Source organism: Dunckerocampus dactyliophorus, chromosome 19 (genome assembly GCF_027744805.1).
Source record: "Dunckerocampus dactyliophorus isolate RoL2022-P2 chromosome 19, RoL_Ddac_1.1, whole genome shotgun sequence".
NCBI classification, from domain to species: Eukaryota; Metazoa; Chordata; class Actinopteri; order Syngnathiformes; family Syngnathidae; genus Dunckerocampus; species Dunckerocampus dactyliophorus.
In genome coordinates, this window is record NC_072837.1 from 19,973,038 (window position 1) to 20,044,694 (window position 71,657).

Sequence of the window (71,657 nt, forward strand, 5' to 3'; positions counted from 1 at the left end):
AGTTTCCAACCCGCGCCTTCTTAAGTACACTTCTTAAGAAGACTTTTAAGAAGATGTTCGTGAATGAGGCCCATTGACCTTAGCTACCTTCACCATTGACCCCAGTTATCTCATGAATCATCACCATTCTTTGGCATATAAATGATCATTTCAAAAGAGGTTAGAGATGACTAAGGATCCTCCGCGGATGTGGTGTGTCATTTCTGGTTTTGGTACGTGTGCGTTCACAATGGTTACTCTCCGCTGCGCCACGGTTCCAGCTAGTTGGTGTGTACTAAGCACTTATTCCTTTGTTGTAAATTCAAGCTGGCTTAGCGGTTAGCATTGCTTGTAGCTATGCTATTCCTCCAGTGATAATGATACATGGAAGAAACGCAGTGTATTTGCCGCCATGGAGGCAAGAAGTAGTAACGACTGGGCGCAGTGGAAGGACATACTTTAACACCTCTGTCAGGACGCTATATTACATCCATGACGAGTTGTTGTTGTAGTCGGCCCCTCAACCTCGCAAAACGGAGGTGTGGAAGTTACAATTGGCCCAAAATATGAGCTTTAAATTTAAAATCCTAAAGTGGAAGAAATCTATGTATGGCATTTTGATATTTGTACCCATGTACTCTACATGCTATTGGGCAGCTGGCCATGCTATTCCAAGCAAGCCAAGTCAGCTGTAAGGCGTATTTGTCACTCCTTCAACTTGCTGAGCGACAGCCTGACAGCGGCACGGTAAAGTCTGTCTCACCAGGCCTTCCTGTGACTCACTTCCTGTCCCGACCCTGCACCTGCACTCCCCTGGGTGATGTCATGGCAGGTTTTTCCTCTCTCCTTTGGAGTCCCTGGCACCCAACACCCTGGTCATGGCATAATGTGTGAACATCCGTCAGCCCAGCTCTGGCTCAGGCATCAATCAGAAGGCTCCACGGTGAATGCATCCCTTCATGGCTTGAAGGAGTCCAACGTCACTTCAAATAGACTAGAGGAATACGGCAGCATGTCCTCTCGTTACCTCACCGTGTCTGCTCGTAAAAGTCTTTCTGGGAATCCTTTCTGAGCTCCACATAATGAAAATGTGACCTTAAGGGGAAAGGAGTAGTTGCGTTTTCCGGGGAGCAGGAGGAGGAGGTGGAGGAGCAGGAGGAACAGGAGGAGCAACCTTTTGGTGCCCTCAATATACAGTATGTAGGAATAATTACAGTGGGCCTTTATACCATCAGTGACCACAGTGAAATGATAGATTGAGGAGAACACACGACTTGGACAGGCCCATGAGTGAATGGAAATATTGTTTAAGCATGAGTACATACTTTTTTCCCCTGTTCTAAGCCATGACAAGTCATGATTTTTAATGTCTACTTTTTTCTGAAACCAACCATTTTTCAAATATTTTGTCATAATTGGGTGCGTTCCGACACGAGTAGGCAGGAAATGCCTTTTTGGCAAAATTCACGACAGTGTGTGACCCACGAAGTGGCCGATGCGTTTCCTGTTTCAATTGCAAATGAGTGCTTTTCTTCATGCTGTTCATACTTGAACATCGTGAGACCAAGGTGCTGAAAGCAATGCACAGAGTGAAACCTCTTCCTGCCTGTTTGGAGGCGAGAGACGAGGAAAACAGACACGCAAGCACATGGCGATATATTGGGGCAAGTAAAATGATCAAGTTCATTTTCATTGATTGTGTGATCAATGAATGAATGAATTAGACCTAGCGCCCACGACAATTTTTTTTCTAAATGACAAAATTTGTCGTGTTTTAATTTTTGTGAGATCTTGTGACCCCCTCGTGGCTTGTAATGTACTCACAGGTACTTTAATCACCTTCATTTCAGCAAATCTTTGCTAAATATAAATCGTGGGCAGCAGGTAGCCCCCCGCAACCACTTGAGGCGCCCGCAAGCCTGCTTTTCATTTAGGCTTTCAGTTAATTATGTGAGAACACTAGGAAGAAATGCATTGGGAAATACAAAATGTGAGTTGTGGATACCAGCATTTTGTTCATGTTCCGGTCAAACAAGCATATTTGCTTTGTTTGGCGTGACATAAGCTATGAAAAGAAATGTTACAAAAATGAGTAGCTCTTGGCCATTTTCATTTTGTAAGTAAAACCTATGGAGACCCCTGATATAAAAGATCCATAACACATATACTGTAATTGTCCTTGTACAACTACTGTATATTATATGGATGCATTTGGAATCTAATTCTATTTATGCTTTTCTCTGGTACCACCTGTGAAATGTGATCGATGCTATGTTATGAATCATGACTTTTTTTGTTTTTTGCATTTTTGTCATGACAATATTGTCGGAGTACATTTGAAGTTGTTTACTTGGGAGACTACCTGGCCCTTATTTGAAGGCGGTGTCTATTTGAGAGAACTCTGATGTCTTCTGATTGGTCATTTATTTGTTACTTCCATTCGTCAGACAGAGGTACTTGTATGCAGTTGTATCGCTCCATTGTTCTCATTAGAAATGACACTGGGGGGAGGGGGTTCGTGGGGGTGTCGCAGTTTACCAACATTCAGGAGTTGACTTTGGAAAGAATCTGTGTCCAGTCACTGTGCAAACATGGTGTGTTCTGTTGACTGGGGCATAAAATAGTACTGTTGGGTTTTGGGTTTCCAGAGCGGGATCAGGCCTGCAGTATATTGAGTCCATGTGGGGAGTGCATTTTTAATCTGAGCCTTAGCCACAGTCCTTCCTGTTTCTAATTTGGCGCTGCAGCGGTTTTGTCCTGAGGCCAAAAGCCTCTCTTCCACAGAGTGTCTATTTCCTCTGAAGTGAATAGTAGCAGGTGTGCTGGCCCTGGATCCCTTCAGAGACGTCTGCTTATGAATGGCCCACATCTCACTCCTTCTCGCCTGGCTTTGTTTTGCTTTTTTTTTCCCCTTCCTTTTATTCCAACCTTTTCTGTCTGACTCGCATTCACTTCTCTCTCTCACTTTTCCACAAACTTCCGTTGCTTCCTTGCTGTTATGTCTTCAACAATCCTTTGTCTCTATCATCTTTCCTTTCTTGCCCTAGTACTTTGAAAAGTCATAAAGTCATAGGCTTTCCCCTGATGGAAATAATAAAAGACAATGGCAAGAACAAGACAGTGTGGTAATGTATCAGCCCTGCTAGGCAGTCTGAGTCATAAATCACAAAAAAAAAAAACAGTGAATCTGTCCAAACATCAAAATTGTGTTTGGAATAATCAAGTATTTGTGAGACAAAACACAACTGATGCAAAATACTCATAAAAGGTCCAGCAAACAATGAATGCCATAATTAATAGAGGGAGAGGACTCATTCTTCTTCCACACATTGTCATCAGAACTTATCCAATCTATGAGCGGAGGAGACATGCTGTCACGCTCTTTCAAGGAGGCTCCACCATTGGAATTAACCCCTGCTGACCTTCACTTCCCCGTCGCCCCCCACCTCGCCAAAACACACTCTCTAATGAGTTGGACTTGAAGGGGGTACCGGCTTTTGCGATAATTCAAACAAATCCAATCACGCCAAAAGTTATTTTCTCACTTATCTTGAAGGAAAACAAGGCAAAAGGAAAAAAAAAAGGTATGGGTTGCCAGAGATTTGTGGCTGAAGACGAGGGCGAAATGCAGCTGCAAAGCCATTAAGGAAATGAGATTCCAAGCGAAAAGAACACATGAACTCTTAATGGTGTTTGTGTTTATTCAATTTTGTTTCCACGTCATTTGCCAAAGGAGAATTTGGTGTAATGGTTCTGAGATTCCAAGGACTGTTTGCAAAGCTTGTCTATGAAACAAACACATCCTGAAACTTTTTGTTTTGAGGGAATAAAACGTTGAGGAAGTCAGAATCATCTGTCAGTGATAAAACCTAAAACGATGAACTATATCCCCTTGGTGGCTTTCAACGAACCATGATCAAAACGAGCAGTTTTCAGACACTAATTTGCAGATGGAAGCAGTCGTCTTTGACCCTGCACTAACAATTGAGGTCGGCCCATCTTTGTGATTCTCGGCCAAACTCAATCGCTGACATTTACGCTTCCAGTAGTGGCGTTCCTTTCCCGGCGTCCACAAGATGTTTCAAAATCCAATCTGGGGTTCAATCGCCGTCCTTCATTTTGGACGTTAAGTCAATTAAGCCGGGTCCAGATCACCACCACCATTTCCTCGAGGTTTGGGTGGGGAAGAGATTTGTACTCCAGTATTTTTACTTGACTGCTCATATGTGGTTTGATGTCACCTACTAGTTCCCACAGGCTTGCATGTGGTTGGACTTGCTCAGTGTGGTGTGGAGTATTTTCCAAAAATCTCAGACTCCCCTGGCACAGGTTGTTTGGCAACGTTTCCATTCCCACACTTATGGTTTAAACGTCCTGGCTTTTGTCCTCGCGTATCCAAACGGAGCACACGTAGCCAGTGTCATTTTATGAACTCTGGCTTTTTCCATCTTACATCAGATAATCACTGATTATTTCAACTCGGGAAACACAGAGCAGGTCAGATGACCGTCGTGCCGCGTTGACTTTCCCATATAAGACAAAAGACAAGTTTGACTGAGCACAGGGCAGCAGGCTTTACGGGACAGTCTGACACATACAGTTTGTGTACGCAAACTGCGGTTAGCATACAAAAGGTTGTGTTATTAACGGGGTTGCTCCAATTGATCGGCCTCCGATCAGTGAAAAAGCACGGTATCGGAATATGCCGATACTTGCTTTTAAATGCCGATCACCTTTGCCGAGCAGCTCCGCCCCCATTGCAGCAACCAGCCTATAGCGACCGTCTCCCGCCCAGTTTCCCTTCACAAAGACAAAACAAGCATGTCTGCCGTGTGGGACTTCCTGTCGTTGTGAGAGTGATAGACGTTTTGCACCCTGCAAAACACGCCGGGGGTGGTGGCACTTGGCAGGGTTTGGCGAGTGTGGTGAGTTTTTTTGTGTGACACTGGGCCTGGGTTCCTGCTGGAGTGCCATCAAGCTGCTCTTGCATCCAAAGTCTCTTTAAAGAAGGCGCCCGATCCTCCAAGCTTCACCAGGGATTTTGAAAAAGTAAGTCAAATATGTTTTTGTCTAAATTTGTCATTAACTTTGAGGTGTCTATGTCAACAATCAAGTCTTCAATAAAAGGTAAAAGTGACAATAAATTTTAAATAAACATTAAATTTGCGGATGACACTACAGTCATACAGAGAAGACTAAAGAGATGATCATCGACCCAAGAACAAGGGAAAAGGAGCTGCATAGACCCCTGTTTATTGATGAGACTGAGGTGGAGAGGGTGAAAACCTTCAAGTTCCTTGGCACACACATCAGCGAGGACCTCACCTGGTCTCACAACACCCAACAAATTATGAAGAAGTCCCAAAGGAGACTGTACTTCCTGAGAAGACTGAGGAAATTTGGCATGTCCACCACAATCCTGAGTTGCCTCTACAGATGCACTATGGAAAGTGTCCTTACCGCCTCCATCACTGTTTGGTACGGTAACTGTACAACACGAGATAGGAAGGCACTCCAGCGGGTGATCAAGACCTCACAGAACATTGTTGGGGCAGCCCTCCCCTCACTGCAAGACATTTATAAAACTAGAGTCCTACGAAGAACACACAACCTCATCAAGGACAGCACACATCCACAACACTCATTCTTCACACTCCTACCGTCAGGCAGACGCTACAGGAGTTTGAAGTCCAGGACCACAAGGCTGGCAAACAGTTTTTACCCACAGGCCATCAGGGTTCTCAACGAAGCACTCACACACTCATTTATTTATTTGTATTATTTATTGTATTAATGTCTCTTCTGTTATTGTTGCTTAATTTATTGGTATTTATGTTTCTTATGTTCTTATTCTTTCTTGTGTTTTCTTTCTTTTCTTGGGAGAATGAACAGAATAAGAATTTAAATGCATAGCAGAACCACCTATTTTACTATGCATATGACAATAAAACTCTTGAATCTTGAATCCTGAATAAATGTTCAATTCATTAGTTTTGGTTTGAATCGGACATTCTGGAACGGATCAGTGACGCTAACCAAGGCTCCACTGTACTGCAGTTTGCAATGGGATGAACTATAGAAGGCTGAATGTTTCTGACCTCCTGCAAAGAACAAAGCAAGTTCATGTGTTTGCAAAGTTTCTTTCCCAGGGGTGTTAATTGCTTCTCACTCCAAAGGACGCATTGAGTTTGGTTGCTTTTTGTCTCTTCACCTGGGTCCTTTCAGAGAATGTGGGATGGGTTTTGACCTTCATTGGTACCGCTTTGGCTGGCGTCCAGCCACCCATCTGTTCCTAGCTAACGCAGCTATCCGTGGTCTAGTCCTGAGCAACTCCATTCAGGATGGCTAGCTGTCCGCCTAATTGTATCACATTCTCCAGGCTTTGTCCTGGTATTCCCTCGCCAGCTAAAGGTTGCAAAAATCTCATCCGCCACATCAGAGGGGATCTATTAACCCTTGACCCCTGGTTGGTGTGTGTGGACAAGGTCGCTCCTCACACCCAACGCTGGGCCCATTAACACGTCGCCCTGCAGCAGAAAAACTATTTTGACGGGCTGTAATTGGTGCTAAGTGATGGCGGACAAAGGCCCCCTCTGTGCTGCCTGCTGGACGGAGCAGCACTGACCACTCACAGAGCTTCACGCTTGACATTTCCTTTCCGAGTCTGAACTGGGGAAGCCCCCTTCCTGCACCGCCGCCACCTCCTCCAGTTCCTCCATCCCTGCAGCCCCCTCTGCTCCTTGCTACGGCGCTCCTTTGAAAACGTGAGATAATGAGGTTCTAGCGGGCAGAGCTGGCTGGAGAGGGACTGGGCCGTCCAGATCTGTGGAGGCCGATTAATCCAATGACGGGCCATTCCTTTCAGAACTGGCCTAATTAGTTTATGTTAGCTGGAGAAGGTCAGGGGACGTGTTTGACCGAGGCCTTTTCTTTAAATGCCACAATGGTGTGACGATCTGTGGATGCAGGTGCAGCAACCGGCCGCTTTAATGTTGTCCAGCCGCTTGGTTATTCGGTTGCGTTGCAAACCGCCAAAGACAATGAGGTCTTTTACACGTGTCATATGACATTTACTAGACAGCTTTCCAAGTTCATCTGTCAACTGAACTACATTATTATGGGATGTATATCTCAAATAAGACGTCCATATGTAGGGTGTCAGACAACACTGTAATACGGCAGGATTGAAAGTATGAACCGTACATCTCTCTGTTAATCAATGCTAACACAATTTGACTTGATTGTGCTCGTATTTGTGGTAGATGATTTAATAATGGCTGATCCCAAATCTTCCCATCATGTCCCCGTACCACGTGTGTCTGCAAGAATATGCCACACTTGTCTGACTCTAGGCTTAAGGTAAGGTAGGTCTAGCTCGCTTCCCCAAAGGCCGTGCCATGCTCTCAGCCCCATATTTAACAGTCTGATGTCAGACAGGAGCAGACTTTAATACTAAATCTCTGCCCCCTGTCATTACGGGCCTCTTTGACTGCCTATCAGAGGGCTGTGAGTGATGTGGGAAATCCTGGGCCCTGTCCTCCCAACCCCTCATAGGCCAGGCCGCCTCTTCTGTCCAAACCAAACTGAAAACTACAGGACAGGCACGGCAAGGGTTGACATCAGTGGGGCGCCGGGTTCTTCAGGCCCACTATGTGGTCAGGAGGCTGGATATTAATCTCGCCCGTCTTCTTCTTGCACGCTTTCTTCCGCTTTCCACTTCTCACCACGCGTCTCCAATTAACGCTTTTAACGGCAAATGCAGTTGCAGCTGGTGGAGGACAAGGAAGAAAAATGACTGTTTTGGACTAAACCCAGCTTTAAGTGATGGCGATGATGACATTTGTCTTGTGTGGCTTATGTTAACTTTCCTTACTGACAACCAGCGGGAATCGGTATTCCTTCACTGCAGACAACTTTAATCTACACGCTGATTCATGTCACTGAGGGTGTGTTCAACTTGGCAGGTTTGGTTACGCTAAAACAGGGGGGGTTCGTACATTATAGCAATCTAATTTATCTTATTTATTATGTTGTGTGTAAAACGAAGACATGAACATCTGAATGCCGACCCATCATTATTACATCGCCTTTTGACGTGTGTGCTAAAAGGCAGTGTGCTAGCATGAATTAACTTGAGCTAAATGTGCACATTAGCACTAAACAAGTCATCCAAACGTACCTTTATGCATTCCCACATAGTATCAGCATTTGACACCAAACATGAGGTGTAAGAAAAATGCTAAAAATACAGTAGTAGTCTATTGGAGCGGCAAGAGAAAGTTAGCACACGCACAATGGACATGCATCAAGTGAGACGGATGTAACAGAGAGAATCCGGCCACTTTTCAAAATAAAACATCATGGAAATTATTTTTTCTTTCTGTGCCGCGGCCCGGGGGTTGGGGATCACTGCTTTATGTGGAATATGAGCACACGTCTTTCACTTTTCTGTGCATTCTAAAGAGAGAAAAACAGTTAGCATCGGGTAACTAACAATGCACGTAATGCGACACACCTATTTTGACTATAAAGCTCTATAAAAAACTTCCAACAAGGTTTTCTGTTTTTCCATCTATGCTGTGAGCATGTGGTAACAGGTACTTTCAAGATAACATGTCATACTTACACTATTTTCAACATTTTAAACATTACTGGATCTTTTTTCCTGGGTGCGTTAATTTGACATCTAGATGTAATAGTATGAAAGTGGTTTATTTGGAATAATGATGTTTACCAATGTTCTAAATCCTGCCAGGCCAGTTCCCTTTTGTCGACATTTTCCAACACCTGCGGTGAGGGAAAACATGCCAGTTCACTCAATCAGCCGACCCATGTGATGTGGCTCTTTATGAGAGGACACCTGCAGCACCCAGAGTTCCCACTTGGCTTTGTAAAAGCATCTGAAGCGGGTACCGGGGGGCGGGGGGCAACAAGGGGCGAGCTGGAAGCCCGGACCTGAGTTTTGCCTAGAAGGCCTTAACTATCACTCCAGTCCACGGGTTGCCTTTGGCCTTGCTAACTGTTCCATGAAATGGGCCCCAGGAACAGTGCAAACCTCCCAGAAACAGGCCGCTCACTGTTAGCCAACAGTGCTGCCTTTGTGTGAAAATTGTCAAAGCTGGCCCTTTACTGCACCGGTCCTGCCTTTCTTTTGAGCCTCAGCTGTGAACAAACAAAGCTGGCTAAAAAGGTTTGCATGATGGTTAGCTAGGTAGCTGGCTAGCTGCCTCGGTGCCGACGTGTTTGTGTTTGCTGTGTCCTGCAGGTGGAGCTTCAATAGCAAATGATTAAGTCCTAATAAGAGCCAGTTAACCTTTGTTTTACGTCTTCTGTCATCCAATGCTCAACGGCTTGGAGATTCATCAGAGTTAACATTTCCTGTAAACTTGTTAAACCCTGCAGCTCATGGTCTCGTGTTGCAGTCAAAACCACACAAACCCAGACAAAATCATGACTAAGTTTACGCAAGTTCCCTTTTTTTTGGCTCATATGTCTATCTGATTTTTCATGTCACTGTGAACAGTACAATTCAGATTTTTTCAAATGTAGCCTAGGCCTCTCTTGCACAGTATGTGGATATAAAGCCGATATGTATCTGATGCTACTGCAATCTGAACGTTCGGCTTGCGTATATACGACCTACACATCATCAAAAGGCATGTTTTGCCGTGCTCAGGTTGGGGAAAGGTATTCACAGATCTTCTCGTCATCCAAAAATGATTTGAAACATCTGTGCCAGTAAAGCGGCTCACGTCAATGTTTCGCCATTCCTGGCTCCAACTCCTGAGCACCCACAAGCTCCCCGGAATAGACGTGGCAGCAGGTTGCCCGCAAACGGCCGGGGTAATGCTCATGGTTTCATTTATTTTCAACAAGCCAAAAGTCTTGCCCTCTACCTTCGTAATCTCCTACTTGAAATAATTTTGTGAAGAAAATGTTGACTTCAGTTGCGCAAATCCTTAAAATTGTCACAAATGCACCAAGACCGGGGGCATGTTTTCTTTCATAAACATACTGAACCACATGTCACTTCCCGGACGCACTGTATTCACATTCCACACATATACAAGTCACATTTTTTTTTGGTCATGTGAACAACTACATGAAAAAAAATCTGACTTTAAGAAAAAATGAGAATTTTTGAGGAGTTAAGTAAGACCTGAGGGGAGGGGATTTTATATATATATATATATATATATATATATATATATACAGTCAAACTTGTCTATAGCGCCCACTAGAGGGAGTCTGCAAAAGTGGCCGCTATAGACAGGTGGCCTCTATAGACAGGTTGGCGTCCAGTTTGAATGTTGACCAGTAGAGGAAAAAAAAGGAAAAAAAGGGGGGGGGGGATAATAATAATGTTGACCAGCAGAGGGCACTGCGGACCAGTGTGTTGCATCATTTTTTCACTTTCATTTTTGGGGTGTCTTTGATTTCCCCCCTCTATAGGGTGATCATTTTCATTTCTATCAAATGATGTGGCATCATTTTGTTACTAATACATCACCCACTTATTATCAGGAAACATATTCAACATCATTTTTCCCCGTTTAGATCTGATGTGTTTTCAAAGTGTTCCTCTATTTTTTTTGAGCAGTGTATATATATATAAACAAAACGTGTTATTCGTCACCTTGAGACTCTTTCTCTAAAACCTAATCATCAGGTTAGAAATCTAGGGTTAATAATGGACTCAAATCTGAACTTAAGAGCCAAATTAAATCAATAACATCAGCAGCTTTTCACCGCCTTCAAAACATTGCCAACATCAAGGGAATAGTTTCTAAACCAGATTTAGAAAGACAAATCCATGCCTTTGTCTCCAGAAGGCAAGACTACGGTAACAGCCTTCTCGCCGGGCTCTCTAAAAAGTAGTACATCCAGAATGCTGCTGCTCGAGTCCTGACTAGAACCAGGAAATCTGACCATATTAGTCCAGTGCTTAGATCTCTGCACTGGCTTCCTGTCACTCAGAGAATAGACTTTAAAACAGCCCTGCTTGTGTACAAGTCCATTCATGGTCTTGCGCCAAAGTACATCTCTGACATATTAGAGCCACATAAACCATCTTGGGCTCTGAGAAGCTAAGGGAGGAGTCTCCTGTGGGTGCCCAGAGTCAGGACTAAACACAGTGAGGCTGCGTTTCAGTTTTATGCTGCCAAAATCTTCCAGTGGATGTGCGACTATCCTCAACTTTGGCAATGTTCAAATCCAGGCTGAAAACACTTCTATTCAGCTGCATATGACAAGTCAATCTATTTGATCTGCACTCTTCACTGTTAATGTATGTTTGTTTTTTTTGTTTTATGGAATGATTTGATGGAATATTATGTCATGATTTCATGTTTTATGGAATGTTTTTATCAAATGATTTTACCCTTCTTTTCTGTAATTGTGTTGTAGAAATACACTTCCCTTGCTTTTATATATTACGGCTTACATGATAACATTTGTAGAAATCTGCAAAATGTGAAAACTATACAGAAGAGCTATTCTATGTCAAATGACAGTGAATGTTTGGAGTTTGAGAGCAAAGCAATACGCACGTGTGTTGGTCCAGACTGTCGGTGGTGTGTGTCAACTCCTAGTGGGCTCTACTTATTGACCCCGTCTGCACATCTGCTTTCTGGATTTTGTGACTCTTCGTTTAATGGTTTTGGGTGTCACCAATGACAACCTTCATGTGTCCTGCGTGCCTAAGTGTACGTGAGCAGACAAGAAAAAACAGGACAGAGAAGGAAAGGAAAAGAAAAGGACAGGAAAGGGTAGAGAACACCAGTAGCACTTGGTTTGACTGCTTTTCACTGTTTTTTTTTTTTTTATAATTGTTCCCTAGTTGCTGTTTTTTATATCTGTGCTTTCCGTGCCAATATAATTCAGCATCCACAGCCAAGCCAAATATTTGCAGCATGGCCTGTGCTTCTAAACTGAGTAGTAGTTTGGGCAAAAGAGGTTTGTCTCTGCCAGGAGGACTGCACAGACGAGGAAATACGATACAGATTCCCTTCCCATCAAACCACTCTTTGCTTGTTGTACAATAAATTATTCAGTGAGGAAAAAGATAAACACACAATCCTCTGAAGCGCTGATGTTTTCCTACGCTTTAGCGCTTCTTTTCATCACCAGGCTACATGCCGGACGGCTCAATGGCAAACTAACTGTTTACTACTACTTCTTAGGAACAGATGACACAAACTGGAGAGTCAGAATCACTTACAGTTAGCTTAATTCCCCACTGAGAGGCCCAAGCATATGCTTCTTCCACAGTCCACGCAGGGAAATATTTGCAATGGTTTCCATTCAGATCTAGGTCACTCGCTGTGTTCCAGCACAGGTGAGCTGGAACAAGAGTCGCTTGGCACTGTACGTTGGCCGGCCTTTGCCACTTTCCACGGGAGACCTGTACCACAAACAGCTCGCGACAACAAGAGATGCCCTTGTGTCCGCCAGCTCGTCACGTTGAACGGACACCTCGGAGTCCAGTGCTGCCAACCTTGCTGGGGTCCCAGAAAACAGTCCTGGACAGGCCATGGTACCTGCTGCAGGATCGGTCCAGCTGAGATGGTTGTTGAGTAGGACCCCTAGGGAGAACACGTAAATGTCGGCCAGGCCGGCGGCCTTGCAGCTGCGAGCAGATGAAGACGCCCTCTTTCACACAGAGTGTGTTTTGGCAATCACGCATGATTAGCCTAAGAACTCAATTCCGTGGCACGACTATGCCTTATTCCTGTCACGCTGTCAGAAGCCATATTTACCTACCACTTTTCCAAAGTATAGCAAGGAATAAAGGGGGTCTTGACTGATCGATGAAAATCGTGCAGGTGTGCAATGTTGATTTTGATATTTTTCAGGAAAACATCTCTGATGCACACTTCACTTTTCACCTTAGCCAAGGAGGTCATGCTGTCACTGACGCTTTTTGGTTGGTTTGATGGAAAGACAGAAGAAAATGAACAACACTTTGTGCATCAGAGAAGAAGGAACTCATCAAATCTTCTTGCAGATTTAGGATTTTATTCTCACTTTTGTTGGCATTAAGAGTAGAGATGCATGATATCTTTTTTTTCAAACCCATAGCTTTCTGCTTCACAAGACTGATATGGTACCGATAACCGACTGTAGTTTGTGCACACCTGGAGGTAAGAAGTACTGGAACAAATTAGGATTTGTTGATTTGTCCTAATGAAGTATCATGACATTACAACTACCACATCACTACTATCAGGAGAATCAGAGTATAGAGCGGAGGGCGCGACCCGGTGTGGCCCACCAAGGTGCACTGTATTCCGACACATGCTCCGAGCAGCCGGTGTGCCGCTAAGGGCGTCAGGAGAACTAAGTGTAGAGCGGGAGGAACCACGTGGCGTGTCCCAGCAAGGTGCACTGTATTCGGGCACACGCTCCGAGCAGCCGATGTGATGCCACGGAGGTCTCCGGCAAACTTTTGCACTTTTCAAACGCTGCAGTGCTGGCGTTTGAGGTGGCTGATCAGGTTTTTTGTGTGCTTGATGGCTTTTTTTCCCCCCTCATCACGGAGCATTTGATACAACTAACATGCAAAATGTCTTCCTCGGAAAGTAAATGTTTGTTTAGGGGAGGTTACAACAGACTGTTAACGTCCCAGGCAGGGGAAAAAAGGAGCGCTTGATTTGCTCACAGTACGGGTAATCTCGCTACATTGAAGCATTTTTTAAAAAATGATTCATTATCTGAGCTATTTTTTTATGTTATTATATTTGTCGGAATGACATCAGGGGGCCGCACGGTGGTCTAGTGGTTAGCACGTTGGCCAACACAGTAACAGCTTGGAGATCGGGAAGACCTGGGTTCGATTCTCCCCTGGGCATTTCTGTGTGGAGTTTGCATGTTCTCCCCGTGTGCGCGTGGGTTTTCTCCGGGTACTCCGGCTTCCTCCCATATTCCAAAAACATGAGGTTAATTGGCGACTCTAAATTGTCCATAGGTATGAATGTGAGTGTGAATGGTTGTTTGTCAATATGTGCCCTGCGATTGGCTGGCAACCAGTCCTGGTTTTACCCCGCCTGTCGCCCGAAGTCAGCTGGGATAGGCTCCAGCATGCCCCCGTGACCCTAATGAGGAAGAAGCGGTATAGAAAATGGATGGATGGAATGACATCAAAATTCCCTCATAACGGCCTGATACTTATCGGTCTGATAATTATATCATTAGGAGATATAAGCGGTGCTGATCCAAATTAGGACTGTTTGGTCTTGGCGGAGGCCTGCGTTCATTCAGTCGTTTGAGTTTTTCAATAAACACGATGACAAATTAAGCGTGTTTTTTTAACTTGTGTGGTAAGTTTGGGGCTTCCATGATTGTTTTATCTTTGGCAGTAACAGTGTCACTGAAAGCCACCTTTTCTTGTAAACTGGTTTATGGTTAACACTATTAAAGCGTCACGGTCTGTTTTGCATCCAAGCGTTTGTTGTTTTTTTGTAAGTTATTCTCGTTTGACATCCGGCTCCAATAAAATAACTCAGTGCCGTCTTTTAGCTGCGAAGCTACGTGAATGCAAATATCGAACATATAAAAAAAAAATACTTTTCATGAGCTGCTTAAAAGCAAAAGCAGTTTTACACATTAGAGGGGGTGAGCTCACCCCTGGCTTGCAGTCGGCCCACAACAGGTGCAGCCCTCTCGCTTCAGTCGCTTCACACTCATCTTGATGCAGCTTGTTTTCCTCCTCCGTGTGGAAAACATCTGCAGCGGTGGTCCCCCCTCCATCTCGTTATTTACTCTCACCGCCCTCGACTTTCTTCCCCTTTTCATGCCAGGAACAAGGATTGTAAATACAAAGAGGTGTCACTCCCAGGAGAAGGGGCGACATCTTGTTTTGGACACAAGCCGGAGGTTTTGCCGAGGAATATTTTGATCATGAAAAGCCAACATGGAATGATACAGTCACACGCAGCTGCAGGTCTAATTTGCTCCGAGCATGTACAAACAGGGTGTCCCACACGTGCCGTAAAAAAGAAGAGAAGAGGTTTAGCTCACTGTTCGATGAGGACTTCTCCCAGAAAGATTACAAAGAGAGACACACTCGTGTGATTTAAAGGCTGTGCAACATGTCAGGAAATAAAGTTAAGATCAACACCCCTTTGCTCTGATTTGCTGGTATTTTTGGAAGCGTTGACCAACAAAACAAGCTTCACGTGCAAAAACGAGGGAATATAACGCACTCACAATTGTGTGGACTTGATTCTGGATTCATGGTGAGGTAAAAACAGAGTGCACTACTTCGCTGCAACCAGCAGAGGCGCTGTTGTTTCAGTCTCACTTGTTTGCTAAAGCAGAAATTCGCAACTGGGGGGATCGCAAACCCGTTTTCAGTGAGTCGCGGCTCTTGTGCTTTTATTCTGAAGATGATTTTTTAAAATGCATTTAACTCATTCAATACCAAAGACGTATTTGAACATTTTTTTAACCCGAACGCTCGCTCGCAAAGACATATTTATACGGGTTTTTTTGCGCGAGAGGCAAAAACAGATGATGAAGCAAGTGCACAATCAAAGAGGTGACTTTTCATGCAGTTTTATGCCATAAAAACGGCCACAAGAGAGTAGAAGTGCATTTGATAAGAGCTCGGCATGCATCTTTTCCATGTATTCATGCGCTCCACAGCAAGGAGGAAGTGGAAGAACGCGGAGGAGTGTAGAGCGCAGAAGGTTACACATTGTAGGGAAATGTTAACGCATGCACACACACACACACACACACACACAGGCGTGCACACACAGTTTAGCTCCAAATGTGAAAACTGTAAATAGTTGATGGTGTTATATTTGTAAATAAATTGTTATTTTGATGTAAAACAACCCTTTTTGTGTTGTTTATGTTGGTATAGTTGTTTAGATATTTGAGCTGTCATAAAAGCAAAAGAATTGTGTCAAAGTGGAAGTTATGCTTTTTAGTTGGGAACTGATATTTTCCTGAAACTTATCTATGTTCTACTGCTGATTACTAAAGAACGCAAAAAGGTAGAAACTAACGTTTTTTTGTTGATGAAAGATGGGAGTGTAATGTTTCTTTTGGTAGGTTCCATGTTTATATAGCCATACAACACAATAGTCTGTGTGCCTTGAAAGATCGGTCAAAATTGTCTAAAATGGCCGCTACTGAGGGGGTGTCTTTTGGAAAAAGGCTGGGATTGAATGAAGTAATATTCCTGTAGGGGGGGGTAATGTCCTGTAGAAGTATTTGAAGACCAACAATGTTAGTCAGTAGTCTGCTGTTGTTACAATGCTGGATTGTATTTGTACTTTATTTATCCCACAGCAGGGAAATGGATGTGCCATCCTGTCTCTTGCTCAGCCTTAGAAAGTTCTTGCCTGTGATTTCTGCTTACTATACAGTATGTCAGCTGTTTTCACTTTAAGTGTTTGAAATTGCCATGCAAACTTGCTAATGCTAATCGCTAGTGCGATAATTCAAGCTCAATCTTTTCATCAAATAGAAGATATTTCTGCAATGTGTTTTAAGGGGGGATGGTGGCTCTGAAGACGACGTCAGATATGAGAAATTGAGCTCATGTGATTTTCCTCATCATTGATCAAGGAAAGGCTGTCCAACGCGCCCCCCTCCCCCCCCCATTTAACTTTCTCCCTAAGCTTGTAATGCTGCTTTGTATTTACAGAGTGGAGGTCGGGGGCTGTCACGACATAAACGTATCAAATCCTTAAGTACATATTATTTCAGCAAATTCCCAAGGTTGTTTCCCACCTTCAGAGTTGCACCCCCTCTGTTGCTTCCCCATGCATTTTATTACGCCATGGAAAGTTTTATTTGCCCTAAAGCAAATTGCTCTGGAAACCCCCTCCCCCGTAGATCCCGATGAGTACTACACAAGAAGAAACACATAGCATATATTTGAGTATATATTTGTACGTGTACGTTTGAGCGGGGTTTCCCTACAGATTCCGGATGAGGGAGTAACTTCAAAGAGTAAATAGGTGCTAATGAACTGGATCCTGACGGGGGTTTGCTTTCCGCGAGCCCACAATGGATCCATTCACAGAAGGAGGGCCACGGAAAGTGTCGGTAAAGTTATCCCAGCAAGAGTTTATGCAACCTTTTCTGACCCTCAGTATGTCCCCCCTCGCCTCAGCCCTTTAAGGTCGGGCCAAAGACAACACTAACTAGCATCAGCTGATACGGCAGAGGCTTGCCACATTAACATTTTTGAAAATGGCACCCATTCATGGCCGCTCAGGGGAGTTGCTGTGCGGCCAGGAGGGTTCGGGCGGCTCTTGCTTCCTCTTGCACTCTACCTGTGAGACTGAGAGGTGTCGGGGGTCGTTTCCTTCCACGCTGCTCCGCAACCCAGCATGTGGCAGCACGGCATCGGATGGCTTCCGTGCGAAGGCTCCACGCAAACCGCCTCCGCGTCCAGGCCCTGCGCAGAAAAGGTGCTATTTTAAAGCCATTACAGGCACACCGCTTCTTTCTCCGTCTCCGTGGGCTTTGACAAACCTAATAAACGTCAGAGTGCGTGCACATGGCTTCATTCAACACACCTGATGTTCACAGAGAGACAAAAAGAATATCTACCTCAAACGTTCCTCTCACACCTGCTGACAGCGACGAAGAACGAGCAAGCGCTGGAAGGTTATTACGCAAAATTTGTGTCTCCAAGAACATGCCTGAGGTGGACCATCACCATCTCGTACCTTGTTTCAGTCTACTTCGGAGCAGAAGAATGGCCAAGTGCTGGCAGGGACGGGGAAGGCGATAGTCGCCGCTTTTCAGTCTTGTGACAAGCAGTATTGATGATGGAAAACTTTTATTTCCATCAGATGTTTTGATGCAATAACAGATAGCAGTGTTGGGGGCGGCGGTGTACAGAGATGTCATTCGCATGATCCCACAACCCCACATGCCGCTATCATTTGTCAGATCCTACTTCTCTGCAACAAAGAGGTGACGAGCCAAGTTTTATCCAAAAGGAGACTGAGGGCAATAAGACAACGGACCACTTCAGCAAAGTGGAGACTGCGGGGTATAATACTGCAGAGCATATCCTCAGATGTACAATGGTGTATCTTCTCTGAAAGCTGCACGATTACAGCCCAGTCTCCACTTTGCTGCAGCGGTCCGCTCTCTTGGCGCCCTCTGTCTCCTCTTGGATAAAACTTGGCTCTTTACCGTGACAAGTGAATACAGGAGACCCTCGTTCTGCTCCATGAGCCAGCTGGCCCATTAGGCAATAGAGAAAAATGCTAAAAGCACCACAACATTGAGGGAAAAAAAAAAATCACCTTCAATGTAATTTTATTCAAACTACTTCTTACTGTTAACTCTTAAAACGGAAAAGCCCACATTGATTCAAACATAAAGCACTGTCCAATTAATATTACTAACATTTATACCACCAAATAAATCTTTTTGGACAGTTTTGCATATAGTAGCATATAGGTATTTTCTTATTATAGGACTTTTTTGGCTTTTGTATGTAGTCATTGCATTAAAGAGGGCTTAGAGAGTTGTTGCATGCAAACTCATTGTTTAGTGTAGTAGAATTTCTTACTATTATTTATTGACTTATTTACTGTATATTTGATTTCACGTTTTTATTTTATTTATTTGTAATTGGTTAAGTACGTATGTTGGGTGGCATCATTTGATAAATGAAAGACAACAGTAAGAACAATGCTATTTCATTTTTTTAAGCGTATGTAAATCGCTGATAAAGGGGAGTGCCATATATAACAGTATAAATCAAAAGAAAAAAATATGAAAATAAATGATATATGAATGTCGCCTAGCGTGCTACATTGGGTAATTTTGATTATGATTTCCCACAATGTTTCCGGTTTCCATCGACTGTGGTGTATTGAAATAAAAGGGCCCCGACTATTTCCAGTACCTGCTAGCACCTACTTTTGCCCATGAAAATGGATTATGAGCAAGTATAGCTGAGGAAAGTAAGTAAAGACAGCATGAATTTGGTTTCAACACTTTTCCAAAAGGGTCTCTGTCAGTTGTTAGAATTCTCTATAGCTTTGACCTAACTAACATTTTTATAAGTGTCTTTGGAAACCTCCACAAGCAAGCCAGCGTTCCATTAATAGACGCGCCTATGGCTGCGCTCATATAAATAAACAATTAACCTGGAAATAGAGAAGCCTTTTATTCGCAAAGACCAGTCGATCGAAAGGTACTGTGACGCAAGAATCTATGTATTTCTAAAGTCTGAACTGCATAGACCTCATAACCAAGCTGCCACGCATGTTATCTCTGCTTGACTTTGTGGATGTCATGACCCATGAAGAGGTCAAAGGCTTCGGAAATAAATAAATGGACGAAAGAATCGCAGACTGAGACTAGGAATGCATTAAGGGAAAGAAACGAATCTGCGCCTTAACACTCTGCAGGCCATAGGGCAGCGCTTGGAGTTCCCCAGAGTCCGATGCTGTCAAGAGCTTCTCTTCTCCTGCGACTTCTCAGGCCTCCTCCACACTATTCCCACAGGACCAGGCCGGCGGTCGCGCTGGGTTGCAGAGGTGAGAGCGTCCAAGGGGTTGGGGGGTCTGAGGTGAGCGGCGGGTGCTAACCTTATGAAAACAAGGCTTTTTGAACAGTGTTTACCTCCGCACCCATATTGAGTCATGAATTCGGCCTCCAGACGAGCCATCAAGAGAGCGGTGAGGTAGTTCCTTGTTGCATTGACGACTCCTTCACGTCTAGCCCACCACCCTCATCCCCAAAGCATGGGCCCGGGCGGCATGAATGGGTCATTGTGATGCGTCTCCGTCACGGCAGCAAATGTTTTCACTTCCATTTGATCCCATCGGCGAGGCTGCTAATTGGGTAAGCGTGTTCCCAGGTCACCGGGAGGTTTTCTCTTTCCATAAATACAGAAAGGCCCCCACAGATGTCGTTTCCCACCCGCCTTCCAAGTAGGTTCAGGTCGTAGATGTAATTTACCGTGTCTCAGAACACACCACTGCTCTGATGACAGCGTTTTATCGATACTTGGCTATTTCTGGTGTGGACGTCACAAATGCTGTTCTTTTCCACGCAGCATACGAGTCTCTGGTTTTATTTGTTTGTTTTCTTTCTCATGGAATTTACATTTCCTCTTGCACAAGGCCTCATGATGACCTCATGCGCCAGCGCAACACACTCGCACACGCACTTGCTTCATTTCATCTGCTGCAGGGTGCGGCCCACATGGTCAAGCGGTCGGTCGGAATGACTGCCGCGCTTCCGAGCTGTTAGCCGCCTTGAAAGGCCTCCGTTCTCCTATGCTAGACGGCTGAAAAGACAAAGTTCGACCTCAATAAAGATGTCTAATACCACTCAGTTAGACCCCTGAGACTGTTAACTTGAATGGGATATGCTTCCCAAATTACAGCCCAGAAAAGCAAGCTTTTTATGATGTTTTTATGATGAACAAAAGACAACAACAGTGAGCTTGTCGTGCTGGTTTTTTTTTTTAAAGCTCATTCACAAGTCAGGTTTAAAAGTGGTCTAATAGCGCCATCGTGTGGCAGCAACACTGTTATCATTTTGCAAGAACTATACAAATTTAGCAATAATGGACAATATTTTAGACTTTCTGCTGATGAATGCGGAAGATGAGCAAACATATATAGTGATATTTGTTAGTCATGTGCCTGTGACAGTATGACTAATAATAACTCACCAGTTTTGAGGAAAATTGTAAAAAAATTAGTCAGCTGTCCGCAGTCTTAACTGGTTTCTTTTTATATTATGAAGCACTAAAGGACACTAGTTGTGATATCACTTCTAATCTCCTGCACTCTAACTTAAATTTAGAGCCACAGTGATAGAAGTGATCTTACATGTCAAATAAACACCAAAACAAACCAACAGTTGGGAAAGCTAGCCATCTTTTCCAATGGTGTGTTCAAGTAACCGGTGATATTATCATGTGACTCACACTGGTTCAGTCCCCAAAGAAGGATGTGGAGGGCTGATTCATCTTGTAAGCTTTATTATTTGTCACACTGACTGAGTTTCTAAAATATAAAAACAGGAGACATCTGATGTGGTCCTGCTTTAGAAGGGGTGCGGATAACTTAGTTATTTTTAAAGACAACACGAATTGACTTTTACTTCAGAGTAAACAGAATTGATGGTAAATTGGCAACTGCACAAGAGAAAAAAAAGTTTTTTTGGGGGGGGGCGCAAGTATATTATATTCTCGCAGTGCTAGCAGTGCACACTCTATAAAACCCCTGTTTTATAGTAGACTATTAGTGGAGTACTCTATTCCAATCCCACACCGTAAATCTTTGAAGAACAATACTTAAATAACTTGCACGTACAAGTAGTTCAACAACATCCTTATTCCAAAAGGACTCTAAGGCCAGCAGCTCACCTCGTTATCGTAACCATTACAAAGAAAGTTTAATTGAATTGGACGCTACCTCAATTGGTGGCATTAGCTGCCATCACACAATATTAACATGTTTGAACCAGCTTATGGTTTGTTGGGTTTAGTCATATTGTGAGTACCCCTACCTTTTAGTGCCACCGTCACACCCACCGTGGACTTAATAGCACTGACGTAAGGAGAGTGAAACTTTCAATTTGTCATACCTCCGAAGGAATGGCTGTTGTGAGCAAGCGCTAGCTAGCTAGCTGGCGCTAAAGGTAAGCTATAAAACCGAGCCGTGCAGGTTACAACATAGACATAGACGCCGTATGGAGTGGCTTTGTCCACTACTGTGATATGTCAACGTTGCCACCATATTGGATGGGTCAAGGCTGTGCTGTAAATGAATACAAGGCAATGTACTTACTTTGATAAAGCGCCTTTCTACAAAGGAATTTAAGTTAATTCCTCTAGTTTATACATTCACATACGCGTTAATATACTTGGGAAACAGTTAGGCACTAAAAACAATCACATTGTTTCCCAAGTATATTAGTGCGTGTGTGAATGTATAAACGAGAGCAATTAACTTAAATTTCTCTGTAAAAGGGCTCTTTATGAAAGTTCATTTACTTGTATTCAATTAGAGCGCAACCTTGACCCATCCAATATGGCGGCGACATTGACGTACAGCTCAGCGCTCGATGCTGCGTCTATCTATGTCTATGGTTTCCAACACCAAAATGCTTGACATGTATTACTCTTAGCGGGAGACTACACGGTAAATAACATCACTTCCGCAAGTATGCTAGCGTCAGTCACCTGCCGTCTAGGAGGGGCGTGGCTTCCCTCGGACGAGCTCTCCACTTCTCACGAGACCTCCACCGTTGGCAAGTAGCAGCTCTAAATCAAGGTAAGCAGCACTTTTAAAGTCTTAATGTTTGTACTTGGTGTTTTTGCAGTGGTTTAATGAAGGGGAAATACTTTAAACTTGACTAAAAGTGATGTCATTAACTCGTTTGGGGTCTTTATCTGCCCATCAAACTATTCACGCTCAGATACTGTAGACAGTAGCACTATAATGAAATGAAGCTGGACATGCTTACCTGTAAATTCAATGGTTCTGATACATGTACCTTTCTTTTAAGGATTTGGAGGATCAAAAGCTCAAAATTCCTGTCCAGTTATTCTTTAATTGCATGCTTTTTTTCACCAAAAAACCCCCCATAAAGAAGCAGAAGAAATGGTCATTGGCTCATTTGGACATCCCCTGTGGTGATGAGAGAGATGAATCCTTCATTATTGCGATGTCATTTTCAGGCTTCCAAGCTGAAGCAAAAAAAGGGAGATTGGTGCTCCTGTGCAGCAAATTCGTGTCCATGCTCGTCATGCATTCCACACCTCAACCCTCCCTGATCCTCCTCCTCTGTGCTCTCTCTTTACCTGCCTCCCCCACGTCTCTCATACATCACCCAGTCTGTCAATTAACAATAGAAAATGCACCCACAGAGCTGAGTTGCATTGCAGGGCTGCAGAATTAAGGTCAGGGCCACACTAAAAAGTGGGAAAAAATGATCATCATTTGAGCATAAAGTAATAAAACTGAGTCCTGATGATGACAACAATTGCAATTGTGCAGGGATAATGTCATATTGTATGGAAAATGTGACTGTCACAAGTATAACGTCATTCTACAGGAAAAGAGTGCTAATATTGAGAAAATTATTTTACAGTGATAATTTTAATGAGTGAATTGCATTTCATTTAAAAGGCTAGAAAAATGATTAATCAAACAATAAATTATTTAACATTGTTGAAAATTGGGAGGGAAAATCTCATTTTAATCACACACTTATTAATGCAATTATTTTTATATTGTCAGAAAAATGCGACGTTATTCCCATTGTATTCAAATGTTTTCCCGTAAAGTGTTGACTTTTTCGTGTAACAATTTTTTAAAATTCTCTTAATGTATGATCCTAATATTGCTTTTTTTCTGTCCAATGGGCTCATTAGTATGGATGTTGCCACAGGACGTTTCCAGATGTTGGCCAACATTTACCAATAAAAGACCAGACACCACATAGTTCCATGGAATTTCCACATGTTTTTTTGTTTGTACACAAACGGGAGGTTATCTCTGTATGTAATACTTATTTTATTTTTTTTTTTTGGTTTAATTTGATGTTATTATTTTTAGGTTCTTTATTACTATTTTTTAATGTGTTTGAATTGTATTATATATTTTTATTTTTGCATTATTGTATTTTAATTTCAATTTTAAAAGATGTATGTGTATTTTCTGGGCCAAACAGAGCCATGATCACAGCCGCCGAGTACGGGGAAACGTCATGGGAGTTGTCTGTGCACGTGGACCAAAAGGAGGGCGACGAGTCCATGAGGTTTAAACTGCGGGTGAAGGGCGACCTGCACATCGGAGGCCTCATGCTGAAGCTGGTGGAGAAGATCAGTACGTGTTATTTAAATACACTTTTTTTTTTAAACAACAGTATACAGTGCTGTTTGTCAGGAGGCCACGCCCTTGTTTGCCCTGCAAACACACTGGAGTGCCATTGTTTTACCACAATGGCTGGTGTTGCCCTGGGGGGACAAAGTTCAGCAAGGATCTAATCTGATATGTCAACAGGGAGTAGTTAAGACACAGGAGCAGGCATGTTTGAAGACTTAAAGATGGCCTGTAGTCCTACCTCCATACATTAACGAGGTCCAGCACATTCATAGACAGCACTTAACTCAGCTAAAATGTATGTCAGATGTGACACATGCAGTGATTATGCATCCTGAATGTGATTTTGTGTGCAGAGGCTCCTCAAGATTGGTCGGATCACGCCCTGTGGTGGGAGCAGAGGAAATGCTGGCTGCTGAGGACCCACTGGACCTTGGACAAATATGGAATTCAGGTAGCTGCGTTATGATGCTAAATTAACTATTCTTCCCTCCTGAGAGTACCTTGAAATGTAGCTACTGAAACTTCTTTTTATTACCCACAATACTTTCAAATTTGTCAGCTCACGTAAAATGAGCACTCAAGGTCTGAACATTTGTCTCCTGCACAATCAATACAAAACTGGCTCAGCATTGTGTCAGATGGTTAAAATATAACTAAAAAGAGGTAAGGTTTCAGCCTCATGCAGAAAATGGCCTAAGGATCCAAACAATTCTAATAATAACTGAAAAACAGTTATGATCTCATTATTTTAAAGAGTCACACAAAGTACAACAAAGCCAACAAAGGAGAGAGCAGAAACCACAAGTGATGGTGGGCAACAAACCATGAAAAACTTACTGTTATAAAACAAAGAAAAGCAGAGGCCAGGCTGGATGGGAGGGAAACAACTGGGCATACTAAAAGGAGATGCAACAACTATTCTGTGCGTCCTCTGAGCACGGAGAAGAGAACCGGCATCTCCCGGCTGCAAACAATCGCTTTTAAGTAGTCAATCGGGTGCAGGGGCGCCCAAGTGTCCCGCCTCCAGAAGGAGTGAGGGCCTCTGAAAGCAGAAAAACACAAAGAGGCGGAGAAGGCGCAACGTGCAGGACAGGAGGGGCAAAGGTGGAACATAACAAATAACCTACATAAAAGTCTCTGATATTTGTACATTTGTTATGTTAAAATGATGTAAATTGATGTTGAGCCGTAATTATTATATACCCGTATACCGGCATAAATTTCCCAATGATAAGAAAATGCCTTATACCGGTATAAATGACAACGTGTATTTCCTGCGACTGTGCGCCGCAGCGCGCTGTATTTGAGATGGCTGAAGGCAGAGGTTAAGAGAAGACGGGTGGTTTGGTTTTGATAGAGCAGAAGCAGAGCAAGAGACCATAATATGCAAAGTGACGGTGACGGCAAAGGTAGGAAAACGACAAATCCGTTCTGCCACCTCAAGCGCAAACACGTAAAGTTGTCATGAAGCGTGACACAAAGTCAGCAAGCGAGCACCTAACCAGTCAAAAATACAAAACGCTTATGCTCATGGCCTTCCTTACGCCAAGAAAAGTGAACGATGGCATGAACTGGCTGATGCAGCGTCATATTATTTAACCAGAGACATGATGGCTTTGTACTTTAGTGGAGAAGGACTACACTTCGCTGTATTACTGTTTTGCAGTTGCTACTAAAGTGTATACTTGAATTGTGAATACTTTGCACTGATCTAGTTTGGTAGAAGCTAAATGCACTTGCTGTCTTACACAGTTACCAATAAATCAATAAATGTGTTTTGCAATTTGAGACAAGTGTATTTCATGATATGGGTTAAGGTTTGTGACTTTTTATAAAAGACTCCTCTGCATTGAATTATGCACTAGGTCCCCAACTTACAAACACAATTGGTTCCGGACGACCGTTCTTATGTCGAATCGTTCTTATGTAGAGGAAAAGGTAATATTACCAATGATGTAGGTACTACATGTACGTGTATACATATACAGTATATGTGTGTGTATGTAAATATGAGTTTGGATGCAGTAGTAATATTAAACCAGGATAATTAATGAAAAAAAACAATAATAAAAGTGATATAATAATACGTAATGATAAATGTTATTTACCTTTGAAGAGGAGTGGTCGAGCATACGTCGTTGTGGTGGAGTTGGAGGAGGAGTTATTGAAAAAAAGGACAAATGTTCGTCGTGGTTAGACTCTTCTAAAAGAGGTAGTGTTCTGTGGGTGGTGTAGAATTAAGCAGGCCTATTAACTCTTCATAAACTTTAATCACATGCTCTGGTTGTATCATTTATCTTTCCATTTAGCTTTACACTGTATCTCCCCAGCGTCTAACTCTTCCTCTGTTGGTCCCATTAGCAGTGTCACAGTGCCCTCTAATGGTCAAGCATGTACAGTAGCAGTAGAAATACTGATTGAGCGACTACAAGGCAAAATAAAATAAAATATAGACCAGTCGGCTTGTGTTCGTATCCGCAAATGTTCGCTAGTCGGGTGTTCGTAAGTTGGGGACCTAGTGTATTGTCATATTGTGATACACGCCAAGGTCCATCTGTTTTTGAATGTCATTACCAGTGTGAATAACCAGGATTTTCACGAGGAAGCATATTACCTACAGTATCATCAAAAAGTGTCCAGGTTGAAGCCGTATTGGCTTTGATGTTGTAATGAGCTGTTTTAGTCATTTTGACACAATAAAACAGTGAATAGTAGGACACGTGCACTTATTGTAGTCATTGTAACGTTCATAAAACTGCACATGTTGCACAAATCCTGGACTGTGCCTTCCTTGCAGGCTGATGCTGACCTGCGCTACACCCCCCAGCACAAAAGCATGCTGCTGCAACTCCCCAACATGAAAACCATCAAGATGACCATCAGCTTCTCCTGTGTGGTCTTCAAAGCGGTGACGGAGATCTGTCAGATACTCAGTAAGTGTCAGCCCAAGTTGACGGCATGTGATTGATACAGTCAATCAATAAATAAAGTGCTCTTGTCTCCGTGTCAGACATCAGACGGTCAGAGGAACTGTCCCTGCTCAAGCCTCCAGACGATCCCTCTAAAAAGAAGAAGAAGAAAGACAAGAACTCTTCGTTAGAGGACATCTGGGACATTGATTTAGTCAGTGGGGGCGCAGGGGGCTCAGGTAGTGTCACTCTTAACCTGCAGAGGATATCCAGTACAAGAGCTGTAACATTTTAAATGCATCCGAGAGGTGCTATAATAGTGTGCTAGGAGTGTCCATCCATCCATTTGTTTTTGTTTTTGACGCTAGGTGTAGCCTTCCTTTCTATGTTGCTATGTGAAATCAATGCACCCAGGAAGGAAGTTCCCAAAATACTCCAAGTATGACATGTTATCATGAATGTACCTGTTACTACATGATCACAGCATGGATGGAAAACCACTAAATCTTCTTGGAGCTTTTTGGAGGTGTTTTAATAGCGGCCTTTTTAGGTGAAATGGGTGTGTCCCATCACATGCATTCATTAGCTGCCTCTTTTTACCTGTTTTTATATCTTTAGAAGGCACAGAAAAGAGAAAGGTGTGTGTTCATGTCTCACATAAGGATTGTGGATGAAGGGTCGGGGTTAGGAGCATGCATTTAAGTTGACACAATCATCAATCATCTGCCATATTTTATTGCTATCATCATCTTCCTGTCGTCTCAAATGAAGGCCCCATGTACAGTAAGACCATGACGGCCACCTACGACCCCGAGAACGGCATGCCGGTGTCCGCCACCAGCCTCTGGTTCGGAGAGAACCCTCTCGCCGACTCCCAGCCCAACTTGCCTCCCACCGAGCTGGCCAAGCTCTACCAGCCTCTGTCTCTGGTGGACAAAGCCATCAGCAACGCCGGGTAGAGCATCCACATGTTCTTTCCTCTGGCACTGGAGTTGTACGTGAAGCCTCGGCATGTGTTTGTGTTTGACAGCTGGCTGGACTCCTCTCGCTCCCTCATGGAGCAAGACGTTCAGGACAACGACAAGCTGCTGCTGCGCTTTAAGTACAACATCTTCTTTGACCTCAATCCTAAAGTAAGAACGCCCTCAAATGCAAAGGAATACACCTTCTGTCTGGTCTTATTTGGCCTTTGTGGTGTCTTCCAGTACGACGCAGTGAGGATAACGCAGCTGTACGAGCAGGCTCGCTGGTCCATCCTGCTGGAAGAGATTGACTGCACCGAGGAGGAGATGCTGATGTTTGCGTCCCTGCAGGTGAATATGACGCCATCGCTCATGAATCACGCTACTTAGCGAGGTGCGTCCGTTTGTTTTGTCTGTTTTGGGATGACTAATTGTTGTGTCATTAACTAATTCTGAGATGGCGTCACCGTTTATTGAGAACCTACGAGGTTCCCTTAGGGATGAGGAGAAAAAAAAAAAAAAGCATTCCCTGAAGATGTTCTCCCTTTATAAGTGTGATAGATTTTCAGACGAGGTAATACCGAGATATGCCCACACGAGCACCAGGAATAAAATGCAATATGAAATATGAAACATTAGGCCACCTTTAGCAGAGGTAAACGTCACCGCAGTCCTTGTGGGAGTATTCACGTCAACACTGCCATCTAGTGGTCACAACAACATACAACAAGAAGACATACTTCAAAGATTTAAATAAGTTTTTGGTTCAATGTATTTATTTTTTTAAATGTCAAAAGTGTGCAATGTTGAGCGTTGATAGCGCAAACACGTAAAGTTGTCATGAAGCGTGACACAAAGTCAGCAAGCGAGCACCTAACCAGTCAAAAATACAAAACGCTTATGCTCATGGCCTTCCTTACACCAAGAAAAGTGAACGATGGCATGAACTGGCTGATGCAGCGTCATATTATTTAACCAGAGACATGATGGCTTTGTACTTTAGTGGAGAAGGACTACACTTCGCTGTATTACTGTTTTGCAGTTGCTACTAAAGTGTATACTTGAATTGTGAATACTTTGCACTGATCTAGTTTGGTAGAAGCTAAATGCACTTGCTGTCTTACACAGTTACCAATAAATCAATAAATGTGTTTTGCAATTTGAGACAAGTGTATTTCATGATATGGGTTAAGGTTTGTAACTTTTTATAAAAGACTCCTCTGCATTGAATTATGCACTAGGTCCCCAACTTACGAACACAATTGGTTCCGGACGACCGTTCTTATGTCGAATCGTTCTTATGTAGAGGAAAAGGTAATATTACCAATGATGTAGGTACTACATGTACGTGTATACATATACAGTATATGTGTGTGTATGTAAATATGAGTTTGGATGCAGTAGTAATATTAAACCAGGATAATTAATGAAAAAAACAATAATAAAAGTGATATAATAATACGTAATGATAAATGTTATTTACCTTTGAAGAGGAGTGGTCAAGCATATGTCGTTGTGGAGGAGGAGGAGGAGTTATTGAAAAAAAGGACAAATGGTCGTCGTGGTTAGACTCTTCTAAAAGAGGTAGTGTTCTGTGGGTGGTGTAGAATTAAGCAGGCCTATTAACTCTTCATAAACTTTAATCACATGCTCTGTCCGGGTTGTATCATTTATCTTTCCATTTAGCTTTACACTGTATCTCCCCAGTGTCTGACTCTTCCTCTGTTGGTCCTATTAGCAGTGTCACAGTGCCCTCTACTGGTCAAGCATGTACAGTAGCAGTAGAAATACTGATTGAGCAACTACAAGGCAAAATAAAGTCGGCTTGTGTTCGTATCCGCAAATGTTCGCTAGTCGGGTGTTCGTAAGTTGGGGACCTAGTGTATTGTCATATTGTGATACACGCCAAGGTCCATCTGTTTTTGAATGTCATTACCAGTGTGAATAACCAGGATTTTCACAAGGAAGCATATTACCTACAGTATCATCAAAAAGTGTCCAGGTTGAAGCCGTATTGGCAATGTGCAATGTTGAGTGTTGATAAATGAAAAGACTAGCAGGGTATAGTAAGTACAATAAATCAGTGTTAACTTGCACAATACATGCGCACCATTATTCTGTCAGCGGTCCTTCCTCGCTCTATTAGTGGCGACCGTGTTGCTTTTAGCAGTCATCATGTTTTGGGAACTCCTCATAACACTCCATAATAATTATGTACTCATTTTTTGTCAAATACGCTGTCTGTCTGGGATTGCTTCCCTTTTCAGCAGAAGTAGAACAATACGACGTCAAACGCCCCATTACATGTGAACGCGCACAAAGCTGAAAACCGGACTTGACAAAGTAAGTTGATAACCACCGTCGCAAGACCATTTAAGTCTGATTACGGATGTTACGTTTTGTCGAGTTGCATCTTGAGCACAAAGCCTGGTTTTGTTGAGCCACTTTTGCCGTATACCCCCTTCGACTTTGACTTTGACTTCGACTTAGACAGACTTTATTGTTCCACAAGGGAAATTGCTTGGTTACAGTAGCTCAATTGCAGGAGAATAAGACAAACACTTTTAAATAAAATGCAATGCATTATGAATAAGATATAATCAAATAAAAAGAATATAATATATATAAAAAGAATATAAGAAACAAGATTTGCATATTTACAATTGGTGTGTAAAAATGTAGTACGTAGAATTAAATGTACACTTTATCCAAGGGAGGGCAGACAGTACAGCGTAATAATGTGGTGAATGATCTTTTCCAGACAGGTGAGGTATTTTAGAGCTGGATGGCGTGTGGAATGAATGAAGTTCTGTAGCGTTTACTGTGGGAACGGAACTGGAGGAGTCTGTTGGAGAATGAGCTCCGCTGCCTCTCAATTGTCCGATGGAGTGAGTGGGTGGAGTTGTCCGTGAAGGAGAGCAGTTTATCCAGTGTCCTCCTGTCTCTCACTGATACAAACATCTCCAACTGGGTGCCAATAACTTGTTTGGCTTTCCAGATCAGTTTGTCCATCCGGTTTATGTCCTTTTTGCTGGTGCAAACCACAGCAAAGTACAGGGCACTGGCAACCACAGACTGGTAAAAGGTCTCCAGCAGCTTGCTGCCCACATTGAAGCACCTAAGCTTCCTCAAGAAGTAGAGTCTGCTCATGCGCTTCTTGTACACAGCATTGCTGGTGTCCTTCCAGTCCAGTCTGCTGTTCATGTGAACTCGCAAGTACTTGTAGTGGTCCACTACTGCCATCTCCCGGCCCTGAATGATGGGCTCCACTGCAGTCACCTTCCTCCTATACACTAAATATACTAAAGTCTTGGGACACAGCTAATTCATTTACCAGAGGTTGGTCTTGAGTCCTTAGTAGGCTCTGAATCTTCATTTAATGTAATAGTATTATAGGTAATAGTAATATAGTGCCAACTTGGTGGCAACATCTTGGGGGAGGCCCTTCTCTGCTCCAACATGAATGACGTCTGCTCTTACATATACACAAAATCTTTGTAGAAAGCCGTCCTAGAAGAGTGGAAGCTGTTCTAGCTACAAAGGAGGTGAAACCTCCATAGATTTTCCCAGTTCCCTACAAGTCAGTGTGGCCCATAGCTCATTTTTGTATCGGCCCGTGGCTTACTGTAAAAATAAAATAACGTTGAACACTGTGAAGGAGGATTCACGCCTTACACACACACAAAAAATGACAAGAAAACATTGAAATGTTTGTTTTAGTCACCTCGAACACGTTTTTTTTCAGTATTTTGAACTGCTTTGCATATTTTCACCTATGTTGAAATTGGTTTGGCGTGTTTCAATACTCATTTGCAACATGTGAATAAAAGTGACTTTGATTGGTCTATACGCAGCCCAAAGTGGAAAATATTTGACACTCCTGCTGTTCATGTAATGGCCAGGTGTCTTGAAACTTTTGGACAAGTGATGTATAGGTGTCTAGCAATTGAATGTACAGTCTGGAATAATGATAACACAGCCAATGCAGCATAGGCATACATTGGCATACATACTGCAGGCATGCATTTCATCTGCTCGTCTCTCTGAGCCACACAGGCTGGATGACAACAGGGTTCACTCTGCATGTGTCCGTGCGCATCGGTTCTTTGGCAGAATGAACAGAGACAGTGAGCACTCCTCTCATTCAGCCTCTTTGTGGAGGCTGGGCTACTAGTGAGTGGATACAGAGTGCTCAGACTGCTAGCAGCAAATTAGCCTCATGAGAAAGCATATGCTAACATAAATGAAGGCACGGAAGCGATGGTTTCTAAGGCAAACGCAACAGCCCCAGTGTGGGAATATTTTGGTTTTAAACAGAATGAACAAGGTGAGCGCATGAACACCAACGAACCAATATGTTGCATTTGTTCGAAAGTAGTGATGAGGAAGAAGGGGAACACGACCAACTCGTATGCACACCTGAAACACAACCATCCTTTTCAGTTTTCCGAATTTGGAAAAAAAACTACCACTGGAGGTGCAGCAAACCCTTTGTCCCGATAGCCAATGCTTACTGAGGCAAAGTAAATATAAACAAAATAGCGCAAAATGGTGCACGCTCCCAGACGGTGTCGCTCGCTACACTGCAAAAGAAATGCAACCCTTCAATACGGTCATATGGCATACATTTTATGCCATAAAATTTATGGAAAAATTGTCTCAAAAAATGTTGTCTATGATATCATTTATCGACGATAATTTGTAGCACAATTATCGACCAGCAAAATTTGTTATCCTATCCTAACAAGCCAAATAGTAATAATAAGTAAGTTCTCTTTAATGTGTTTTTTTCCTGTTATACAATTGAAGCTGAAATTGAGCAGCAAGACATGTGATATTAGAAAGACAAATGACAGTTAAAGTCATTTATCAGCATCAGGGTGTTCATCTCAGATGTGGATAGCAGTCTGTGAGGACCTTCACGCTTCCATAAGACTTAGCGTCTAGCATCCCGCCGTAACAGCAGTTGCTAATAAAACCTTTTACCTGCAGAGCCACCACAACCTGCATCCTCAGCACTGTGAAACTGATGACACGTATAAGAATCAAACCGTCGCAACCACATACGCTAACATGCTCGCTCCAAGTCTCATTGTTCTGGAAGCGTGGGTCGTTTAGAAAGATGCTGAATGCGGCGTACGGTATGTTTGTCTCTGACAATATTATTCACATCGGCATGCAGGATATCCATGTGAGGACATGTCAGGGCTTGAGGAAAATCCCGGGAATAATAAAAGGAGGGAATGCAGGTAGTGGAATACAGTGCAACCTCCAAGAATGAATGCATTCTGGAACGCTGGTTAATAGAGTATTTTTACCATAGAAAGGAAAGGAAATAGGAATCAATACCATCATAACACTTGAATGAACTGCACAGGCTCTGTTTGAAGTCACATTTGAGCATTTGAATTGTGTTTTTCTTCATCTTTCCAGTATCACATCTGTAAACTGACCATGTCCAGCGAACCGCGGGACCACTCCAATGAGCCAGAAATAGATGAAGTAGAAGCCGCCCTTTCCAACCTGGAAGTGACACTTGAAGGCGGACACACAGACAGAGTTCTGGTAAATATATTTCATCACCCTACTGGTTTATTTTCTTCATCGCAGCTCTTACAGTAGAAAAAAAAACAGCTGTTTTTGCGCAAGAGGCAATTGGTGCCCCCCCACTGATTGCATGTCTCAACATGGCCGTGTTTCAAGAGGATATAGGATAATTGACAGTTGTTTGTTCCGCCTCCAGGAAGACATTACAGATGTTCCAGAACTGGCGGATTCCTTGCGGCTTTTTAGGTAAACCCACCTGGATGAAATATGCTGTGCCTATGGTTGTTAGTCTCCACAACTGATAGACATCCTATAAAAACAGCTTTTGCTTCACCAGATTTGATTGCTAATGCCTGAAGGTAATTTTTGGTGCATTAAGCAGCCACTATGAGTCATTCCATGTTGCTTTCTCTTAACTCAGACCAAAAAGATTGACACTCCGGCCTTATAAAGAGTACTGGTTTGTATTCAAGGACACCACCATCTCCTACTACAAGAACAAGGAGGCAGCCAGCGGAGAACCCATAGAGCAGTTTCACCTACGAGGTGAGAGTACATGTGACACAGTCCATTAGTTAGCTGTGGAGGACTACAATGTATCTGTGGGGGAGGGGTAGATGGAGGTCATTGTCTAATTTGTAGGGGTGTCATGAGACGGGACGATATGCGAGATTGGGTCTACGGGATGAGATTTTAACTTTAGTTTTAGGAAAAGTACAATGAAAAAATAAAAAAATATGACAATATATAGCATATATCTACTCATTTAATTTCTACTGCGTTACACTCTGTGTGTATGCTAGCGGCCCCTCCTCCACCCAGACAAAGAGACTGTGTGACTGACAAAAGGGCTCACTCCGTTCATGCCGTTGTTCTATGGAACAAACGTGCCACGGTGCTGAAAGCAATGCACAGAGTGAATCCTCTTCCTGACTGTTTGGAGGCCAGAGACAGACGCGCATGCGTATGGCAATATATTGATGATCCGCTTCATTTTCATTTATTGTGTGATTCATTCATTTATTTATTTATTATTGGCACGGGCCTCGTGCCCACGAGGCACTTTTTTTCTGAATGAGAAATCGTTTTAATCTCGCAAGATCTTGTGAAGTGATCTCTTAAGAAGCACAGTTATGATACCATGTATTCATAGACACTCCAGATATGTGTTTTGGTGGCGGTCCAAATGAACAAGTAAATGAACGTATAGGAAACGCTGGTTATTGTGAATGTGTGTGCATGTATGCACATGCACATATAAAAGTGATGAATCACCATATTACCCTGGTGTGCGTCTGACAGGCTGCGAGATCGTCCCTGACGTCAACGTCACGGACAAGAAGTTTGGCATCAAGCTGCTCCTCCCAGTGGCCGACGGCATGAACGAGGTGTACATCCGATGCGACAATGTAAGGCTAACTCCTTTGCCACTTGCAGCTAGCCATTAGGTCGTACATCAGAAACACATCCCGTATTGCCTCCGCTCTCCAATAATCTCCAGCTGTGTTGTCCACTTGCATACATTTTTTATTCCTCCTTACTATGACTGTCATGTGTGTTACGGTACACGATAAGTGATTTCAGGAAGAATTGGAACTTACGGTAGTTATTTATGAATTTGTGGCAGGAGACGCAGTACGCCAAGTGGAAAGCGGCGTGCATCCTGGCCTCCAAGGGCAAGACGATGGCCTACAGCTCGTACAAGTCGGAGGTGAGGAACATCCAGTCCTTCTTGCAAATGAAGAGCCTGGCGCCCCCTCCTGGCCAGGCGGCCCCCGACCTGGACACCATGGAGATGAACGCCGAATGCTTTGTCTCGCCGCGCTACGCCAAGAAGCACAAGACCAAGCAGGTGGGCGAAAGCGAAGCTGGCGTTGGTGTCGCATCGCTGTTGTCATGGTTACAAATGTGTGTGCTTGTTGTGTCAAGCTAACAGCACGTATCCTGGAGGCCCATCAGAACATAGCGCGGCTGTCCCTCATGGAGGCCAAGATGCGTTTCATCCAGGCCTGGCAGTCGCTGCCAGAGTTTGGCATCAACTACTACATTGTCAGGTTGGTGGCGACACCACCAGCTAAGCTGAACATGACATCACTTTAGGATGTCCTCTTTGTGTACATGTGTGCCAGGTTCAAAGGGAGCAAGAAGGATGAGATTCTCGGCATCTCGTACAACCGCCTGATCCGTCTTGACATGTCCACCGGCCTGCCCGTCACCACGTGGAGGTTCGCCAACATGAAGCAGTGGAACGTGAACTGGGAGATAAGACAAGTGAGTGATGACGAGGCCTGTCTGCCGTCACGTAAGCAGCAAGGGACGTCCTTACGTTATCACTTTCAGCATCGAGGGCAGGGCTGTCCAAAGTGTGGCCTATGCTGCTCCTTGTTGGTGGCCCTCGGCATATTGTAAAAATGGTATTCATTCATTATGAATGAGCTATATTATTAGATATTAAACTCATTTGTTTTGTCACCTACAACACAAAGCTAAGATGTGGATTTTTTGTTCAAGTTTGGACACCCCTGATCGACGGTCTACTGTATGTGATTGCAGGTGACCATAGAATTTGACCAGAACGTTACGATAGCGTTCTGCTGTCTGAGCTGCGACTGCAAGGTGGTGCACGAGTTCATCGGCGGCTACATCTTCCTCTCAACGCGATCTAAAGACCAGAACGAGACGCTTGACGAAGAACTGTTCCACAAGCTAACTGGAGGCCAAGAATAAGAAAGACAAGCCGATGTTCTGTGGGGGTCGTGGAAGACCGTGGTGTATAACATAGAAGTATCTCTGTATTAAACGCAGTAAATCACTGCCAGCGATAAAGTCAAAATGTTTTACAGTCTCAGCAGAACAGCAGTGCCTTGAATTGTTTTGTCATTATTTATCTAATTGTAAACATTTTTCAAGCATTCTAATCTGCACTCAATGCAATGTTATGTAAATACAATCGCAGTCTGTAACTGTGTACAAAAAGATTGTTGTAAGAATAAATCTTTTTTTAAATGTCTTCGTTAACACTCTGTGATTCCTAGTTGTCCTTAATTGCATTCATAGGGTTGTACATACTTGAAGATAGCCTATGCATTTGATGGTTGTGTTGTGTACATTTTGCTGTTTTAATTTAGGTTTATTTTAGAAGAAATACATGTGCAGTACAGGCCAAAAGTCTGGACACACCTTCTCATTCAATGCCTTTTCTTGATTTTCATGACTAGATTCTCACTAAAGGCATCAAAACTATGAATGAACACGTGGGGAAAAAGTGTGAAATAACTTGAAATATGTCTTATATTTTAAATTCCTCAAAGTAGCTTTTTTGAAAACCCTTGGTGTTCTGTCAATGAGCTTCATAAAGTAGTCACCTGAAATGGCTTTCACGTCACAGGTGTGCCTTGTCAGGGTTACTTTGTGGAATTTCTTGCCTTGTTAATGAGGGTGCGACCATCGGGTTGTGTTGCGTGTGTCCAAACTTTTGGCCTGTACTGCATGTAGTAGTGAAAAACAAAATCTGATACAGATACAATACATTTTTAACATTTGTATTCAATGAAATAGCAGTTACGTTCACCAACTGCTTTGTTTTAGCGCTCCTTTTCTTGAAACGACGTCCAAGTCCATCGATTATTCTGGAATCGACATTTTTCAACCCAAACCATCGCATTCGTCTGCTATTGGGGGGAAGGCTCTGTGTTGTCACATTGAACCAATCACAGCCGGCAATACTGAAACGCGGAAGTAGCACCAGTCTGCTTTCGACCGGTCGCCCTGAGAAGCAAAGTGAAGAAGGAAGTGAAAGTTGAAAACACGTGGGCACCCTCATTTACCCGTCTGTGCTGCTACGTTTATAAACTGCTGAAACTGTCTTTATTCACCTGTTTTCATCATAGACCTCCCATCCGTCCATTTAGCCGTCTAGTTTGCCTCATTATGGCGGACAAGCAGGACGACGATGCCATGTATACGATTAACGAGGGCGACTACGTTGTGCTGAAGCGAGGAGACGTCTTCAAAGCTGTGCAAATACAGTCCAGGAAGTAAGTCCAAAGTTGTGCACTCTGTGCCGTTTTTGTCAGGTGGAAAAGACAACACCATCGTTAGTTTTGCCGTGTAAGATCAAACTAATTGAGTACAGTAGGGGGTTAATGCCATTGTTGTTTTTGTGAGTGTCATCCAATTTAGATAAGCTACAATAACATTTCTGTCCCCCAGTGGGGGCATGACAGAAAATAATGGACAATCACTGTCCTTCTCGAAGTCATAACAACAATAAATTGATCAGTCTTGTGAATACAGGAAGGTGGTGTTTGAGAAGCAGTGGTTTTTCCTGGACAACGCCGTGGGGCATCTGTACAGCACCACTTTTGAAATCTTACCCGGAGGAAACCTTCAGCCTCAAAAACAAAAGGACGCTCTAAGTTCTACTGGTGTGTTTCCCGCACGTTGGATCTGAGGGGGAAAACTGTTTTTGGGGTTGGGGGGGGGGGGGGGGTTGGTGTTTTCGGACGCATCTATGAAAGCGGTGCTTTTCTTCCTTTCACTTTCAGATGCGAAGGAGGCGGGCACAGACAACAGGAACATCGTAGATGATGGCAAATCCCAAAAGCTGACGAGGGATGACATCGAGACCTTCAAGGAGCAAGGTCTGAAGGGTCAGGTACAGATGGGTCTGTTGACATTCACCACACCCACTGTGAGAGGCCTCCTTACCAGTAGGTGGCAGTAGCCTGGATTTAAAATTGAAACTAGGAATGTCGATGTAAGGATGGGTGTGATTCATAAGGTCATGTGTTGGCTTGCAGCAAATGATAGTTGAATGGATGACATTAATTGGCGGCCACCAGCAGAGGGAGCCGGTACTTCACACCCGAGCTGCTATAGTTGGAGAAACATGACATAAGAAAGGCAAAACTTCATGTCATTCTCAAGCAGAAATATAGACTGCATTGGGAATTTTGACATTCACTCGTTAGAATTATTGCTAATTCACTTGTAATATTAAAACAGTTTTCTGAAAAAAAAAATAAGATTTTTGTAACATTGTCATTTTTTTACCTGTAAATTATGATTTTGTTCTCCTAATTAAAATTTTATTTTTTTCTTGACATTTCCATTTGGTTTTTTTTTGTGGGTTTTTTTTGCAATGTGGCCGACTATTTAATTCATACACGGTCGTCCCTTGCTATATCGTGGTTTGAATATCGCTCATTCACTATATCGTGTTTTTAAAAAAATAATGAATGAATAAATGATGGCTGTTTGGTGTTTCCAAAAATATTGAAAGGCAAGTTATATGCAGTATTGTGGTCAGTAGGCATCAGTAATGTATTTCATGACCTTTCACACTGCATGGAGACTGGCTACTGAGCCAACAGAGCCCAGCCCATATGCCATGGCTGAGGCAGACACATTCTCTGGGGAAGTGACAAGTTTTTGGCATCTTTGTCCTTCTTCCCAACTCCATTTGGAACACTTTCTTAAGGGTAGAATAAGTAAATCGGAGAGGCTAACTAGTTAGCTTTCTATGCTAGCTACCGAGTTATGTCTGTTATGTCACTGGCCCTGCAGTGATCCCATAGCCTGCACAAAGTGATATAAACAAAGAATAATAGGAGTGTCAAAGTGGCTATAGGGGTGTTATTTCATGCTGAGAGGGCTCTAATAATGTTAAAAGCCTTATTTAGAAAGTCATCAACAGGTTTTCTATGCTCTAACTACAAAAATATTCCGTTTATTAATATTGAATACTATTTGGTGAATGTTCACTTATCACGGTCGTGTCTGGAGCCAAGCAACCGCCATAAATGAGGGGCGACTGTACAGTCATTGATTGCCCATTGATGAAACACATTTTAGCCTGTTGTTGTGATATTTTATTTAGTGTTATTATTTGACTGAATCATGTCTGGTGTGTGTTTTGCCCCACAGGAAATCATTCAGCAGCTTATAGAGAACAGCTCCACCTTCAGGGATAAGACGGAATACGCTCAGGACAAGTACATCAAGAAGAAGAAAAAGAAGTAATGCCCACACTTGTAAAATAATGATAATAATGATGCAGTGTGATATTTACTGGCTTGGTATTTGCTGCAGATATGAAAGCACCGTGACCATCCTAAAGCCGACGTGCCGCATCCTGGCTCTCATGTACCACGGACGGGAGCCGGGGAAGATCTGGTGACTTGAGGATGTTGTGAGGAGATTTGCTTGACCCACAAAGATGTGACACGTGTTGTGTGTTGCGTGTGTGTGCGATGCAGTCACCTGCGATACGACATGCTGGCCCAGATGCTCACCCTGGCCAACATCCACGCCGGCAGCAAAGTGTTGGTGTTTGAAACGTGCGCCGGCCTCGTGCTGGGAGCCGTCATGGAAAGGATGGGAGGTGAGTGCAGTGTTCATCCGGTAGACGCAGGCTATTTATTTTAGATCATGCAGAATGCATTTTGTCTTTACAACCTTTGTAGTATTGCGACATTTCATGATCTCTTCCCTCCTCCCATCCAGGCTACGGCTCAGTGATCCAGATGTACCCAGGGGGTGGGCCAGTCAGGGCGGGAGTGGAGAGCTTCGGCTTCCCCGCTCATTTCCACGACACGCTGCATGACTTCCCCATCTGCCACGTCAACGCTTTGCTGGCAGGCACACTGGACACCAGCGCCAAGGACCCCAACACTGGTAAACTGTGGAGGGTGGGGGGAGTACCATGAAACTAAAACACATGAAAAAAATGCAGCTTTTTTCTTAGCTATACTACATCTGCACAATTTAATGAGGTCCAATACGAGCAAGTGATGTTTTTCATCTTTTCATTCATTAACTCATCGTGTTGTTCCACTCTGGTCCTTGAGGTGGGGGTAATACACATTACTAACTCATGCAAGATTTTTTTCTATTTTGTCTCACCGTGGGACCTTGTGGTCGCTGCCCCTAGTGCCCTCCCCAAATGCAAGCCAAGGATTAAAGCCAAAGTCATTGATTTGCACCTTTACCAGATTTAGCATGGTGAGAAGGTGCAGTGGCAATTTTCCTGCCAACCACGGTCAAAGACTGTTCAGTAAAATGAAAACAGTGTAGCTTAGAACCCTCACACCTACAGACACAAACATTAACATTTTGCCTCTAACATTATTTATTATTTAAAAAAAAAACAAGTTACGCACTTTGGACACCCCCGGTGTACGCCATATTTTGTTAGTAGTGGTAAGTGTCATTTTTCCTGATTTTCAATAAAGCAGTATAAATGTCTTCCCCCCGCTGCGCCACCACAGATGCAACACAACCTGATGTGGCAGCGGAGGAGATGGCGCCACAGCCCACCACACAGCGGAGGGACAGTCTGGAGGACCCGAGCATGGACACGAACGTGAGCAGCGAATGCGGTGACCAAGAGCGGGAGAGAGGCAAAGACACCAAGGTTTCCCGATAAGGAGGACGACATTCCCAAATGTTTTTGCAACGAGTGCACGTCATGCATGGTGTTTGCTTCCAGGCTGAGCTGAAGCGGGCGAAGCAGGAGGAGAAGCGCAAGCGATTGGCAGCGGCGGCGGCCCGGCTGGAGGGCCGGAACGCAGACGGGTGTGTGTGTGTGTTGCTTTTAAAAACACCGTTGGCTCGGTCTGGTGAGCCGCGCTTAATGAAAATGGATCTGCAGAAATGAAGAATTGATTGATGATGAATTGGTTGGCCGTCCTGCCGGGTGGACAAAGCGACGGACATCAATTTGAACGTGCGCTGCTCTAAAGGCTCCTTATGATTGACGCAGCGTTGTGAGGGTGTTAGCTTATTGATTTGACCACATCATAGCTTTATCTTCATGGCCCTTCTAAATCAAATGCTTCTCATGGCTCGTAAACACCTGAGGCCAAATGACAACATACGTGCGTATGTGTTGGCGTGTATTTCATCCTGGACGAGTTTGCCATGCTCATCTGTTTTACGTGCAGGTTGGTCATCGCCTCTCGCTTCCACCCGTGTCCCGTCCTGATGAGCCTGCTCCGCTTCTTGGCTCCCTCGAGGCCCTTTGTGGTCTACTCCCAATACAAAGAGGTGAGCTCAGCATGAGTGTTTTACAACGACCGCCCGTCTCCCCGCCGAATGAGGGTCGTTATTTAAGGTGGGTCTCATTACCGCCGCCATTACCCCCCCCCCCCCCCAACCCCCACCCCGCCCAGTGGGAAATGACCTTCCAACGAAAACATGTTTTCTCACAATAAAGGCTTTATTCCATGAGGAAAGTAAATGCTAGCAATTCTCCTACCAAGTCTGTATTGCAGTGGAATACAGTGTGAACCCTGAGGCTCAGAGCTAAACGTTTTTACATTCAACTACACAAGCCTGTAACAAAAGAAAGATAGTCTAGTCTAATTTAGGTTTTCATGTTTTCCCACATACAGTATTAAAGCACTAAGCTTTCCTGCCTGCGGAACCTCACTCTATCCACTGTCGCCCCATTTGCATTTAAACTGTGTACAATATCCTCGGATACGTTTTAACTCCAGCCAGGGGAACCTCATTCCATCCATTTTCCCTCGGTCTGTGTTTAAGCTGTGTACACCATAGTTAAGAGTTATGGACTACAGATGACTACAGGACTACAGATGAACTGCCGTGCTAACTTTGCCAGCTTCGGGGCCTCGCTCTATTCCTTTCCACCAGCGAGATACACGATAGTAATATTTGTAAGTTATAAAGATACAAATGTACTGTATCTTTGTGCTAACTTTGCCACCCTGGGGAACCTCACTCCATTTTTTCTACCTAAGTCTCCAATAAAGACTGTAGGAATAGTTACAAGTCATGGCGATACAGATGTATTGATGTGCTAACTTTGCTAGCTGTGGGAACATCACTCTATTTCAGGGGTCACCAACGTTTTTCCTTGTGAGAGCTACTTTTAGAAAATGAAAATGTCCACAAGCTACTCATTTTTGTAGAAATGATTTTCATAGCTTATTTCAACCCAAACAGATCAAATATGCTTGTTTTACCAGAACATTCACAAAACACTCACATTTTATGTTTCACAATACTTTTCTTTCTAGTGTTCTCACATTATTAACTGAAAGCCTGAATGAAAAGCAGGCTTGCGGGCACCTCATGTGGTCGTGGGGGCTACCTGGTGCCCACGGGCACTGTGTTGGTGACCCCTGCTCTGTTTAGTTTGCCTCAGTCTGTGATGTTCCTCCAAGTTCCGGAGCGACAGCTGTATTGATGCGCTATCTTTGCCAGCTTGGGGGACCTCATCCTGTTTAGTCCACCTAAGACTGTGACATAGCAGTAAGCGCTGTAGGAATGTTTACAAGTTATAATGATACAAATGCGTGAATTTTGCCAGCCTGGAGAACCTCACTCCATCCTCCACCACCCTCTGCTGGTTGCTGCCAAGTACAGAAGTGGAATGCGTGGATTCCACTGACATGACAAGTTGGCATAGGACTCGTGTCCAGATGGCTGTTCCTGCATGTTGCCTTTTCATAACAATTGTGATGTTTCTGCAGCCGCTGGTGGACTGCTTCACCAAGCTGAAGGAGCAAGGCGGAACCGTCAACCTCCGACTCACCGACACCTGGCTGAGGCACTATCAGGTGGCTTTGGAGCATTGGTGTGATCTACCAAGTTCCCCACCAAGTGGACTTAAGACATACTTTGACCCCTCTTCCTTCTCCTTGTCTCCACCCCCACCCCCTAGGTGCTGCCCAACAGGACACACCCCGTGCTGCTGATGAGCGGTGGCGGTGGCTACCTCCTCTCGGGGACCACAGTGGCCACGGAGCAGTCTCCTCCTGCCACGAGCGCCCCCGACCCCTCGCAGGAGCCGGCGCCAAAAAGACTGAAAACCACGGAGAGTTGAGAACGAAAAAGACCCGACTTGTCATCGGGGCACATCAGCGATCGCCTCGGTGGAGCTGCCTGGTGGACACGTCCAAAGCAGCGCAGGCAAGCACACTGTCTGTTTGAATTCATCACGAAGCGGGTCAGCCACAAACCCGTTCAGCCTCAGTTTGGAACGTTACGTAAGAAAAAGCTTAAGACACATGCATCAGCTTAGGTTTTTTTAGGGTAGAATTTGATATCATTTGTATTTCTGTGATGCATATGTTGTTACGTCTTGACTGAAACCTCCTAGAATTAAAAAGATTCTTCACCTGATTTTGGTTCCACAGTAATGTTTTTATGGAGCATAAATCTTAAAATGTGGCGCCGTGCATAAACCCACATCACGTCCTCACTTTAGTTGGCTTAGTTCATTCAGGATTACTATGTTACACTTTGCCTATGTACAAATTAAGCATACATTTAAATGTACTGTATATACTCCCATGATTTTTACTTCCAGGTACACATACTTCACATTTGATCTTGTTTACACACACATCACTAAAGCTAGTCTAGGATGAACTCACTACAGTTTGTCACTTGGAATGTCAGGGGAGTTGGGTCGATAGAAAAAAGACAAAAACCGTTTAATCATTTGAGGAACACCCAAGCAGACATTGTCTTATTACAAGAGACTCACATGTCCAAGTCAGCTGTCCATACACTTCACTCACCACAGTTCCCACACACATATTTAGCAAGTTACAACTTCAAACAGAGAGGGGTAGCTATTTTAATGAACAGGAGGGTGAATTTGACACTCCACAACACTATTCCAGACACAGAAGGGAGATATATAATAATGAACATATCTGTTGATAATGTACATTTCTGCATTGCCAACATATATGGTCCGAATGTTGACGACCCCTCCTTCTTTCATGCCTTCTTTTCTTCTCTCTCTGCACATTTGGATACAAGTATGATCTTGGGAGGGGACCTCAACTTAGTATTTAACCCAGAAGTGGACAGGTCTAGCCCAGCTGGGAGACATCGTGAGTCTCAATCAACATCGATACTGAAGAAATACATGAATGATTTTGGTCTTTGTGATGCTTGGCACTCTTATCACCCTACTCACAGGGAATATACTTATTTCTCACCAGTGCACCACACCTACTCTCGTATTGACTACTTTTTGACAAGCAACTCAGTCATATCTGACATTTCAATGCTGGAGATTAAATGCATCATTACTACAAGACTCAGACTTCCTAAAATACTTTGAAAGAGAGTGGACAATGTTTTTAGACTTCAGTGACCAACCCGGTGTCTCGGCTAGTATTCTGTGGGAGGCAGCAAAAGCAGTAATGCGCGGAAAAACCATTTCATATTCATCATATACAGTAAGAAAAAGAGAGATCACTAGAATCAGAGTTGGAGAAAAAAATCCAACTCCTCGAAGCAGCTCATGCTGACTCACAAGATGAGCATATCCTAAGTAACCTAAGGAAACTGAAACTAGACTTAAAAGAAATTACTGACAAGAAAATTCAGTTCCAACTGCTGAGACTACGTTTGGAAAAGTTTGAGGATGGCAATAAACACGGAAAATACTTAGCTAACCAACTAAAAGTCAATAAAGAAAAAAGCTCTATCTCCTCCATTAGAAACTCAGGAGGTCATATCACTCACCTCCCGGAAGAAATTAATTCCGTCTTTAGGAGCTTTTATAAAAATCTATATACACCTCAGATTAAACCATCTCTCCCAGATATCAAAACATTTCTCAACAACATAGAATTACCAAAATTAAATGACGAACAGGTGACCAACTTAGATGTTCCCATTTCATTAATGGAACTCCATAACGCTCTACACCGGTTACCGAATAACAAAGCACCAGGACCTGACGGTTTCCCTGCCGAGTTTTATAAAACATTCTGGTCATTACTATCTCCAATATTTCTTAGAATGGTTTTGGAAATTAAAGACAGTTCATGCTTGCCTCCAAACATGAACTCAGCTACAATCAGTCTCCTGCTGAAACCGGATAAGGACCCAACACTACCTTCCAGTTATCGTCCAATTTCACTGATTAATGCAGATCTTAAAATAATATGCAAAGCGTTAGCTATAAGGCTGGAAAAAGTTACCCCTCATATAATACACCCTGATCAATCAGGATTTATCAAGGGGAGAAACTCAACTAGCAACGTACGCCGTCTAATCAATCTGATTGATTACTCTATCATCCATGATTTAGAAACCACAATTGTCTCATTAGATGCTGAAAAAGCATTTGACAGAGTAAACTGGAAATTTCTCTTTGCAACACTACAAAAATTTGGCTTTGGAGATTCATTTAGAACATGGATTAAAATACTATACAACACCCCGAAGGCCTCTGGTCGGACCAACAATCACATCTCTCCAGAATTTACTTTACAAAGAGGTACTAGGCAAGGGTGTCCACTCTCTCCCTCACTATTTGCTATCTTTATCGAACCTCTTGCAGCTGCAATTGGACAACATATAAATATTAAAGGGATCCACACCACAAATGTTCATCATAAGATAAGCCTTTATGCTGATGATGTATTACTCTTCCTAGATAATTCACAATCTTCATCTCACTCATTAAAAATTATAGCACCTTCTCAGATTACTCCATTAACTGGTCTAAATCCACAGTACTGCCCATTAACTTTGGTTTCCAGAGCACCCCCTCTTTCCCACTGAGTTCAGGGAACATTAAGTATTTGGGTATTAACTTTTCCTCCAACCTGTCAGACCTGATCCGCTTGAATTATACTCCACTATTGAAGTCAATAGAGGATGATCTTGCACGTTGGAGAACCTTGCCCATCTCACTTACAGGCAGAGTACCCACCGTGAAAATGATGATTTTACCAAAGGTTAATTATCTATTTTCCATGATCCCCACCAAACCATCTATAATTTGGTTCAAGTCATTAGATTCATATATAAATAAATTTCTTTGGAAAAATAAGCCAGCACGAATAAGTCTCAAAACGTTACAAAAATCTAAAGAATATGGGGGCTTAGAACTCCCAAACTTCTCCAACTACTTCCTTGCAAACAGGTTACAGTATATCTTAAAATGGATCAAACCTAACCCATTGGATTATTTATGGCTAGACATAGAACAATCACTTAGCCATGAAATCCCAATTTGTAACCTGCCCTTCATTAGCCAAATCCTCCGGAAAAATAATTGTTTTAAAAGTAAAAATATAAGCACCACTCTGACAGCTTGGTGGGAATTTCTAAAAATAACAAAATTCTCGCTCACTCCTTGCCAATACACTCCCGTCTGGAATAATCCTGACATCTTGCTTAAAAAGAAACCATTAAATTTCCCAACATGGCACGAAAAAGGAATGTTGTATGAAAAATATAATTATAGGAAACAACTTTATTTCATTTCACGACCTTGTTACACAGTATGGAATAAATCATAATAAATTTCTTGAATACATACAAATTAACTCTATAATTAAAGCAAGTTTCAGGACTATATCACGGGAAAGCAATACCACTATTGACCAATTTTTAAAAATATCTGCCCCTAAAACATTATCTAAATTATATGTTCTACTTTCAAAAAATGACAACACAATCGGAGTACCAATCTCCAAATGGAACTCAGATTTATCTACAAGCTGTGACCCTGAATTCTGGAAGCAAATATGTCTCAATGCTTCCCGGTTAATCAATCATCCCAACCTACAGCTGATTCAGTTTAAAATCCTTCATGGAGTACACTACACAGGACATAGAATGTTTAGAATGGGCTTAACTGACTCTAACATCTGTACACACTGCTCAGACCATAGAATAGATGACTACTTACACTCCATGAGGACCTGTGCTCCCATTAAAAATTTTTGGCACCGAGTGTGTGAGGACCTATCTTTGGCACTTGGGTTCTCCATTCCTACCTCCCCTTTACTATGCCTGCTGGGCGATCTCTCCACAATTGATGTAGAAACAAACCAAACACAGCTTCTCATCACTGCATTAAGCATCGCCAAGAAAACCATTTTCATCAATTGGAAATCAAGGAAGAAAGTGAACATAGCTCTTTACAAAAATCTTTTGTTAGATCATATAGCTATGGAGAGAATGTCTGCTGAATCTAAGGAACAAATGTCTGAATTTCAGTCTATATGGGCACCAATAATTAATTCCCTGACCTGACTCTCAGGGGGGTGAGGGCATCTGTCTCTGCCCCTAAGGGGCTCACTCATCTGGCTTGGGGTGTGGTCCTGGTCACTGGGTGCCCGTGCGGGCGGGCGGCATGGTGTTCTTCTGTGTGGTGCTGGCCGGGATCGGCGGGGGGATGCTTGCTCAGGGGTGGGGCGGTCGGGGGTGGCTTTGGGTGGGGGGCTTGGGGGTGGGGCTGGTGGGGGGCTGGCGGGCGGTCCCTGCTACTTGCTGGTGTCTGGCTAGTCTCTGCTTCCTGGCTGGCAGTTGTCTCCCTCCCTCCGGGGTTTCTCCCTTGGCACGTTGGTGGATGGGCGGGGGGTGGGGTGGTGGCCGGTCTGCGGCGCGGCGTGGCGGGGCGGGCGTGGGCGTTTGCTTGGGCACCGGTCGTGCGGTGCTTGCTTCTCTGTCCCTCCTTGGTGCCTCTGGCTCGCGTGCTTCGTGGGTGTGGCCGTGCTCCGCTCTATGTGGTGTCCGGTTCTCTTGTGGTCGCCGTAGTGTTGCTCCCTTGCCGGCCGTGGTGGTATGCGGGGGCCGCGTGGGTGCGGTTCCCGCTGTTCTGGTGGCGGTCGGGTCTGCCTTGGGGCGTGTGGCTGGTCCGTGGTGTTTGGCGGTTTGGGGGTGGCGCTGTGGACGCTACCTCCGGTGGGGCTCCTGTGTGTGGGGGCGCTGGGGGTATTGCCTCTAGCGGGTTGGGTGGGCCGGACTGGGCGTCCTGGCGGGCCGGGTAGGGCCTGTGGTGTGTCCTGCGGCCTGTGGCTCGCCCGAGCTGTGGTGGGTGGCCAGTCGGTCATGTGTCCTTGGTCCTCCCCTGCTCGGTTTGGGCGGCGTTGGTGTGTGGGCATTTGGGGCCCCCGTCCTTCCTGTTCCACTGCACCACCTCTCATACACATAGGACTTTGAGGGGTGGCCTACGGTCGGGCGTGGTTGGGGGAGTGGGGGAGTTGCCTTGCAGGGGCTCCTTTGCCCCTGCCATGCCATTGACCTGTTGCCCCCCAATTTTAATCGCACAGTAGACACTTAGGGTTTGGGGGGGGCTGGTCAGGTGAGGGGCCCACCGAGCGGCAACTGTCCCCCGATTTTAATTGCATCATTAGCTATCATCCACATACATCCCTATCATATACATGCACACAGATACACCCCTCAGGGACACAGAGACCAGCTCTACATAGCTGTCCTCTTTTATTTTATTTTATTTTATTTATTTTTTTAATTGCATAATGGACACAATTACACCTTATCACATACACGGGTGGGGCGGGCTGGATTGGGGTGTCTCATGCCTGTTCCGCGGCGCCTGCCCGCCAGGGTCGGGGGTGTGGCTGTGGACCTGTCCGCTGGCCGTCGCTCCGGTGCGCGAGTGGTGCGCCATCAGCTCTGGTGGCATGTGGCTGGTCTGGCTTCTGGTGGCTGGTGGGGTCCGTCGGCTGGTCTGCTGCTGGTTTCGCCTTCTCGGCTCTGGTGCTTGGCCTCCCTGCAGCTTGGGGTGCGGCACTCCCGCTCCCTCTCCGGGGTTTGCTGACCCACGGGTGTCGGCTGGCGCTGTGTGGTGGTTCGCCTGGCTGATCGCCCGTTTGCTCGCCCGCTTGCTCATTTGCCCGCTTTCCTCCTCGCTAGCTCCTCTGTCTGCCTTGCTGGCGGTGTCCTACCGTTGGGATGGGGTGGCCTGGTGTCTTCCTGCTCCCCAGCGGTCCGCACTCTCCGCGCCGCGGGTTCTGGGTTGTATGTCTGGGACCCCAGGGTCCCCGGCTCCGCTGCTCCTTGGGTTACCAACGGGGGATAGAGCAAGGCTTCCGGGTGTCGGGCAGTCGACCACTGTGTGTGTGCGCATTTGTGAGTGCGTGTGCGCGCCCGCGTGTGTGTGTGTGTGTGCGCTCTCGGGTGTGTGTGTGTGTGTGTGTGTGTGTGTCCGTATGTGTGTTTGTGTGTGTACGTGGGTGCGTAGGAGTGTGTATGTGCGTGCGTATATGTGTGTGTGCTTTTATTTTTTATTTATTTTAGTTATTTATTTTTTGTGGGGGGGGGCATACAGGGGTTAGCTCCGTGGGGTCAGGTGGTGGGTGATACATCTCTGCCGCCCGTGCCTCCACCGGATGGGTGGGGGATGTGCCTCCTGCATCCCTGGGCGGGGCGGTCCTGTGTCGGGGGTCGGGCGGGGGCTGGCCCGAGTCGGGCCGGGCTCTGTTCCCTGGGGGTGGGGGTGGCGGTGGGACCTCCACGTTCCGGCGTGGGCGGGCTTCTTTCCGGTTGTGGGGGGTCTCTGGGCCTGCTGGGGTGTGGCCCCCGGTACTCGTCTGCCTCTGTGGGGTGTGATCTCTCGCTGGTCTCAGGGGTTGGCTGTCCTCCGGTCCGCCGGCGCCCTGTCTTTGGCTGGGATTACCTCTCTTGGGCCCCTTGCTGGTCTTCCCGGGGGGGAGGGCTCTCTGGGCTGGCTCTTGGGGCACTGATCTTTGTGCTGCCTGCCCCTGTGGGCCTGGTGGCCTTCTGGTGGCGGGGGCTCGGCCTGGCTATTTGGGGCGGGGCTCTCTGGGAGGTGGAAGGCGGCCCCTTTCCTTTCATGCATTCTCAGTGACAATTACACGCCCACACATTCTTGCACCTTTATATATATGAAGTCTTCCCCACATACAGAGATACCTGTACATATGCACACTCACAGTACATACGTACTTCCCCACATTACTCACTGAGTTAACCAGGGTGTTATTATGTTGTTGGTTTTATTACAGCGACGGTGATATCAGCAGTATGACTATAGTTTTTGTTTTTTTTTACAATGATGTGCATTACAGTAATTATCATTCTGTTCACTATCATGGATAATCATTTTCATTACTACAATTATGTGTGACTGTTTCAATGCAGTATTGTCATTGTGATCACTATCATAGTTCATCATTTCATGACTACTGTTATGTGTGACTGTTTCAATGCAGTATTGTCTTTGTGATCACTATCATAATTCATCATTTCATGACTACTATTATGTGTGACTGTTTCAATGCAGTATTGTCATTGTGATCACTATCATGGTTCATCATTTCATGACTACTATTATGTGTGATTGTCATTGACAGCGTTATCATTGTGGTTGTTGATATTGTTTTGTCCTTTGTCCTTATGTCCTTGTTTGTCTTGATAGTTGTCACAGACATTTATTTGCTGATGTCGTTCTGTATGTTTCTGTTGTTCTGTTCTTGTTGTCACAATTGTTGTTGTTGCTGCTGTTGTCCTTGTCTCTTGTCTCTCTTTTTTTGTCCCCCTCTTAATTTATGTGCTACCTTTGACAATATTGGGAACCTCACTCCATCCACTTTCTTTTGGTCTGTTAAATCTATGCAAACTATGTGCTAACCTTGCCTGTCTGGGGAACCTCACTCCATTCTCCACCCACTTCTGCCGCTTGCTCTCCATATTTAATGTCATTTAACGTGGAGCTGAACTTAGTAGGTGTGAACATTCAAACAGAACAAAATCTTTATTTTGATTGGGATTGATTGGGAAAGAGACTAAAAATCGATGAATTAGCTTCTTTCGACACATTTTCCACATTCATTTGATTTCAAGTGTGTCTGTGGGGAATAAATCTCCACGTGAATAATAAGTTGTTCAAACTAAAAGGCAGCCAAAGCTGAGGCTCAGAGCTAAACATTTCCATTTAGTGATTTTTGTTGGGAATGTGTTGTCAGGAAAGACACGTGTTTGGTCCCACAATTCCTTTTTTATTGATGACGAACGGGGCAGACGTCACGAGATACTTTCTATAGAAACATCGAAAACATTCCCATGCTGGTTGCAGGAGATCACATCAAAACAGCACAAAGACAAGCTTTTTTAAACACATTAACACGGAAGACGTGACACTTAAACAGCACTTTCTTTTTGTTGTGTTTTTCTACAAAGCTCATTCTTTCTTCTCATGCAACTTAGCAGCAATTTTCTTCAGCTCAGCATCCATGGCCGCCAGGTTTTCCAGCGCTTTCTCCTGCAACAAAAAGCTTCATGACATATTTGTTGTACATATGCTCCCGCTAGCCGTCTCCTCCTGTTTTTTAATTGTTCATCCAGCCACGCGTGACGCCGTGCCGCCTCAAAGTGAGCCACAGTTTGCCTTTTAATGGCCACGTTATGACTTTGATGGCCCCGGGAGGTCGTAAGCGTTCCTTGCCGTGAAAAGGCTGCGGCAGCCATAAAAAAGCTGCTGTGCCCGAAAGCGAATGAAGAAAACATTTCCATGCAGGAATGCGGTCAATCGCGCACATGTTACGCGTGTTTCTGTGCAGGTTTTGAGGCCAAGTCACGAAGCACACAGCCTGACATCTCCGTGCAGACTGGACATTTCCATAATGAGCCTCTGCATTTTCTCCCCCAGTGAATCTGTGGCGAAGCCACTGGATGTGCTTCGTGGCTTTGCCGGGTCAGCGAGCAAGAGCTGGAGCATAATTTATGGGCCTGCCCGCAGAACAACATGTTATGAAACTGTCTTTGCTTAGCGTCTGTTGCAGAACCCTGCTTTGGAATCTTTAAAGGTGTTCTACTCACCAGAAATGACTGTTAATGATGTTGTACCCTAATACGGCTTCCTAGAACTTGCTGGAGACTTTATGAGCAGCAAACAGGAGAAAAATCTATCATCTCATTTGTTTGCTCCACTTGTGGGAGAACAACAGCTCAATGAGGCTTTTCATGAAGTCTCCTTCCTCACGGACATGACACCACCCTCCTAGATTCAACTGGAGTTGGTGCACACGTGGAGGTGAGAAGGACTGGAGCAAATTAGGATGTGTTGATTAGTCCTCATGAAATATGACGACATCACTACTATCAGGAAAAGCAGAGTATAGAGGGGGAGGAGCTGCCCAGCGTGGCCCAGCAAGGTGCACTGTATTCGGGCACACGCTCCGAGCAGCCGGTGTGACGCCACGGAGGTCAAACCTTTTGCCCTTCTCAGATGCCGCGGCACTGGCGTTTCAGGTTGCTGATAAGGTTTTTGTGTGCTCCGTGTTTTGGGTTTTTTTCCCCTCATAGTGGAGCATCTGGTACACCGAGCACACACAATGTCTTCCTCTGAACGTGAACGTTTGCTTACAAGTGAGCTGATGGGAAGTTACGACAGGTCGTTAACGTTGCAGGCAGGAGAACAAAGTAGCACTAGTGTAACGGATGCCAGCCTGTGAGGCTGTGCCAGTGTACGTTGGTAAACCCCACTCCCTCTGCCTTGAGGTCTGTGCTGAATATGCGGTCGACAGTCGTGTGGTCAGCGCTCTCGTCTCCCACTGCAAAGGTCCTGTGTTTGATCCCCAGTGCGGGCAGGGCGGTTTACACTTGCTTTGCTCACCTGCACAGTACGATAATCTTCCTTAGTGGAACGTTCTTTAAATGATGGCTTGTCGGCGCTATTTTGACTGTTATCGGTACAGTATTGGTAGTGGCATGACATCAGAATTCCCTCATATCCACCCGTTAATTATCATGCTCCCCTACTATACACCCATCATGTCAAGGGCAGTTTTGTTCAACAAAAAAAAGGCTTTGCTACGCATCTTGAACTCTGGTGACTGTCTGTCAGGCAGCTCCGGTTTGATCATTTAGTTTTTGTCCTAAGCTAGCATGTTAGCACTTTAGCTCACATAGCTATGCTAGCTTTGCGTGTTCCCTCACCTCCTGCGCGGTGAGAGCCATCGGCCGCACGTCGCCCTCGGGCCCCTCCTGGCCGGCCAGCTGGTTGAGCTTGTAGCGCAGCAGCTTGGCCACCTCCTCCATCTGCACACATTCAAACATAAGAAGCACATCAGGACCAGACACCGCTGGGCTAGACCTACCTTGTTTGGTGTAGCGTGACCTTCCGCATCCCTCTTGTACCAGGCGGGGTGGTAGAAGCCTCGCGAGATCCACGGATTGCGCTTGTCTGGAAGATACCTGGAAAAAGAAGATCAATGACGCCAAGCAGGACCAAAGTCTTCATCATCGTTCTCCTTGATTTGATTGGTAATCTGGAGCGTCTGATGCAGAAGTACCTCAGAACTTCACTTCTGTCTTCATCAGATTCCACAGAATCACCTCTCAGATCTTCTTCATCTGTTGATTCCCCTCCACGCTTGTGGTATTTCTTCTTGTGGTGGTACCGATGCCTGGGCTTCCATATGCGCTTCTGTACGTTTTCACCGTCAAAGGCCCAGTACTCCTGACTGCGCTCTCCATCCGACTCCTCCCCCTTCTCCTCTGAAAGTTCCTCGTCGCGCTTGTGCTTCTTCTGGTGGTACCTCCCAGGCCTCCAGTCTCTCTTGTCAAAATCCCAGGATTCCTGGCTGCGTTCCTCGTCTGGATCCTCTCTGGCTTCCTCTGAGAGTTCCTCATCCCGCTTGTGTCTTCTCTGGTGGTATCGCCCAGGTCTCCAGTCTCTCTTGTATCTATCAGTGTCAAAATCCCAGGATTCTTGGCTGCGTTCCTCGTCTGGTTCCTCTTTGGCGTCTTCGGAGAGTTCTTCGTCACGCTTGTGTCTCCTCTGGTGGTACCTCCCAGGTCTCCAGTCTCGCTTGTCAAAATCCCAGGATTCTTGACTGCGTTCCTCATCGGGTTCCTCATCCCGTTTGTGACTCTTCTGGTGGTACCTCCCAGGTCTCCAGTCTCTTTTATCTCTCCCAGTGTCAAAATCCCAGGATTCCTGGCTGCGTTCCTCATCGGAATCCTCCCTGGCTTCCTCTGAGAGTTCCTCATCCCTTTTGTGTCTCCTCTGGTGGTACCTCCCAGGCCTCCAGTCCCTCTTGTCCCTCTCGTCGTCAAGACCCCAGGATTCCTGGCTGCGTTCTTCGTAGTCCTCTTCATCTGAAGCGTCGTTGCCACGTTTGTGGAGCTTCTTCTTGTGGTGATAGCGATGCCTGGGCTTCCAGATGCGCTTGTACCGCTCCTCTTCATCGTCGCCGTACCTTTTCACCAAATCCCAGGACTCTTGGCTGCGCTCTCCGTCATCATCCGGCTCCTCTTCTGCCTCCTCATCTCGTTTGTGCTTCTTCAGGTGGTACCTTCCAGGCCTCCAGCTGCTCCTCTTTTCTCTCTCTTCCTCCTCTTCTGCATTGTCCTCCTGGTGTCTCTTCTCCAAACTCCAGGATTCCTGACTGTGCTCATCCTCCAGGTTGTCCCTCTTGGGTTCCACGGACTTAAGGAGGGCTTGGATGTCTTGCATGTCCGCGCCTTTGGCCTCGGGCTCATCTCCGTGATCGTTCTTCTCCTCCTCATGGTGGGCTTCGTTGCTCTTCTTGTCCAGCGGTGCATGTTTCACCCCTGCGGACAAAATGAGATGTGTTGTCTTTTCTTGCCTGTTTTTCCCAAAATAACTGGAATGTTCCACAAACCTGCTTGGAGGATGTCCTTGCATTCCTGATCCAGCTGAGCGTCGGGTTTGGAGAGAGCCTTGGACAGAACTTCCATCAAACATCTCGTCACCTGATTGGAAATACGGAGAGGTCAAGCAGTCAAGGTTGTGCTTTACTTTGGCCCATGCCACCAAGGGGATGTCATGGTGGCATGGTTGCGGGTTTATGCAAGACCGCATCATAGAACCCAGCAGGACCGTGGTCCATTTTCACACCTGTACAGGATTCTTTTTTCCCACTTTTTGTTCACATGTTGATTTTGTTTGAGAATCTGGTACACACAGGAAGTGTCTGTCTGTATTGTGATCCAAATGATGAGGTCTTACTACGTGGCGGGTCAGGGACCCATGGACTTTGCCATCAAAGTGAGGTGGGGGCCCACACTGCACAGTGAAGCCTTCCTTTGACGTTTCCCTTCAGTTCTCAGACAATCAAATATGAATGTAATGAGCAAGATGAGATGTGTGGAGGCGATGTGGTGCATTTAGGTGCCGCTCATCCTTTGTGCTCATGTGCTCATGCGTGTGGCTCTCCTGAGATAACGCCTTGCTTCTCTGACGAGAGCTTCAGATAAAGACGCTTTCATTTCCCGTCAGGCTGGAATGTTTCATATTGTGATGAAAATCCAGCATGTGAGATAAACGCAAGAAGCATTCATGCAGTACCTTGGGGTGGGGGGGGGGTTACCGTACTCCTAAAATGTCTTTCAGGTTTCCAGGTGAGTTATTAAGAATATTTGGTTCATTGCTGCTTGAAGGATGCACATAAATACATTCATATTGCAGCTTAGCGTAGTTGGTCATAGTATTTCCTATGGGGGGGGGGGCAAACCACTGCCTTAAGGAATTCTAACTACTCACATGAAGTCCTCACAATCAACGGTAAAGAAATGCTTTTTTTCACCAAAGTGAAAGGTTGAAAAGAAACCTCAGCATATCTCCACTCTTTCTTTGGCTTTTGGGTAGGTGTAGGGGGTGGGGGGTAAGAAGATTAAACTATGATGGCAACCATAGACCAAGGAATGTAATAAAACCCAATACTGTCAGTAATGTAGTACGGATAACAGAATGTAAGCTGCAAAGTCAGCAGTGTGAAGAGACTCGCCTCCAAGTGCACACGGTAAATCCTCCCTTTGGATGTTTGTCACGGCGCCATCAAAGGGTGAGTCTTCATCCTTCGTGCCACAGATGACAGGACATCCCGTGGATGACAGGACGGCCCGTGGCTGAGAAGGACGTGCCATGGATGACAGGATGTGCCGTGGTGACAGGACGTCCCGTGGATGACGGGACGTGCCGTGGCCGAGAAGGAGTGACAAAAAGCTTCTTCTCTCATTTCTTCTGGAAGTGATACGTTTTTTTTGTTGCCTTTGTCCTCCTCCCCCACTCCATTTTTAAAGACTTTCTTCAATTTAGAATAAGTACATTGGAGAGGCTAACTAGTTAGCTTGCTATGCTAGCGGCGGCTGTCTGATATGTCCCTGCAATGATGCCATACCCGACACAATGTGATGTAATAGGAGTGTAAAGGCGACTATAGGGGTGTTATTTCATGTCAAGAGGGCTCTAATCATGTTAAAAGTCATAAACAGATTTTCTGTGCTCTAAATACCAAAATATGTCCTTTATTTCACGGAAATTCACTGACCGTGGTCGCATCTGGAACCAATTAAACGGGGGATGACTGTATTTAAATATTTGTTGGACGTTGGCTAACTTCTTTTTACACTTGTGACGGAGTTAAGAAGGATAAAATGTGACTTGTTTGTATGGTTGAAGGTGGTAGGATGGTGACAGTTTGACCCTGGAAGGGATTATTTCTATAGTTGGAGGATTTCCAACTGAAAGCAGAAGAAATCAGCAGCCTGAGGATTTCATGTCAATAAAAAGCAGCTGAATTGAAGTTTAGCATATATGATAGCAATGAGAATCCCAGAAGGGAGAGTGGGCTGCTTGCATGGAGTTGCACGCTGCAAATAGAGTCAGGCGTGACTGATGTACATTAAATGCACAGCACTGCTTGCGTGTTGATTGCCTGGAAGTTCTGCACGTATAATAATGCACAAATGCATGCACAAACGACAAGAAAAAAAGACTTGCCACATCTTCTCTCTGCGCGTCGCTCCCTGTTGGAAGCGCTTGATTTCCTGCAGAATGGAGAATAATACAATAAGAGTCCTGCTGAAAGTGTCACGTGTCTCTGTCCGTGGTGCTGAAGTCCTCACTCACCTGCCAGCAGCAGCAGCAGCAGCAGAAGACGACGAGGAGTTGGAGCAGTCATCTTCTTCTCGGAGCTCATTTGCCATCCAATGCGGCGGGAGAGCTGCTCCTGGCCGGCTCCTCCTCGCTCCTGTGGCGGCTGCAGGAGGAGGAGGAGAAGCGCCTCCAATAAAAAGGCGCTCGGCGTGGAGGAGGAGGAGGGGGGATGGAGCGTGGGAGGGGATGCTCGTGTCATGACTCATTAGACCTGAGGGAAGAAGATCCTCTCGCTCTCTCTTTCCATCTCTGCTGCTGCAACAAACACCAGCCGTGCGCGTCTTTGGAGCAAATTACCTCACACAGGTGACGAGTTGAACATCTTATTCAGACCGGGGGGGTCGGTCGGCGGGGGGGCGCTTAATGCCGCGAGGAGCCTGAAGGCAGATGGAAACATCAGGACAAATTGTACGCTGCACAACCTGCAAACTTCATTATCAGAACACACACACGCACACGCACACACACACACCTTCCTTTTCATCAAGACACTATTGTACCCAGCATCATATGCTCATTCAAATATATATGACTAACTATATATGACTATCTATATATGACTATATACAACTATGTATGACTATCTATATATGACTATATACAACTATGTATGACTATCTATATATGACTATATACAACTATGTATGACTATCTATATATGACTATATACAACTATATATGACTATCTATATATGACTATATACAACTATATATGACTATCTATATATGACTATATACAACTATATATGACTATCTATATATGACTATATACAACTATATATGACTATCTATATATGACTATATACAACTATGTATGACTATCTATATATGACTATCTATTGTCTATACTATCTATATGACTATTTTTTTTTTTTCAAAATGGCGCCGTGTGAGTGGCTGCCGGTTAAAGCAGCTCTGTACTTTTCTTCCACCTTTTAGTGTTTTTAGAGTATTTTAGTCTTCTTCTTACTTTTTCTTTTGGTCGCATTTGGTCGAGTGTGCAGTTATGGAGGTTGATATTGTTACATTTTTAGTCTGCGCCTTGATGCTCTTTGAACTTTTCAGTTCAACTGTGGGAAACCTCTTGGGCCATGGCTCCCCATTCAACCAAGGCTCCATTGTTTACACCCGGGATCAGCTGTTAGCCCTGTGCCACACACCCCCTCTCTGCACGGAGAGGCCGGAGATCCCCAAGGAGCTGCGGAGGAGCAGAAGAGGATGCAGGTCGGGAGTGAAGTGCAAGAAGCGGAAAAGACGGTACAAGCCATGTCTACCGTCTGTCATCATGGGGAACGTAAGATCTCTCCCCAACAAGATGGAAGAGCTAACGGCGCTGATCCGACTGCAGAGGGAGTACCGGGAATGCAGCCTCATGTGCTTCACGGAGACGTGGCTGAGTGAACTTTCTCCGGATTCACATGTCACACTGGACGGATTCCAGTTGGTACGAGCGGACAGGAATGCAACGGAGAGCGGTAAGAAGAAGGGAGGGGGAATCGCTGTGTTTGTGAATGATAGATGGTGCCACCCGGGACACATCTGTGTGAAGGAGCAACTGTGCACCAGAGACGTGGAACTGTTAGCGGTTAGCATGCGGCCGTACTACCTTCCGAGGGAGTTTTCACATGTTATTGCTATGACTGTGCACATCCCCCCCTCAGCGGTCGCTGCTGCAGCTATAGAGCAGATCCACACCATCGTCTCTCAACTTCAGAACCAGCACCCCCAATCCCTCCTCCTCATCTCCGGTGACTTCAATCATGCTTCCCTGTCCTCTGCTCTTCCCACCTTCACCCAGTATGTCAAATGCCACACTAGAGACAATAAAACTTTGGACCTCCTGTATGCAAACATCAAGGATGCATACACCTCAACCCCCCTCACCCCGCTGGGTCGTTCTGATCACAACCTCGTCCATCTCGTCACAGACTACACTCCAGTAGTGAATAGACAACCCCCTGTGAAGAGGCCTGTGAAGCAGTGGTCTGAGGAGAGCAGTGCTAGGCTCAGAGACTGCTTCCAGACAACAGACTGGGAAGCGCTCTGTAGTCCCCATGGCAGTGACATTGACAGCATGACGCACTGCATTACAGACTATATCAACTTCTGTGTGGAGAACACTGTGCCCTCCAAGGTGGTGCGGTGTTTTCCCAACAACAAACCCTGGGTGACCTCTGAGATTAAGGCCCTGCTGAACAAGAAGAAGAGGGTCTTCAACTCGGGGGACAAGGAGGAGCTGTGCAGAGTCCAGAGGGAACTCCGGCACAAGATCAGGAAGGGGAAGGACTGCTACAGGAGGAAACTGGAGAAGCGGCTGGAGGAGAATAAAGCCAGGGAAGTCTGGAGAGGCCTGCAGACCATCACAGGCCATGGTAAAGGAGTGGGGAGAGACCAAGCCAGTGGGGACAAGATCTGGGCAGATGAACTCAATCTGTTTTTTTAACAGATTTGAGTCTGCCCTCCCTCCCTCCCCTACCAACTCACCACTCTTCACCCCCACATCCCCATCCCAGCCATCCTCTACTCCCCTCTCCATAACTGATGATCAGGTGAGAAGTCAACTGAGGAAGATCAAGGGAAGGAAGGCCCCGGGACCGGACGGCATCAGCCCTAGAATCCTCAAGGACTGTGCTGACCAGCTCTGTGGAGTTGTCAGGCACTTGTTCAATCTCAGCCTGAGCCTGGAGAAAGTCCCGGCCCTGTGGAAGACCTCCTGTGTGGTCCCGATACCAAAGACACCACGTCCCAAGGAGCCTAACCACTTCAAGCCTGTTGCCTTGACCTCTCACCTGATGAAGACCATGGAGAGGATTATCCTGCAGCACCTGCGACCCCTGGTGGGCACTCAGCTGGACCCCCTGCAGTTTGCTTACCGGCCTCGGATCGGAGTGGACGACGCAGTGATCTACCTGCTGCACAGATCACTGCTACACCTGGAGGACAGCGGGAGCGCTGTGAGGGTCATGTTTTTTGACTTCTCCAGTGCCTTCAACACCATCCAGCCGTCACTACTCAGAGTGAAGATGGAGAGTGTGGGAGTAGACCAACACCTGACTGCATGGGTTATAGACTACCTCACCAACAGACCACAGTATGTGAGGCTCCGTCACTGTGTGTCTGACATGGTACTCTGCAGCACAGGTGCCCCTCAGGGTACGGTGCTCTCCCCTTTCCTCTTCACCCTCTACACCTCGGACTTCACACACAACTCCACACAGTGTCACATCCAGAAGTTCTCCGACGACACAGCCATCGTTGGTTGTGTTTCAGAGGGGAAAGATCTGGAATACAGGACGGTCATCTGGGACTTTGTCAGCTGGAGTGAGCTTAACCAGCTGCAACTCAACACCAGCAAGACAAAGGAGATGATCATTAACTTCCAGAGGAAAACATCTCACTTCACACCGGTGAACATCCAGGGAGCGGACATAGAGTTGGTAGACAGCTACAAATTCCTGGGTGTTCACCTTAACAACAAGCTGGACTGGTTCGTCAACACCCACGCCCTCTACAAGAAGGGCCAGAGTCGCCTCCACCTGCTGAGGAGACTGAGGTCCTTTGGTGTGTGCAGGACTCTTTTACGGACCTTTTATGACTCTGTGGTGGCCTCAGCCATCTTCTATGCTGTGGGCTGCTGGAGAGGGGGCAGCACGGACAGGGACAGGAGCAGGACCAATAGGCTGATCAGGAGAGCGAGCTCTGTTCTGAACGGTCCTCTGGACTCCGTGGAGGAAGTGGGGGAGAGAAGGATGTTGGCTAAGCTGACATCCATCATGGACAACACCTCTCACCCGCTACATGACACTGTGGGTTCCCTTAGCAGCTCCTTCAGCAGCAGACTGTTACACCCACGGTGTAAGAAGGAGAGGTTCCGCAGGTCCTTCATACCGACCGCTGTCAGGCTCTACAACACCTGCACCACCTGAACCATGTTGTAGACACTATGCTTTCTTTACACTGTTCTCTTTACTTGCGTATCTTGCTTGCTGCTGTAACAAGTGAATTTCCCTGCTGTGGGATTAATAAAGTACAATACAATACAATACAGTATATACAACTATATATGACTATATACAACTAGATTCAAGATTCAAGATTCAAGAGTTTTATTGTCATATGCATAGTAAAACAGCAGTTCTACTATGCAATGAAATTCTTATTCTGTTCATTCTCCCAAGAAAAGAAAGAAAACACAAGAAAAAGAATAAGAACATAAGAAACATAAATACCAATAAATTAAGCAACAACAACAAAGAGACATTAATACAGATAATATAATAATAAAAATAATACAAATGAATAAATAAATAAATGAATAAATAAATAAATAAAGTGCTATGAGTGTGTGCGTGTGTTGCGTGCGGCGTGTGTGAGTGCTTCGTTGAGAAGCCTGATGGCCTGTGGGTAAAAGCTGTTTGCCAGCCTTGTGGTCCTGGACTTCAAACTCCTGTAGCGTCTGCCTGACGGTAGGAGTGTGAATAATGAGTGTTGTGGATGTGTGCTGTCCTTGATGAGGTTGTGTGTTCTGCGTAGGACTCTAGATTTATAAATGTCTTGCAGTGAGGGGAGGGCTGCCCCAACAATGTTCTGTGAGGTCTTGATCACCCGCTGGAGTGCCTTCCTATCACGTGTTGTACAGTTACCGTACCAAACAGTGATGGAGGCGGTAAGGACACTTTCCATAGTGCATCTGTAGAAGCAACTCAGGATTGTGGTGGACATGCCAAATTTCCTCAGTCTTCTCAGGAAGTACAGTCTCCTTTGGGACTTCTTCAGAATTTGTTGGGTGTTGTGAGACCAGGTGAGGTCCTCGCTGATGTGTGTGCCAAGGAACTTGAAGGTTTTCACCCTCTCCACCTCAGTCTCATCAATAAACAGGGGTCTATGCGGCTCCTTTTCCCTTGTTCTTGGGTTGATGATCTTCTCAATATACAGAGACGAGGCGCCGGCTTGCAAACAAAAAAACTTTAATGTCGCACAACAGGAATGAACAAAAAGCAACGGGGTAAGAAGGGCTCTGTGAACAGGGTACAGGTAGTCCAGGTAAACAACTTGAGTTGACAGCACCGATACGGAGACGAGGAACAAGGCTAACAAAGGCAACATCAACAATGAACCAGCACCGTATGTCTGACGACGCTGGCCCTTTAAACGCCACTGATGATTGGCAACAGCTTCGCGGCCACCATGCATGAAGCGGCTGCCAAAATAAGAGCGCAGGACAGGAAGCACTCGCTCCCGTCCTGCGGAACATGACATGGTTAATGTCATTCATCCCTTCCAAAAGGTCCGACTCAAACCAAAACAGACTCTAGCATGTGGTATGCTTTGGATTCAGATCTGTTGTGGGTGATTTGATGTCTCCATATAAAGTGATGTCGTATTTGATTGAGATTCTGATGAAAAAACATGAAATCATCCAAACAAGTCATTTGCACTCTGTTGTGCCGCCATCTTAGGTGTGTCGCTATGCAAACGTCAATCCCAATAAAAAGCACATGATTCAAATAACAGCAGGATGCTTTGTAGAGAAATATGCTTTCATAGGAGTTTGGGGGTGTCTAAAATGCTAACTTGCGTTGAGTGACCTCCTCAATAATTCATCCAGCCTTCACTCTATCACATGGTGGGGCTGGTGTAGTAAAAAATAGCTTCATGAATGCTAGGATCAATATTTGTTGTGGTTAAGCTTTATATGAGAACAATAAATAAAAGATTCACTCTGATGCCGTAGCTGCTCCACGCAGGACAGCCAGACACCGTCTGCCCGCACCTAACCCTAACCCTAACCCTGTAGACGCTAAACGGGCCTCATGACGTCCCCACGAGATTATGTATGTTTATGTATGTTTATGTATGTTTATGTATGTATGTTTATGTATGTTTATTTAGGATTATGTATGATTATGTATGTTTATTTATGTTTATTTATGGTGCCTTCACATTCAATCACGTTCTGGAGAAGCAAGCAGGGCAGAAAGTGCCGATGGCCACGTGCTATGAAGGAAATGGGCATGAGGTGCCAGATGAATGTGCTTCTGTTGGCCGACGTCCATCTTTGTCAGGGCAGCTCACATCATCGCCGCTCACTCAGTTGTACAACAGTTACACAACACCAAGATGCAGACTATTTCAGTCCTCTGGTCCTATACACGGATAGATACATGATGTGGTATGCCTTGGATAACGACCTCTTTATCTGTCTGTCTGTCTTTCTGTCCGTCCGTCCGTACATACGTACTCAGGAATGTCAGCTTCTGGCAGAATATTCTGCTAGAACTTATTCAAGTTTATCCTTTGGAGAGCAGCAACACAACATCACACTTAATATCCACGAACACTTGCCCGCCCTGCCTCATTTATAATTCATACAGATTTATATTTTACTCCTTTTTCTCCCCTGAAGAGCTCATTAGGAACTTTAGCCTTTTTTCATTGTCATTGCTTACATTTAAAATATATAAGACATTTTACAACAACTTAGTTTTGACTTTACTCACACACACATGCACACACACACAGACGCACACACACACACACCAAGTGTACACTGATGCTTCTGCTACACTAGATGATTTAGAAGATTCTACATCAGGAACTACCTGGAAATACATAATACACACGTTACTGTTAGCATGCGTCATATAATACACACGTTACTGTTGGCATGCGTCATATAATACACACGTTACTGTTAGCATGCGTCATATAATACACACGCTACTGTTAGCATGCGTCATATAATACACACGCTACTGTAGCATGCGTCATATAATACACACGTTACTGTTAGCATGCGTCATATAATACACACGCTACTGTTAGCATGCGTCATATAATACACACGTTACTGTTAGCATGCGTCATATAATACACACGTTACTGTTAGCATGCGTGATATAATACACATGTTACTGTTGGCATGCGTCATATAATACACACGTTACTGTTAGCATGTGTGATATAATACACACGTTACTGTTGGCATGCGTGATATAATACACACGTTACTGTTGGCATGCGTGATATAATACACACCTTACTGTTGGCATGCGTGATATAATACACACGTTACTGTTGGCATGCATCATATAATACACACGTTACTGTTAGCATGCGTCATATAATACACACGCTACTGTTAGCATGTGTGATATAATACACACGTTACTGTTGGCATGCGTCATATAATACACACGTTACTGTTAGCATGTGTGATATAATACACACGTTACTGTTGGCATGCATGATATAATACACACCTTACTGTTGGCATGCGTGATATAATACACACGTTACTGTTGGCATGCATCATATAATACACACGTTACTGTTAGCATGCGTCATATAATACACACGTTACTGTTGGCATGCGTGATATAATACACACGTTACTGTTGGCATGCATCATATAATACACACGTTACTGTTAGCATGCATCATATAATACACACGTTACTGTTGGCATGCGTGATATAATACACACGTTACTGTTGACATGCATCATATAATACACACGTTACTGTTAGCATGCGTCATATAATACACACGTTACTGTTAGCATGCGTCATATAATACACACGCTACTGTTAGCATGTGTGATATAATACACACGTTACTGTTGGCATGCGTCATATAATACACACGTTACTGTTAGCATGTGTGATATAATACACACATTACTGTTGGCATGCATGATATAATACACACGTTACTGTTGGCATGCATCATATAATACACACGTTACTGTTAGCATGCGTCATATAATACACACGTTACTGTTAGCATGTGTGATATAATACACACGTTACTGTTGGCATGCATCATATAATACACACGTTACTGTTAGCATGTGTGATATAATACACACGTTACTGTTGGCATGCGTCATATAATACACACGTTACTGTTAGCATGTGTGATATAATACACACGTTACTGTTGGCATGCATCATATAATACACACGTTACTGTTAGCACATCTAACAACACATTTTGCATGATGAGGCAGCAGTGAATGAAATGAACGAGTGTGTGGTGGCGTCAATGAAAAGGAAAGCCATGTTTATTTTGCTTGATAGGGTAGATTGGGTACGTGATTAGCTTGTCCAAGGTTAGCTAATGTTGTTGCATCCTTTAGCTGATGAATTATTCACGTCTTCACTCTTCCTTTCTTACATTTGCTTGCACATCATGCAGCACACACTTCTTGTCGTCGTCGTGGTGGTTGTTGTGTTTTCTTTCCTCCCCAACGTCATTCATATTTCATCAAACTTAAACACAACAACAAGCAAGTGAGTGACTGAGTGAACCTGCACTGCAATATGAACGTGCTGGCATGCACATGCATACTCTATGTACTCTATGTGCACATATACTCTATGTACTCTATGTGCACATATACTCTATGTACTCTATGTGCACATATACTCTATGTACTCTATGGTGTATATACGGAAGATGCTATATGGATGTATTTTCATCAAGTAAGGATATGTTTCCATGGGGTAGAATGCGTGTGTTGCGTCGATGCGGTGGTGTTCGTGTGCCCCTTGAGGCTAAGTGTTTGTTTAAAGGTCAGGGGGTGTGAGGTGATTTGGTTTGAAGAGTGACAGGTGTCAATCAAAGCCACGCTAAGCCTCAAGGGCAGCTTGGTGCTGACCTTTGTCCTTGTCCTATTGATCAATGGATTTGGCCAGTTAGTGTGCTTCCTAATTGTTGAACGTTAAAAACCAATCGTGACATTTGCTTTAACAAATGTTGTCAACCAAGCGACAGGGGAGGGGGGGCTTGTCTTCAGCTTTGCAGCGGGCAGGAAGAAACTTATGGTGTGTGTGTGTGTGTGTATGAGGCATTAAAATGTGCACCGGTGCGGCCGTTGGGGGTTTCCTGTCATAATTAAGAGGAAAAAAAAAAAAATTTCTGTCTCTCGTTCTACAAATTGCTTGTCCGTAATCTCCACACATGAAACATGAGAAGGCTCCTAAAAGTCACGCAATCATTAGCAAGTGAAGCGTGGAATTCTGTCGAGGGATGATGGAGACGAAGGCAGTTCAATTCCAATTCAGAAGTTTTATTTCTAACAAACAAAATGAATACAGATACAGTATCTGGGCTCCGTAGTTGTATCTGCTGCCAACAGAAGTACGCACGTCTTATCACAGGCAACAGCGAAGAGCATCCTTCTCTCCTTGGCCAGGCGTCTTATAGGGTCCGTGGAATGTGAAGAGGAGGAGGCGGGGATTCTCTGGTGATCCTCTGAAGTCCGCCAGATGCTTGATCAGGCCTTGTCCGTTGAAGAGAAACTGCCATCTGTGTGCTCATGAGAACAACACAGCATGTGGCATATAACTGCTGACCTAGCACGTCTGCTCTGGCCAAAGGTTAAACCCAAGTCAGGATGTGTGTGCGTGAATATCTTAACTATGGTGCCCAAGTAACTACTAAATGGTGTCCATCCATCCATTTTCTATACCGCTTCTTCCTCATTAGGATCGCGGGGGCATGCTGGAGCCTATCCCAGCTGACTTCGGGCTGTAATAAATATGTAAATATAAACTATAATGCAGAGCAATGCAAATCAACTAAGTAATATAGATATATGTTAATCATAATGCATAGCAATGTAAGTCAACTAAATCATGTAAATATATGTGAATTAGGCTTAATAAAAATAATCTACTTCTTCACAAGCCAACGTGTTTCTATGAAAGAGAACCTGCAGGAAGGCCTTCATGGGAACATCAGGATGATGATTATAATGAATATAGGATGACTCTACTGGATGTGGGAACATCAGGATGATGATTATAATGAATATAGGATGACTCTACTGGATGTGGGAACATCAGGATGATGATTATAATGAATATAGGATGACTCTACTGGATGTGGGAACATCAGGATGATGATTATAATGAATATAGGATGACTCTACTGGATGTGGGAACATCAGGATGATGATTATAATGAATATAAGATGACTCTACTGGATGTGGGAACATCAGGATGATGATTATAATGAATATAAGATGACTCTACTGGATGTGGGAACATCAGGATGATGATGATGATTATAATGAATATAAGATGACTCTACTGGATGTGGGAACATCAGGATGATGATGATGATTATAATGAATATAAGATGACTCTACTGGATGTGGGAACATCAGGATGATGATGATGATTATAATGAATATAAGATGACTCTACTGGATGTGGGAACATCAGGATGATGATTATAATGAATATAAGATGACTCTACTGGATGTGGGAACATCAGGATGATGATTATAATGAATATAGGATGACTCTACTGGATGTGGGAACATCAGGATGATGATTATAATGAATATAAGATGACTCTACTGGATGTGGGAACATCAGGATGATGATTATAATGAATATAGGATGACTCTACTGGATGTGGGAACATCAGGATGATGATTATAATGAATATAGGATGACTCTACTGGATGTGGGAACATCAGGATGATGATTATAATGAATATAGGATGACTCTACTGGATGTGGGAACATCAGGATGATGATTATAATGAATATAAGATGACTCTACTGGATGTGGGAACATCAGGATGATGATTATAATGAATATAGGATGACTCTACTGGGTGTGGGAACATCAGGATGATGATTATAATGAATATAAGATGACTCTACTGGATGTGGGAACATCAGGATGATGATTATAATGAATATAGGATGACTCTACTGGGTGTGGGAAACATGTCTGCTGTGGCAAATATCCTCATAATACCAGTTTTATGATACACTTTCACATCAAAAAAGCTCATTAAAAATGTGTATTTTTACAAATGCTGTGGATTTTTGACCTTACATTATGATGTATGATAATATATCATGTTTTATCATGATGTATGATGATGTATGATGTCGTACGATGACATACGATGACGTATGATGATGTACGATGTCGTACGATGACGTACGATAACGTATGACATACGATGACGTTCGATGACGTATGATGACGTACGATGACTTATGATGATGACTTATGATATTACACTACATCGCTGTCCTGAAATGATTTTTATGTGGTTATATGACAATTACACAATATTAATATTAGTATTCTGGTAATATTACTAAGTTTATTCTTGATTATGCCATTATTCTCAGACATGGCTTTTTTTCACGTTATTTATGACTTCTTGCTCCTCATGTGTTGCTATGCCGATTATTTTAATTAAGCAGCAGATGTCATGGTCATGTATATGTATATTATGTATATGTACATGAATATTATGCATATGATCATGTATATGTATATTATGTATGACTATATATATAGTATGTATATTATGTATATTTACATGAATATTATGCATATGATCATGTATATATATATGTATATATGTATATCAACTAAGACGTCACTGCATTTTTTAAATATATAATTTTGTGTCAAATGGTTTCGTTAGTTTGACTAATTGTGAGAAATAGAAGCGAACCAGCTGATGCTGCATTGGTTGGTAATAAAAACAAAAAAACAGCTTGTTTTTCAAATGCAGCTGTCGACTTCGTGGTAAAAGTTGCCTTTAACTCTACGAATATGACGTTTTTGGGGGAAGTTAAAGATAGCTGGTTTCTGATTTAAGCATTTTTACGACTATCAAGTCCGAATTGGTGTAATGTTTTCGTATGAAACGAGAACAACACGACCGCCGTAGAGGCTCTCAATCGAATCCCCGCCACTGGCCTTGCGTGTAGTGCAGATACTACAACGTTTCTTTGAAAAGATAACCACAGAAAGATAACAAAAACACGCGACTTTGACCGCTAAAACGTGCGCTCAGCTGCTAATGTTTCGACCTCGGAACATCATGACTGCTGATAAAAACATAAGAACTGGCGTTGGGCGGTTTCAGCCGGAAGCAGCCTCCGGATGTTGTTAAAGATATACCTTCAGCATAAAACAACACTGTTGAACAATCAATATTTGTACAGTCCAGTACTTGCTTTTATACAATTATCCTGTATAACCTGAAAGGATTTAGTGTGGTGGCATGGCCGGGGTTATTTGTTTGGGACATCTTTACTGGATTCATGACATTTCATTCATGCACGTGGACACAATTTGACCCAATTAAAAGTTTGCTCACTTTCTGTGTCCCCATTTTCTAATAGTCACAGAAAAGAATAGAGAAATAAGTCTTAATAAAGCTACAAGAAAATACGCAAATAGGCATAAAAACTAGGTGGTATAGAGAATCTAGCTGGAGCAGTGATAAAGGAAAACACTGAAAATGAAAGATGGTAGATAAAATAAGAATAATAAGTAATTGAAGTAATAACAACATGAAACATGACAAGAATAAATAGAATTAATCATTGAGAATAAACTAAGTGCAAACAAGTAATAGATTGACAACGAATGATGAAATAAATGCTGGATATAGAAACTGGTGCCATGGAGGGCAGCGACACTGCAGGTTTTCTCTCCATCCAGTTTCTCCAGCAAGTGATTTTAACTGATGAGCTCCTTCCCTCAAACTGAAAGAGGTGTTGATCATTAAAATCACCTGCTTTAGTGACCGACTGGAAAGAAAACCTGCAGTGTCTCGGCCTCTCCATGGCACCAGTTTGACACGTGTGATAAAGATGAAGCAATAACACGTCCATCCGTCAATGTCACAATTGTAGTGTTGATGAGTTTATTGCATCGTTCTTTGTGTGCCGTCTTTCATTTTCCTTGTCGCCCTGATGATGTCATCATCTTTGGTGGCTTTTACAGCTGCTGCTCCCAAGTGCCTTCAATTTGCACACCAAAGAAGACTTGACTCAAAATGCTAACAATTTTACCAACAGGCGATATTTCAAACTATCTGGTGGCAGAAGTACAAAAGTACGGAGATACGTAACTTGTTTACATCTGGTTGCTCCACAAATTAGGCGGGTTAGGGCCGGGAAAGACAATGTTGGACTTGTTGCAGTTTGGGTAAGTTGAGCATATTTCATGGATTGTTGTTGATGCATGCGTGTTGTCAAGCAATTCACTTGGAACTTCCCCCCAATTCTTCTACTCAAATATTTTGTCTGTCATCTTTAATTTGGCGTCTGTAGTTGCTTTAATTCAATGCCGAATGTAAACATTCAATGACAGTTTCTTTTAGATATATATTTATTATTAATTATATATTATATATATAATATATATTATATATATAATATATATTATATATATATTTATATAGTAAATTTCCCCGCTGTGGGATCAATAAAGTACATACAATACAATACAATTTTCAATATGGAGCTCACTTTCCTCACATTAGCTCGTTTTTTTCACATTTGGGGTAGAAATGAAATGAATCTAAATGCTAAATTTAAATGTTTATGTTAACTCTAAATGCAAATATAGATGTTATATATAAATGCTAAATCTAAATGTTTATGTTAAATCTGAATGTAAATATTAAATGTAAATATAAATGTTATATATAAATGCTAAATCTAAATGTTTATGTTAAATCTAAATGTAAATCTAAATGTTTATGTTAAATCTGAATGTAAATATTAAATGTAAATATAAATGTTATTTATAAATGCTAAACGTTTGTTAAATCTAAATATAAATATTAAATCTAAATAAAAATGTTAAAAATAAATGTTAAATCTAAATATAAATATTAAATCTAAATAAAAATGTTAAAAATAAATGTTAAATCTAAATATAAATATTAAATCTAAATAAAAATGTTAAAAATAAATGTTAAATCTAAATATAAATGTTATTCATAAATGCTAAATGTAAATGTACATATTCAATCTAAATGTAAATATTAAATCTAAATATAAATGTTGACTCTTGCAACAGCCCCCGCCTCTCAGCGTGGACAGACCCGCCCACACTTGTGAGGGCTGTGCGGTGAATGCGGAGGTGACGTGCCTCAACGTTGAGTTACATTATTCACTTGCTTCCCTGTTGTCTGGCAATGTTTTGCATACATTTGAGATTTTGTAGCTGGCAAGAAGATGTTTTGCCTCCATGGCTTGTCTAAGATGAGATGATTATAATAATATGATATTATATGATATATGCATACTGATTAGAAATGTTTTGGTTGTGTTGTTGATGGTGAACATTTTTTAAATGAGTTGAATTTTTTTGTGAGGTAATTCTTGTGAGGTAATTCTTTCTGCATTTCCCATTTTCATGAGCATTTTGCACTTGCAACAATATTTTGACTTTGGTTTTAGTATAAATTGCACTTGCCTGCCACTACAAACTGCTTGACAAGAGATAGAGGGGTTCAGCAGCCATCTTTCTGGGTTTTTTTGTTGTTTGTTTTGGTTGCTACTTGAATTTTTTTCCCTTTATGATAGATTATTTTAGTAATAACTTTTTCTGATTTGAAGGATTTCCAGCACATGTATGACTTTACATGACTTTTAGTTAAAGACTTTGTTGTGGTATTTTACAGCATTGAACAGCTGATGTATGTGGCTAAGCTTAGCGTTCTTCTTCTTTTCTTGTTTATGGGTGGTTGGCAAGCAGCTGTTAGTTTTGCATTACTGCCACCTTCTGAATAGGAGTGTGGATCCCACTCTATAAACGATATAATAAAGTCACCTTTTCTTTAGAGAGTAAAATACATATATACCTGTAAAGAACATAAATACAATAGTATTCATCTCAACTTGCAACACGTCTCTTGCATTGATACTGCCTGCATTGAATGAAGACATGACTAATACT

The 71,657-nt window shown here is 43.9% G+C and overlaps 3 protein-coding genes across 6 annotated transcripts; 2 read left to right on the forward strand and 1 right to left on the reverse strand.

The window, feature by feature from the left end:
* The first annotated feature begins 21,390 nt into the window (after positions 1 to 21,390).
* Positions 21,391 to 36,193, forward strand: fermt1 (FERM domain containing kindlin 1). 3 transcript variants are annotated; one of them, XM_054762182.1, is made up of 17 exons: positions 21,391 to 21,621; positions 22,111 to 22,256; positions 23,659 to 23,813; positions 24,167 to 24,264; positions 26,611 to 26,746; positions 26,824 to 26,961; positions 27,494 to 27,677; positions 27,753 to 27,855; positions 27,928 to 28,035; positions 33,118 to 33,249; positions 33,428 to 33,477; positions 33,653 to 33,777; positions 34,534 to 34,640; positions 34,859 to 35,083; positions 35,161 to 35,285; positions 35,361 to 35,502; positions 35,785 to 36,193. In XM_054762182.1, exons 3-17 carry the CDS (start codon positions 23,663 to 23,665, stop codon positions 35,956 to 35,958), a joined length of 1,998 nt encoding a protein of 665 aa, XP_054618157.1. In that variant the 5' UTR covers positions 21,391 to 21,621; positions 22,111 to 22,256; positions 23,659 to 23,662; the 3' UTR covers positions 35,959 to 36,193. The 3 variants fall into 3 exon arrangements, with proteins under 3 accessions (XP_054618157.1, XP_054618159.1, XP_054618158.1); XM_054762184.1 differs by having other exon boundaries at positions 22,148 to 22,256; XM_054762183.1 differs by lacking the exon at positions 21,391 to 21,621 and having other exon boundaries at positions 22,010 to 22,256.
* A 776-nt stretch (positions 36,194 to 36,969) lies between these two features.
* trmt6 (tRNA methyltransferase 6 non-catalytic subunit) lies at positions 36,970 to 43,383 on the forward strand. 2 transcript variants are annotated; one of them, XM_054762629.1, is made up of 13 exons: positions 36,970 to 37,040; positions 37,122 to 37,268; positions 37,528 to 37,658; positions 37,779 to 37,888; positions 39,160 to 39,251; positions 39,325 to 39,408; positions 39,492 to 39,616; positions 39,739 to 39,909; positions 40,503 to 40,648; positions 40,724 to 40,809; positions 41,178 to 41,280; positions 42,732 to 42,818; positions 42,923 to 43,383. In XM_054762629.1, the coding sequence occupies exons 2-13, from the start codon at positions 37,162 to 37,164 to the stop codon at positions 43,082 to 43,084; spliced, it is 1,404 nt and encodes a 467-aa protein (XP_054618604.1). In that variant the 5' UTR covers positions 36,970 to 37,040; positions 37,122 to 37,161; the 3' UTR covers positions 43,085 to 43,383. The 2 variants fall into 2 exon arrangements, with proteins under 2 accessions (XP_054618604.1, XP_054618605.1); XM_054762630.1 differs by lacking the exons at positions 36,970 to 37,040; positions 37,122 to 37,268 and having other exon boundaries at positions 37,779 to 37,874.
* Positions 43,384 to 50,966: 7,583 nt separating this feature from the next.
* Positions 50,967 to 57,125, reverse strand: chgb (chromogranin B). Its single transcript, XM_054762671.1, has 7 exons — positions 56,885 to 57,125; positions 56,756 to 56,802; positions 54,636 to 54,726; positions 53,301 to 54,564; positions 53,106 to 53,202; positions 52,945 to 53,046; positions 50,967 to 51,268 (listed from the first exon to the last, which is right to left on the reverse strand). Exons 1-7 carry the CDS (start codon positions 57,108 to 57,110, stop codon positions 51,188 to 51,190), a joined length of 1,908 nt encoding a protein of 635 aa, XP_054618646.1. The 5' UTR covers positions 57,111 to 57,125; the 3' UTR covers positions 50,967 to 51,187.
* Between the last annotated feature and the right edge of the window lie 14,532 nt (positions 57,126 to 71,657).

Coding starts and splice junctions, on each gene's coding strand:
- fermt1 (XM_054762182.1), top strand. CDS start 23,663: ATGATCACAGCCGCCGAGTACGGGGAAACGTCATGGGAGTTGTCTGTG. Junction 34,641..34,858: donor TGTACATCCGATGCGACAAT/GTAAGGCTAACT, acceptor AATTTGTGGCAG/GAGACGCAGTACGCCAAGTG. Junction 35,286..35,360: donor ATCAACTACTACATTGTCAG/GTTGGTGGCGAC, acceptor CATGTGTGCCAG/GTTCAAAGGGAGCAAGAAGG.
- trmt6 (XM_054762629.1), top strand. CDS start 37,162: ATGGCGGACAAGCAGGACGACGATGCCATGTATACGATTAACGAGGGC. Junction 37,889..39,159: donor AGCAAGGTCTGAAGGGTCAG/GTACAGATGGGT, acceptor TTTGCCCCACAG/GAAATCATTCAGCAGCTTAT. Junction 41,281..42,731: donor TCTACTCCCAATACAAAGAG/GTGAGCTCAGCA, acceptor ATGTTTCTGCAG/CCGCTGGTGGACTGCTTCAC.
- chgb (XM_054762671.1), bottom strand. CDS start 57,110: ATGACACGAGCATCCCCTCCCACGCTCCATCCCCCCTCCTCCTCCTCC. Junction 54,565..54,635: donor CAAGGACATCCTCCAAGCAG/GTTTGTGGAACA, acceptor TTTTGTCCGCAG/GGGTGAAACATGCACCGCTG. Junction 51,269..52,944: donor TGGCTCTCACCGCGCAGGAG/GTGAGGGAACAC, acceptor TTTTTGTTGCAG/GAGAAAGCGCTGGAAAACCT.